This window comes from Chelon labrosus, assembly GCF_963514085.1.
Source record: "Chelon labrosus genome assembly, chromosome: 1".
NCBI classification, from domain to species: domain Eukaryota; kingdom Metazoa; phylum Chordata; class Actinopteri; order Mugiliformes; family Mugilidae; genus Chelon; species Chelon labrosus.
Window position 1 is genome coordinate 26,007,719 of NC_140337.1, and position 72,089 is coordinate 26,079,807.

At 41.7% G+C, this 72,089-nt stretch overlaps 2 protein-coding genes across 3 annotated transcripts; both read left to right on the plus strand.

Annotated features, from left to right (window-relative positions):
- The first annotated feature begins 5,489 nt into the window (after positions 1-5,489).
- On the plus strand, positions 5,490-20,278 carry LOC311489571 (butyrophilin-like protein 2). Its single transcript, XM_084546708.1, has 3 exons — positions 5,490-5,877; positions 6,983-7,306; positions 17,369-20,278. Exons 1-3 carry the CDS (start codon positions 5,493-5,495, stop codon positions 17,821-17,823), a joined length of 1,164 nt encoding a protein of 387 aa, XP_084402834.1. The 5' UTR covers positions 5,490-5,492; the 3' UTR covers positions 17,824-20,278.
- A 742-nt stretch (positions 20,279-21,020) lies between these two features.
- Positions 21,021-24,502, plus strand: LOC311489580 (butyrophilin-like protein 2). 2 transcript variants are annotated; one of them, XM_084546720.1, is made up of 4 exons: positions 21,021-21,956; positions 22,477-22,800; positions 23,220-23,558; positions 23,695-24,502. In XM_084546720.1, the coding sequence occupies exons 1-4, from the start codon at positions 21,728-21,730 to the stop codon at positions 23,748-23,750; spliced, it is 948 nt and encodes a 315-aa protein (XP_084402846.1). In that variant the 5' UTR covers positions 21,021-21,727; the 3' UTR covers positions 23,751-24,502. The 2 variants fall into 2 exon arrangements, with proteins under 2 accessions (XP_084402846.1, XP_084402845.1); XM_084546719.1 differs by having other exon boundaries at positions 23,220-24,502.
- The last annotated feature ends 47,587 nt before the right edge of the window (positions 24,503-72,089 follow it).

Sequence of the window (72,089 nt, forward strand, 5' to 3'; positions counted from 1 at the left end):
CTTCATTGGCTCTGCCGTTTCTTGTGTGATTGGCCGTCCCCGCTGTCACTCCACCTTGATTGCACACCGGTCTGCTAGTCTGCGGTCAGGAGTCCTTGTTAACCTGCTACTGTAAATTGTTCCTTTGTTCTGCCTGGGTCACGTCAGCTAGAAGATTGTAATATCTGAGGTTTCATTTACCTTAACGTTTGAATCGGTGTCCATGTGCGTATGTGCGTGCCGACATTTGATTCAGTTTCTCTCCACCTGTGATGCCAGTTTGACCTGCCCACCACTGGGTGGTGCTATGTAAATGAGCTCTGTTTACCATAAATCCCATAAATAAGTGTAAAATTGGTGGTACTGAGTTGGAGTGAAGTTGACTAACAAGGTGAAACACAAAATTGGGTGATAATGTTTTGCTACATGCTTTACAACCAGTCAAACCAAAAAAGGGAACATTAAACTTACAATTTTGTAAATATTGTGTATAGATTTTTGTTCTTTTTTTAGTTCTCTATTTTTTATTGTTGATTTTTAGTATTTATGTATGGTGTTGAATGCCTGTACACTGCTGCTGCAACAGAGAAATTCATTAAAAATCTATCTATCTATCTATCTAAAAGTAGCAACAGAAAAATTAAGAACTACTAGAAAACACAGTGAACTGAAAGACAAGAGTTTTATTAAAAATACTTGTGTCCCCCCCCACTTCTGAAATCAAAATTTCATCTTTGTCTTCATGTGTCCTCTCAGTTTCCCAGCATGCCCTAGGAATTGTGGTGCAGGTGACTGAGGGGGCGGAGTCTGTCCTGCTACCCTGCAACTACCTGGGTTTCTTACCTGTGGACAACCCCACAGTGATTTGGACCCGGAACGATCTCAGTCCCAAATCTGTCCACAAACGACGAGAAACAGATGAAGTTAAAGGTCAGAACCAGGTTTACAGGGGGAGGACATCGATGACGCCTGATGCTCTAGACACTGGAGACTTCAGCCTCACTCTGAGAAAACCCCACCTCTCTGACAGCGGCAACTACACCTGCTCCATCAGTGATGGAAGAGAAGAACGGAGAGTGACAGACGTACATCTACATGTCAAAGGTCAGAAACAAACCTCAACATGTGGTTTCAGAGGGAAACAAAGACTCAAGGCCAAACAGTTTCTGGTCTTTCCAGTAGAAAATCAAAGTGGTGATCAGGAGCTGTTTTATTGTTGGAGTCACAGACACATTTCTGATCTCATCTAACGAACAGGACTTCTCAAGGACACACACACATCAGTCTTCAGTGTGTTTATCTGGGCTTATGTTGAATAAAATGTGAACCCCCAGCTTCAGTCAGAGAAAATAATCAAATCAGAACTGAATAAGAAGGTGAGTTGTGGTCTTTAAGTCAGCTGATGAAGAGTTCTGGTTCAGTCTCGTCACATATCATGTTGCCCCTGAGCTGAAGAACAATCTACAGATATTTAACAAAATCCACCAGGAACTCTGGACCATGTATTAAACATGTTAGGCTGCTTCAGTTCCTGCATGTGACAGTTATTATTAAACCAGATGATTGATGTTTCTGTCTCTTGTGTTCTCTCAGTTTCCCAGCCTACCCTGGCTGTGGAGGTGGTGGACGGGGCGGAGTCAGTCCTGTTGCCCTGTCAAGACTCTTCTGTTCTTGTGGACCCCACGGTGGAGTGGATCCGCTACGAACTCAGTCCTTCAACCATCCATCAGCGTCAGACGACAGGTGATCAACTGACAAACCAAAACCAGCGTTACAGCGACCGAACATCCATGAAGACTGACGCCTTGACAACTGGAGACTTCAGCCTGAATCTAAGGAAACCCCGCCTCTCTGACAGCGCAACCTACATCTGCTCCATCAGTGCATTTGGAAACGAACGCAGACTGGCAGCCGTGCAGCTGGAGGTCAAAGGTCAGCAATAAATACTAACACTGTATACAGCAGTATACTGTATGATCACACACAGTTGACATTTGTAGGGTTGCCATCTCTAAGCCTTTTGGACTGAGTCAGACTAAGAGGTTGAATCCTTTATTATTTTTATTTTACTGTCAGTGGAAATCTGATCCATTCATTGAAGTTAAAACTACTTTTCTGTCTTGTCAATGTTTCACAGTCTCACTGCAGAAGTAAAACAGCAATGACATTACTGAGCACATGCATGATTCCCATAACTATTAACAGCATAAACCTTCTCTAATCAATAATAAAACTACCAGAATACGTCAGGATCGTCACATCTTAGCTCTGTTTAATGAGAGAGACAGTTCCTAGTACGAACTGGCCAACATGGACTCAGCCGACTCAGACTCCATGCGATAAGCTCTCCAGGCCCAGGGAAGGAGAATCCACCTTCAGGAAGAACAGGTCACTGTAGCTTGTAAAGAAATGAGAGATCAGTCGGAGAGACAGGAGAGTATCCTGGAACTCATCTGTTCACTGAGAACATTTGCATTGTCTGACCAAATTCAGAGAATGCAAACCAAGTACTTGTCTTCTGTTCAAACTCCGACCCCAGAAACTTTCATTTCTGCTCAAGCTGCAGCCCTAGTTCCTGCCCCTGAGCCTTCTCTAGTCTCTGTTACTACCTTGTCTCCTCACCTCTCCCAGCGATTTTCTGGTGATTTGGGTGACTGCCGAGCATTCCTGAGACAGTGTGGGCTCCATTTTGAGTTCCAGGCCACCTCCTACCCTACCGAGGCAAGGTGGCATACATCATCTCTCTTCTTTCTGGAAGAGCTGAAGCCTGGGCTACAGCTCAGAGGAGCTGGAGTTCTCCAATCTGCGACTCTTTTGAACTTTTCTCTGAGACTTTTGCTAAAATCTTTCAACACATGGCTCCTGGTCGTGAGGCAGACAGGGCCCTAGCAGACCTACATCAGAGAGAGAGATGGGATAGCGTTTTGTAGCAACTATTGACCTGCTATCTGGAACATCATCTCCTAGGGGTGACTTTATTCTTTATCTGCACCTGAGATGCAAGCCATGAAGGAATATGTGAAATCATTCTTGGCTGCTGGCATCATACGTCCTTCATCCTCCCCTCAAAGTGAGGTCTTCAAATAAAAACAAGGTGACATTTCATCCCCCACTCCACAAACTGATGAAGACAGAAACCAAAGTGACATTGAGGAAGATGTGTCTGAGAATGAGGATGACGTTGAGTGTGATCATGAAGAAGGCCCTATCAGATATGCTGTGTCACATGTTCAAGACATCAAGACAACATTTGAGCTGTTAATACCACCATATGTTGAGAACATCTTGCTTGAGATGGCAAACATTAAAGGTAGAAGGGTGTTGTGAAACAGCTGGATTGGAAACAACAAACATACCTGGATGCTTACATGGAGCAGTTGCTTCTTGCTGGGGTGTATAGATCCTGTAATCAGACTACAGCCATTTTATGGGATGCTGTGTCAGGCCGGAGTATTTTCTGTGCTACCATGTCACTTCAGAGTGATGTGTTGTCAAGAATTACCCAGTTTGACAATCAGGAGACGAGACCTGGTCCCCTTGTAAATTACAAACTTGCTCCCATTAGACAAACAAGGGCCTATATTTGCATTTGCAATTTTGAGCTAAATGAAGTTTGGTTTTGTGAAACAGACTTTTTTTTTTTTTACCTCTATCCTAGCATAAATATGTACGGGTCTGTTTTGACCCGTAACAGAACAGATGTCACTGTGATTAATAATATTAAGTAAAAAAACTCCACATGTAATTTATTTTTGGTGGTATGTTCTAATATTAATCTATGATAGTCAAATAGAATAATTATCTATTGTCTTCACTATAACAAAGATAAGAAGGGAATTTAAATATTTTTTCAAATGAAAACGAGTGGTGTATTCCAAGATAAATGGATAACGGATAAATGTTTTAGACTAACATCTAAAACAAAATTTTCAATGGCACGCGATCTACCCCCACACCTTCACGATCTGCCAGTCGATCGCAATCAATGTAATGAGCACCCCTGGTGTAGAGAAACCCTGGGGGGGCCAAGACTAGATACAGGTCAGAGGTCAGAGGTCAGTACTGTAGATACTGGTCAGAAGTCAGAGTTCAACCACATTCTTACCACATCCTGGGTAACCTGTGGGTCAGACATTCAGATGAGTGATACATAATTCCAGGTGTTGGTGACTGAAAGGACCTTACACAATGTTTAACTAGAGCAGAGCTTCTCAATTATTTTCTGTTACGCCCCCCCCAGGAAGAAGAAAACATTTCGCGCCCCCCACCCCCCCGACTTTCCGCTGCGACTATAAATAGTATAATTTGTCTAGAAAATTGTTATAAGTACACCTCTGCATAACGTTTTATCCTTAATTAACCCTTTCATGCCTGGTGTCGCGAATTCGCGACACACTGTTTCCGCTCAGACTGCAGCCGAAATAACGCATGTTATACCTTTTGCAAGCACCAGTTTCTTAATTAATTTCTTTATATAATTGAAAAATCTATGCTGTGTGGGCGCATGCTCGGTGCAAAAAAACAAAAACAAAACATACACCATAGAGCCAATACTCCTTGCGCACACTCTGACTCTCATGTTGTGTTCAATGTACTTCAACCAGGGAAAAATATCAGACCTGTTTGAACTCTGAGACATTCAGGAGTTTGGACCAGAGTAGTGGTGTTCATGTGGAGCTCATTCTGTTCTTTGCTTTTAACCCACAGAACCGTACATTTTTCCAGTTAAGGCCTGGGTTCTCCTGGTTGTCATCATTGTCATGATCGTTGGTGGTGTCATTGTGGGTCTTGGAGTGTATTTGAGAAGATTCTTCAACAAAGGTATGCTGTGTGTGTTAATCTCTCACAGTGTTAGTAGATGAAGACAATAGACACAATAAAAATAAATAAATATATAAGGAGTGATATAACCAGTCCAGCATCAAACATGACTGTGGAATCAGTTTGACACTGATGTGACGACTAAATATCAGAGAAAACTATAACGATAGGTGTCAGTAAGAAACCTTAATCTAAATGACCTCACTGAAAGAACCAGTGAACACCACCAGGGCTGGCTGTGGTCAGACGACCTGAACAGAGGCAAAGCAAACTTAGTTGCACCATCGTGACATTCTCTCCACAATCCTGTGACCACTGGTCTAAAAGGCGCCAGTCTTGATTGACTAAACATAGAGATGAAGGTCAGTACCTTCCTCAGGAAATATTTGGGAATGCCAGAGTAACACCACAGCAAACTGTAACTGCCATTAAAGTCCTTGTGAGAGGAGTTTAAGGAGACGAGACCCAGGGAAGGGACGCAAAGGTGGTTAGAAGCAGGATGGAGGAGAGGGTGGACAGGAAGTGGAGGGTAGTGTTTAACATTTACACAGAAACTGATACAATGACTGTTTATCTGGCATTTTATCTTTAATTTCTAATTTCTGGAACTTGACTGAAACCAGTCAAACATGTTTCACTCCAAATATTTCTCTTCAATGTGCTCAGAGCTGCTGCTGCTGTCTCTACAGCTGATGACGGGATTTGTTGTCCTCTCAGTCCCCCAGGTGGAGGTGGATTCAGGGGTGGAGTCTGTCCAGCTGACTTTCAAAACCACAGCTCACCTGCCTGAAGACGCTAAAGTGGTGTGGAAGGACAGAAGATACTGGACGGTCCATGTGTATCAGAACGGCTCTGACCAGCTTGAAGACCAGAACCAGTTTTACAGAAACAGAACAAAGATTAATGAAGACCTGCTGAAAACTGGAGACCTCAGTCTGACCCTGAAATACCCCAGAGAGAGAGACACCGACATCTACACCTGCACCGTCTACAACAAGGAGAGAAAGATCCTGATGAAGAAACAAGTGAAGCTCAATGTCAGAGCTCAGTACTGTAGATACAGGTCAGAGGTCAGAGGTCAGTACTGTAGATACAGGTCAGAGGTCAGTGATTTTGGATGGAAATGGATTTTTTCTACCAATGTATTTGTAGTTTTTCCAGTTTCCATCTCATCTGTGGTGATTAGATGTTACATTAGTGTTCATTACAGATTACACTCAGATCTACTGCTGCAGAGCGTCTCGTCCAGTTTCCAGCTTCAGTCTCTTGTAGTTTACCTTTAGACAAGTTCTTCAGTCAGGTAGGTCATCCACCAGAAGTTGTTCTTTCACAGCTTTTTGATGTGAGGTGACCGTGTTAACCAATGCACCTCATTAAAAACAGAATTAATAAAGATCATAATAATGATAAAAAGAGATTCCTGACTGGTGCATTGATGACTCTGTCTTCTGAGGGTCTTTAGTGGGTCTTTATATACTCTTCTGATGCTTTTAGAGGGTTTTCAATAATTAGTGGTTTGCTGATGTGAGACCAGAAGAACTTGGTACAATGTTAAAGTACAATGCCTTGGGACCTGCACAAGAAGTACACTGGCTTCTGATTCCCTGTGGATGGATTTAGCACAATTCACTTTCAGTCAGGGTTATTTATTGTTTTTTGTATAGGTCACTGTATAATGACAGTAAAGGCTAATATGAATTATTGTTGGTAATTAATGATGTTCAGGATGATAACTGAAGATCATTGTTTCCATGAATCATACATCATCACAGATTAGATCCTAAACTGATCGTACACACAACTGAAGAACTTTGGTGGCATTAATGAATAATTAGAGAGCTCCTGTTTGTTCTTGGGTAAGAAGACCCTCGACCATACATGAACACAAGAAAGACAATCTGCTGCTGGTGCTGGGAAATAAGAATGAAAAGGAATGAACCTGATTAAGACACAGGGAAATGTTCTGAAATCATTCATTCACTTCATAAATAGATAGTTTAACATTTAACATTTAATACATCAGTAGTTTACACTTCTTAACTTGTCTCTGTTCAATGGAGAATGGGACATATTTCAGACTGGAACCAGTCAAACATGTTTCACCCCAAATATTTCTCTTCAGTGTGCTCAGAGCTGCTGCTGCTGTCTCTACAGCTGATGATGGGATTTGTTGTCCTCTCAGTCCCCCAGGTGGAGGTGGATTCAGGGGTGGAGACTGTACAGCTGACCTGCAAAACCACAGCTCACCTGCCTGAAGACTCTAAAGTGGAGTGGAAGGACAGATATAGGAAGGTCCATGTGTATCAGAACGGCTTTGACCAGCCTGAAGACCAGAACCAGATTTACAGAAACAGAACAAAGATGAATGAAGACCTGTTGAAAACTGGAGACCTCAGTCTGACCCTGAAATACCCCAGAGATGGAGACAACAAGACCTACACCTGCACCGTCTACAACAAGAAGGGAAAGATCCTGATGAAGAAACAAGTGAAGCTCAATGTCAGAGGTCAGTACTGTAGATACCAGAGATGGGACCAAGTCTTTGTCCTCAAGTCCTACACTTTTCATTTCGAGTCCTTTTAACAGACGGATCATAATCACTTTTTAAATCTACATTTATTTATCATAACGTGATAAAACATGTTTCAAGTGAAAATGTATAAAAACAGAGCTGATCCTTCCATATGACGCTATTAACCAGTTCCATTTAACTCATCTGCAACAATATTTTTCATTTTAAACTTTCTTTGCTGAAACAAACATTTGATCAAATGTGGAGAAGTGGAGCTGAAATCATTTGCACAAAAGTGCTGACATTTAATTTCCAAAGCACCAGAATGAGTTCCACCAGAGAGAGAGAGAAATTATTTGATTTTTAAAAAACATATTGGAACAATCTTATTGGAACAATAAATAACAACGTTCATTTCATCACCAGAACCTCCTTAAACACAGTATTAAAGGTTAGAACATATCCAGACACAGAGCATATCACGTCTTCATGTTACTCACTGCTTTAAAAAACCTAAAATCAATCCACACTCTGGTTTTCACTCACCAAATAAACATAGGAAGTGCTTCCTGTCCAGTTCTGTCCTCCACCTTATTTCTTCTACGACAGTCAATGGACATTTTTGACATTGTTTATGCTGGAGGACAGTGTTCCAAAGAGGACATTTTTGCCTCCACTCCAGTGAGTAGCGTCTCCAATTCTCTTTCTGTGAAGTTCTTCTTTTTTCCCGTCTTACTCATTCTTATGTTTTCATTTTCTGATCGTGCAGAGAGGGGAATCTCAGGTGCAGGGTCAGTTTAAATATAATTTGCATATTTAAAAGGGGGCGTGGACAGGGAGGGGTCGGGAACAATCCGCGCTAGATTCCATGTTGATTGGGATGTACAAAGGAAAAATGTTTCTTGATCTGAGCGTGCGCCACGCTTTGGAAGGAAATCCACGCAAGTCTTTGTACATGAGCCCCCTGTTGTTGGTCTGTCCTCTATGTCCAGCCTGGTTCCTTTGATGACAGGATCTTCTAAGAGCTAGTGAAGAGAACTTGTCTTCTCAAGTTTCTTCCAGGAAAAAATGGTGTACGCTCAGATGCAAATATGCAAATTATATCTAAATTGACCCTTCACGAGATTCCCCTCTCTGCACGATCAGAAAATGAAAACATAAGAATGAGTAAGACGGGAAAAAAGAACTTCACAGAACTTCACTACTCACTGGAGTGGAGGTGTGCAATAATGTCCTCTTTGGCAGCTGTCCTCCACACGCCACAATGTTGGTTAATTCCATTTGTGCATCACATATGACCTGTACATTGATGAATAAAAATGTTTCATCATGTGATGGCGCTTTTATATCAATGTGTGTTCAGTCGATACCTCTGATTACATTCAGAAAACCGGTTCTCGCTGCAAATTGCTCTTTAATGTTGACCTGTTCAGATGCATTGTGGGAATTTGATATACCTGGCTGACATGAGGATAACTCCATCCCACACGGCTAGCATGGCTCTGCTCAGGGTCAACCGGCACAGTCCTGATCGGTGGGACTAATAGTTTTCATATTGATGACAGGTTCCCAGCATCACCTCTAAGTGTCGCCAAAGGATCAACAGCTGTAGAAGCCAGCGTGCGCCAGACATGATGTTGGCGTAGGCATGTACAAGTTAGCAGTCATTTCACTCTTGATACATCTGAACTTTTCCGTGAACGAGTACTCACGGAACGTTTTTGTGCGCATGCACCCTTCATATATGAGGCCCCAGGTCTTTTGGGCCTATGAGTATTTCTGTAAAAACTACAGTCTGTTGTTAACCTGCTCTGTATATTTGCCAGGCCATGTCCTCCCTCACATTTTGGTAAAAACAAAACACTCTGAGACACCCAGTGTAATTTATCCCAGAAAAAAATCAAGGAGAACAGCTTGTAGCTTTGCTGTTAGACCTTTAGGTGGCTCTATAACAGCTAGCCAGTGCCAGAGGGCCGACGCAACCAGGTTATTAATAATTAGATTAGATTAGATTAGAGTAATTTCAACTTTACTGTCATTACACATGTACATGTACAGAGCATCGAAATGCAGTTTAGCATCTAATCAGAAGTGCAATAGGCAGTAAGTGCACGTGGCATAAATATTATGGTAAATAAGTTTGGTTTTTACAGCTTATGGACAATATTTACAGATCAGAACCTATGTACAGGTGAGACCATATATACAGGTTAATGAGCAGGATATACATAATGATTGAGTGAGGTACAATGAACATATTATGCAGATGGATTTGTTTGTTAAATGTGAGTAGACTATAAACAGGAACTAGCATAACATAATTTACAATAGAGGAGATGGCAGATGATAAATTAGGTAATGCAAAAACAGATGACGTGAGCAACTTACAGTGCAAAAATAAACAATAAGCGGTAGCTATCTAAGTTACTAGACTAGTGCAATATTTGGGTACATAGTACTGTGCAAACAGATTGTATAAAGTGAGCATGTGCAGAGTAGTCCAATAGTGCAGTGGTGCAGTGGTGATGGTGTAAAAGTCTTTGGTCAGTGACACCCAACCTCTAAAACCTCTAAAAGATCATTTTGGTTTCAACCAATTCTATTTATTTAATTTGGCTTTAATCTTTTCTATAATTCTGTCCCAGTTTTTCTGCACCATGTTCTCGTCTCCCAGATATACTCTAAGATGTTAAAAATCTTTTTTCCACTTTACTTTCCCTGGTAGACTGGGTAGTCCTCTCTTCCAGTTACCAACTGCCAGTACTTTACTTTTCTTCCAGTTAACTTTTGCAGCTGATATCACACCAAAATCATTTACAATGTATTCAAGTTTTCTGGCCTCTTCCTGGTTCTGAATAAAAATAATAAGATCGTCAGCATAAGCAGATAAAACATGTTTCTCATTACAACCTTGTAAAAACAACCCCTCCTTCTTATTTTACACAGCAAAGCTTCGATAGATAACGTGTACAACATACCTGAAAGAGAGCAGCCCTGTCTCACCCCTCTACACACTCTGAAGGGGGCACTTAGACCTCCTTTAATCTTCAGTACACTTTCAATGTCTTGGTACAACACCTTGATCATAGCTATGACACCAGGGCTGAGACCAAACCTCTCCAGGATCTTCCAGAGGTAAAGGTGCTCAACCCGGTCAAAAGCCAAAAGAAGAACTGAACAGCTCTCCATCTTCTCTGTACTCAGAGCTAAACAGCTCTGAATAAAAACCTGTCGCCCATCTCCTGATGTCGTTGTCATCTGACCTCGATATCAGCAGATGACCTTGATTTCCAGTGGAATCTGCTAAACTTTGTAATTCCACAGTTTCATTCTCCAGATCATTCATAGATCTGGTGATGCCACGTGTGACACTGAAAGTGTACTGTTGACAGAGCTGCTTTATTTCCACCTTCCCATAATCCCACCACTGCCTCAAAGATTTATGCATGTTTGACTTTCTGTTCTTAAAACATCTCCAAAAGAATCTAAAAATATCTTTAAAAGGGAAATCATCCAACAGAGCAGTGTTAAAATGCCAGTATGCACTCTTGGACTTTAAATTAGAAATTAAAACGTTACTAGTAACTAAAAAGTGATCAGTAAAACCAATAGGCATCATTCTGCAGTCTTTAAAAACATTAAAATGATGTTTAAAACAATAAAACCAATCCAACCTAGCCAGAGAATAACATTATCTCTAGTGTGAGTCCAGGTATATTGTCTTCTGTCTCCATTTCTTCTTCTCACACATCCACCACTTCATGTGTTTTCAGTACACAAATGGTTTTCTGTGCAGTTAAAATCTCCTCTCAATAATAATAAAAAAAAAAATCCTCAAAAGTGACTTTGTCTATAACTGAATTTAAAATGTTTAGGAACAAAACTCTGTGAGGCCCCGCTCTAGGAGCATAGACATTTATAAAAAATACATTTAAAAGATCTACCTGTTCTCTGACCACCAGCAGTCTGCCCTCTACCACCTGCTCCACCTCCAAAGACATTCATGAGAGACCCTTAGAAAACAGAACATGGCTCAGCACCACGTCCCCCTCCCATTCTCTCTTCCATTCGGACTCATTGGAAACATCACTGTGAGTCTCCTGAACAAACATCACATCTGACTTTTTAATCAGTTCGTATAGCAGAAACTTTTCCTCTCCTTCTCTTGCCCCATTTATATTTAAAGTGCTGCGTGTAACGTGACTCATTGTGAAAGAAAATAAAACTAGACAGAAAAATCTAATATACTAATATTAAAAGAGGCTCTGTTCATCATCATTATCATCATCATCAGGGATTAGTTCTTGTCTGGTTTTCTCAAGTATTTTCTTCATTCTGTATATTTCTTGTTCAGTTAACCGTCCTCTGGCTTTACTGCCCATGTGCAGTCAATACGAGTTACAGAGCAGCACTTTGTCTGAGAAATATTCCTCTATTTTAACACCTTTCATGTTTTTGGTTCTTTATAAGAAACTCTTGATTTTCCCCATACCGTAAACTCTAGTGTTTCCACTTTTACATCAGGGTTACCGTCACTGTCCATCTCACTGTCCATCTCACAGTCCTCTACGGTCACCTCTCTGTCCACTTCTCCTTTGTTAGAGAGCTTCCACTGCTGCTCCTGGTTTTTCTTTTTAACTGAGGAACCTTCATGTCCTCTTAGTCTCCTTCCATCTCCACTTCACTTTCACACAACACAACATTTCATCTTCTTTGTTACCTTTTTGTTTTATAATTTTCTTTAATCATCTTCTCCTGATTTCCATATTTTGTTTTACCTGTTATACTTTGATCTGCCTCACTCACCTGGCTGTCCTGCTAGCCCTCACCTGTCTCCTTCCATATTGTCCTGACTTCCTTCAGGATTCTTGTTAGTTGTGTCTGTTCCTCCATTTTATCCTGCTGTGCTATTCTCTTCTCTCTTTCTTCTGTCTGTACCCAGCTGGCCTTAGGCAGATGGTTCCCTCCATATGAGCTGGGTTCTGCTCAAGGTTTCTTCCTGTTAAAAGGGAGTTTTTCCTTGCCACCATTGCCTTCAGGCTTGCTCTGGGGGTTTCAGGCCGGGTTTTTGTATAGCGTCTTGAGACGATTTGTATTGCTATTGACGCTATATAAATAAAACTGAATTGAATTGAATTGGACGTTGTCTCTGGGCATGCTTTAATCAAATGTCCCTCTTTACCACAGTTGAAGCATTTCATATTCCCTGATAACACAAATATAACATAATCAAAGTCATCCACTCTGATTCTGAATGTTAAGGTCAGCTTTTCCTTCTCATAAAAATGTGAGACACCATGTGTTTCAATAAAGGAGATTTACATCCTGAGTGAACCTTTTTCAGACCAGATAACTCTCTGGTTAATGTCTCTGATGAAGACAATGAGAGGCAAGACATGCACCAACGTATCTTTAATTACGACCCCGTTCTCCACTACCATGTTTGCCTTTTCCAAAGTGTCTAAAAAAATCACCACCACATTATTGTTGGGACCTGAACCTGGTGGTGAGCTATGGAAGCTCACCATGCAAAATCAAGTTAACCACATGTCTTGGAAACAAAGGGAAGCACCACAATCCTCCAGGTGTGAAAACTGACCAAGCAGTTCACTGGCTGACAGTGGCATGTGACCTCTGAGTCCCACAATCCTCCATCAGGAACACACAGCAAGGACTACAACTTTTCTTTGGCTTTCCATCAGGAACCGCCAGCTACAGGAGCAACATACCAGAAATTGACTTTTCCACCAAATCTGGTAGTATGACCTGGGCATAGTCAAGCTAAGCTAAGCTAAACATAGAGTTAGAAATGTTGATTTGATGTGATATTTGTGTTTATTGAGTTGTTTATAGTATAGTGGTTTGATGTTAGTTTAGATTATGCAACACATAGACTCAGGGTCTCTTGCATGCTAAATTAACCACTCTTCCTCTAACCTGGCACCTCATAAAACCCTTATCATATTCCACATATCTACTAGCCAGCACATGGTCTGAGTGTCCCTACTCAGCAGCCATTGTTTCCTTTGTGTTCAAGACCTCAAGTAGTGATGTTACGAGACGTGTCGAGGCTTCGAAGCGTGTGTCGAGAATGGAGGCGGGGTTTCCGCGAAGCGCGTATCGAGGCTTGCTTCATTTAGGGGAGGGGCCAAAAATAATGACGTTCGAAGCCTCGCTGCCCGGCTGTACCACGTGACTGATTCAGAAAGTGGTTCTGATTTTCCCGCGAGGTTTGACAGCACTATAAACCCCTCGGGGTTTTTGATAGAGTTTATATAATTTGGAGATAGTTTGGAGAGTTTAAAAAGAGAGATATAGTTTGAAGATTTAGGAGAGTGAGGAGAGAAAGATAGGTAAGAGGATGGAGCCAGCTAGGAAGAGACATAATGAGTGCCCTCTTCCTAGTTCCACAAGCACTTTCACTTTCCTCTGCCTGTTTAAGCCCATGCCATTTGCCTAAAGTGACGGAAAAACACACAACCTGCCATATCATATCATACTACCATTTTGGGAAAAGTTACACACACAATATATATTGTGGGTTTTATTCAAAAAATATCATACACCTGTGATAATTTAAGTAGAGAAATTATTTGGTCATACACTTTTTTGTAATTCATAGTCATTCCCAAGAGCCATTACAGATAGTGATGGCCCTCTGACACCTGAGGCTCCGACACATGCGCCGTAGCTCATGAAGCAATTGTATCGAACTACTGTGCCGAGGCGTGGTCCGTTCGAAGCAGCTGAGTGACGTCCGAAGCAGTTCAAGTGCTTCGGACGTCACTCAAAGCACTTGAACTGCTTCAGACGTCACTCAAGTGCTTCGGATGCTTCAGCAGCAAACGAATCACCTGAGGGGTTCGGTTTGTCATGTGAATCACTTGGCGGCTCGAGTGTGTTCAGGGATGTCCCGGATACCCTATCCCTATTTGGTGGTGCTCATTTGAATGTTTCTTTGCAGACTGGTTTGTTGCTGTAGTTGGAGTTAGTTGCGTATTTTGTGGAGATAGATCGTAATTAGAGATTCAGAGAGAAATAGATAAATTAGTTACATAGTTAGATAACACTGTACTGATAGATAGACATAGTTACATAGATAGTCCTAAATAGCGTTATATATAGATAAGACAGAGAGAGAGAGATACAGATAAGATATAGATATATATCTAATATAAAACTATAGCCCAAAACTATACACGCACTTCTGACTATATATAGTCACACTACTAAACCATGATACCAAGAGCAAAAGAAAATAGTTGACGTAAGCTCTGAAACATAAACATTAGTGCAAATTAATGACGGCCCACAGAGTGTAGTAGTGACGTAATGAAAATGGTCCAACGACAACCGAGCGCCATTAACGGATTTAGTGGCACACTGTGAAATCACCGGTCTTTCGTTATTGAATCAAGGGATCAATTCCCATTGTTTTTTTTTTTTTTTTTTTTTTTTATTGTTAGTATGTATATAATTTTCTTATAATCAACTTTAAACCACATATCCATGTAACGTAGTCGAATAGGAATGTGCATGGCGAATCAAGTGCCACACAAGCATGAACCAGTAAGACACGTCTCCATTGCACTACATTTTATTGTCCACTAGATACAAAAAATAGAGCACGGAGTCACTGAAGCTTCGAGTAATGAACCTTTTTTTAATCACGTGTCGGGGCTTCAACAAAACCTTGATTGCCCATCACTAATTACAGACACAAAAAAATCAATGCGTCACACATTATGTGGTTATACACCTGGCCAGTAGGTGGTTTCATGTGCACATGAAGCTTCGAGAAATGAACCCTTTCTCGAACCAGTTGGCTCAAGTGGTTCGATGCCTCATGAGGCTTCATCTCGCCATCACGAACCTCAAGGCCCCAGCGGCCATCTTGGCACGCCCACAACCGGCGGCCATCTTGACACGCCTACAACCAGCGGCCATTTTGGCACACACACACACACACATACACACACACCTGTATTGAGTAGTAGTAGTAGTTGACCTGTAGTTAGATTGTATGTTTACTTTTATTCTTGTTAATAAATGTCTTTTAAACATACCTGTCTGTTTAATGTTTCACAAGAGTGAATATTGCCAACCTCTACACTGTCAAGAACTCCAAATTCCTTCACTTTAACTAGTTGTTAACGTGGTAATTTTTGGTTATAGTTATTAAGTTAATTATTAATCAGAAATCCAAATTGACAATTTAGTATAATTTATGAGACTGATTTGATTGATTGGCTATCTTTTCCCTTCCTAGAAGGGTGGTGCCCCGAGGTAATAGTAATTAAGATCCAGTTATTTAATAATAAATAATTATTTTTGATAATTATTAATTATCCATGACCCTAATATTGAGTGCCTTAGTACCCAGGCCCAACATTATTCATCCTAGCAGCGGGCTTCACGCTGTCATATCCGACAACCTTTCCAACTGCCAGGCTACAGTCCTCCACCGAACAAAGGAAAGCCGGTGCTACCTTGATGCCATGCTTCCTGGTTAGTTTAAATAAATCCACCAGCAACACACACTACTCCCTAAAACCCTAAGTATACACACCACTGTGACACAAAAATACACTAATATATACACAACAATAACCTGAAAAGATTGCCATTGGCTCATGACTCCACACCATGAAGTCATTAGATGACACAGGATGAGACAGCGAGATAAAATCTGCTGATGTCATTTATGGGTTTGGCTCTTCCATAAGGCTTGACAGAGACTCTGTACTCACTGGAAAGCATCATGGAGGGGGAGTCAGCATTTAGCTTGCTCCAGCTTATTCACCTGTAGTCAAGAGGACTGATAAAACAATTAAGAACATCAAACAGTGGACTCCAGATAGCATCAATAGACTACAGTGGTGTTTTGACACCACTGACTGGAATAGTTTATGGTCCTCTAGTAACATTAGTGAGCAGGTAGAGACGGTGTCTGCATACCTCCCCTTCTGTGTTAATTATAACTAAAACAGTCACAATATTCCCTCACAACAAACCATGTGTTACAAAAAACTGAAACAAATATTAAATAAGAAAGAAATTATTGATTTCACTGGATCAGTTAATAGACAAGTGAAGCTGCCATAAAGAAGGCCAAGTTCCAATCAAGCATGAATAAAATACTCAGGGAAAATAAGAAAAACCAACAATATTTAGAAGACAGTAAAAAGCAATTTAAAAAACTACATAAACAACCACATAACAAAAATAAAATAAATAAAACAGTGAAATAGAATGATTTAATTCAAGTTAAAAGTTAAAAAAAGTTAAAATCGTTAAAACCTCACATAAAAGCAAGTCTATAAAAATGAGTTTTAAGAAGTGATTTAAAAGAATTCACTGATTGTGCAAGCCTTATGTCCTCAGGCAGGGTGTTCCAAAGTCGAGGGGCCGTAATGGCAAACGCCCGGTCACATTTAGTTTTGAGCCTCGACCTTGGAACAGCCAGAAGGGAACCTCCTGGAACCTAAGGCTCTAATAATAATGAAAAGGAATGAACCTGATTAAGACACAGGGAAATGTTCTGAAATCATTCATTCACTTCATAAATAGATAGTTTAACATTTAACATTTAATACATCAGTAGTTTACACTTCTTAACTTGTCTCTGTTCTTATTTGATTTATTTATTTATTTGATAGGGACAGTGCACATTAATGAACATCTATTCAGACAGCAATAGACGTAAATATGATGGATTATACCAACAATGCTAATTTACATCCACAGTCCCTAGGCAGGTAACACAAAAACATGATAAGACATAGGACAGGACAATAGATCACAATAAGAGGACAACATAAGACAGCACATTACTAAGAAGACAAAAGTCAGTGGTTACAAGACTGGTTTGCTTTCAACCACTGCTTGAGGTGAGATTTGAAGGTTTGTAATGTGGGACACTTGTTCAATGGAGAATGGGACATATTTCAGACTGGAACCAGTCAAACATGTTTCACTCCAAATATTTCTCTTCAATGTGCTCAGAGCTGCTGCTGCTGTCTCTACAGCTGATGATGGGATTTGTTGTCCTCTCAGTCCCCCAGGTGGAGGTGGATTCAGGGGTGGAGTCTGTCCAGCTGACCTTCAGAACCACAGAGCTGCCTGAAGATGCTAAAGTAGAGTGGATGGACAGATACAACAGGACGGTCCATGTGTATCAGAACGGCTCTGACCAGCTTGAAGACCAGGACCAGATTTACAGAAACAGAACGAAGATAAATGAAGACCTGCTGAAAACTGGAGACCTCAGTCTGACCCTGAAATACCCCAGAGAGAGAGACGGTCGAGGATACAGATGTAGAGTCTACAACAAGGAGGGAGAAATCCTGAGAGAGAAAACAGTGGAGCTGAAAGTGAAAGGTTTGTTTGTTTGTTTCTGTCTCTCTTTCTTTCTTTCTTTCTTTCTTTCTTTCTTTTTTATTTCTCTCAGTACTGTAGATACAGGTCAGAGGTCAGTGATTGCCCATCTGTCTGTACCAATAGAAGTCTAATGATAATCCTCCAGTAGTTGTTCTTTCACAGCTTTGAGTCAAGTCACACCATTAGAATAATACTCACATGACTTTGGAGAAAACATTTGAATTGTTTCAAAATAGAAAATGTGAACCTGGTGTGTTATGAGCTGATTTAGAGAGAATGATCTTGTTTGTGTTCAGTCGACAGAAGGTGGCTGTAGTTATTAATAGTTGTAATAACTAGAGAAATAGAAGTAGAGGTCAAACCAGACACAAAATAAACCAAAACCTTGACAAAGAAGAAACAAAGACAGACGCTTTAGACATGTGAAGAGACGCTGTGTTGCTAAGGTGGACTGACAGCATGGAACAACAGGACTGTGAATGGACAGGATGTGAAAGAGGGAAGTTTGGGATCAGGAAGGTACATGGCAGGAACTGAATCTGGCAGCAGGAGGATGAGGTCTGGAATATTGTAATGTTGATCATGTGATTTGTTGTCCTCTCAGTCCCCCAGGTGGAGGTGGATTCAGGGGTGGAGTCTGTCCAGCTGACCTGGAAAACCACAGCTCACCTGCCTGAAGACGCTAAAGTGGAGTGGACGGACGGATACTTGTGGGATAGGAAGGTCCATGTGTATCAGAACGGCTCTGACCAGCCTGAATACCAGAACCAGATTTACAGAAACAGAACGAAGATGAATGAAGACCTGCTGAGAACTGGAGACCTCAGTCTGACCCTGAAATACCCCACAGATGGAGACAGTAGACGATACATCTGTAGAGTCTACAACAAGGAGGGAGACATCCTGAGAGAGAAAACAGTGGAGCTGAAAGTGAAAGGTTTGTATGTTTCTTTCTTTCTCTCTTTCTTTCTTTCTTTTTTATTTCTCTCAGTACTGTAGATAGAGGTCAGAGGTCAGTGATTGTCCATCTGTCTGTACCAATAGAAGTCTAATAACAATCCTCCAGTAGTTGTTCTTTCACAGCTTTGAGTCAAGTCACACCATTAGAATAATACTCACATGACTTTGGAGAAAACATTTGAATTGTTTCAAAACAGAAAATGTGAACCTGGTGTGTTATGAGCTGATTTAGAGAGAATGATCTTGTTTGTGTTCAGTCAACAGAAGGTGGCTGTAGTTATTAATGGTTGTAATAACTAGAGAAATAGAAGTAGAGGTCAAACCAGACACAAAATAAACTAAAACCTTGACAAAAAAGCAACAAAGACAGACGCTTTAGACATGTGAAGAGACGCTGTGTTGCTAAGGTGGACTGACAGCATGGAACAACAGGACTGTGAATGGACAGGAAGTGAAAGAGGGAAGTGTGGGATCAGGAAGGTACATGGCAGGAACTGAATCTGGCAGCAGGAGGATGAGGTCTGGAATATTGTAATGTTGATCATGTGATTTGTTGTCCTCTCAGTCCCCCAGGTGGAGGTGGATTCAGGGGTGGAGTCTGTCCAGCTGACCTGGAAAACCACAGCTCACCTGCCTGAAGACGCTGAAGTGGAGTGGAAGGACGGATACTTGTGGGATAGGAAGGTCCATGTGTATCATAACGGCTCTGACCAGTTTGAAGACCAGGACCTGATTTACAGAAACAGAACGAAGATGAATGAAGACCTGCTGAGAACTGGAGACCTCAGTCTGACCCTGAAATACCCCACAGATGGAGACAGTAGACGATACATCTGTAGAGTCTACAACAAGGAGGAAGACATCCTGAGAGAGAAAACAGTGGAGCTGAAAGTGAAAGGTTTGTCTGTTTCTTTCTTTCTCTCTTTCTTTCTTTCTTTTTTATTTCTCTCAGTACTGTAGATAGAGGTCAGAGGTCAGTGATTGTCCATCTGTCTGTACCAATAGAAGTCTAATAACAATCCTCCAGTAGTTGTTCTTTCACAGCTTTGAGTCAAGTCACACCATTAGAATAATACTCACATGACTTTGGAGAAAACATTTGAATTGTTTCAAAACAGAAAATGTGAACCTGGTGTGTTATGAGCTGATTTAGAGAGAATGATCTTGTTTGTGTTCAGTCAACAGAAGGTGGCTGTAGTTATTAATGGTTGTAATAACTAGAGAAATAGAAGTAGAGGTCAAACCAGACACAAAATAAACTAAAACCTTGATGAAGAAGCAACAAAGACAGACGCTTTAGACATGTGAAGAGACGCTGTGTTGCTAAGGTGGACTGACAGCATGGAACAACAGGACTGTGAATGGACAGGAAGTGTGTTACGGCCCTAGTGCCTCTATGGTTGTTTTGGTGTGCTTGTGTCTCTCTCTCCCACTCTCCTCCTCCTCCAGGTGATCGCCCCTCCTCCGACCAGCAGCAGTTTCCACTCAGGTAATCAGCTGATCCTGGTTAAAGAGTGGAGGAGAGGTGCGGCCCGGAGAGAGAGAGATGGTGGACCACAGTGGTGGAAGCATGAGGTTGACTTTGTTTGTTGGATCTCTGAATGGTGAAGTACTGAATAATCTGTTCTGTGGACAGAAGTGGACAGTAGTAATCTTTCTTGGTCTTTTGCCTGTGTTCCTTTTCCCCCCAGGTGTGGTGGCGCTTTTGGTTTGTTTTGTCCCCCCCCCCAGGTGTAGTGGCGCCTTTAGTTTGTTAGTGGCTGTCAGTTCTGGTCTGTTGTGTTTAGTTTCGTGACCAGCTTTCTTAGTTACCATTGGTATTTTGTTTTTGAATAAAGAGCCATTCCTTTTACACACAGTTATCGGTCTCTGTGTCGCTTTCCTTTTACCCGGAAACAATTTTCTTTTGTTTTCCTCCCTTCATCCCCTGGCTACATACTCGGGAGGTAACAAAGTAAAAGAGGGAAGTGTGGGATCAGGAAGGTACATGGCAGGAACTGAATCTGGCAGCAGGAGGATGAGGTCTGGAATATTGTAATGTTGATCATGTGATGTGTTGTCCTCTCAGTCCCCCAGGTGGAGGTGGATTCAGGGGTGGAGTCTGTCCAGCTGCCCTGCGAAACCACAGCTCACCTGCCTGAAGACGCTAAAGTGGAGTGGAAGGACGGATACAACAGGAAGGTCCATGTGTATCAGAACGGCTCTGACCAGCTTGAAGACCAGAACCAGTTTTACAGAAACAGAACGAAGATGAATGAAGACCTGCTGAAAACTGGAGACCTCAGTCTGACCCTGAAATACCCCATAGATGGAGACAGTGGAAGATGCATCTGTAGAGTCTACAACAAGGAGGGAAAGATCCTGAGAGAGAAAACAGTGGAGCTGAAAGTGAAAGGTTTGTATGTTTCTTTCTTTCTCTCTTTCTTTCTTTCTTTTTTATTTCTCTCAGTACAGTAGATACAGGTCAGAGGTCAGTGATTGTCCATCTGTCTGTACCAATAGAAGTCTAATAACAATCCTCCAGTAGTTGTTCTTTCACAGCTTTGAGTCAAGTCACACCATTAGAATAATACTCACATGACTTTGGAGAAAACATTTGAATTGTTTCAAAACAGAAAATGTGAACCTGGTGTGTTATGAGCTGATTTAGAGAGAATGATCTTGTTTGTGTTCAGTCAACAGAAGGTGGCTGTAGTTATTAATGGTTGTAATAACTAGAGAAATAGAAGTAGAGGTCAAACCAGACACAAAATAAACTAAAACCTTGACAAAAAAGCAACAAAGACAGACGCTTTAGACATGTGAAGAGACGCTGTGTTGCTAAGGTGGACTGACAGCATGGAACAACAGGACTGTGAATGGACAGGAAGTGAAAGAGGGAAGTGTGGGATCAGGAAGGTACATGGCAGGAACTGAATCTGGCAGCAGGAGGATGAGGTCTGGAATATTGTAATGTTGATCATGTGATTTGTTGTCCTCTCAGTCCCCCAGGTGGAGGTGGATTCAGGGGTGGAGTCTGTCCAGCTGACCTGCAAAACCACAGCTCACCTGCCTGAAGACGCTAAAGTGGAGTGGATGGACAGAGACAACAGGAAGGTCCATGTGTATCAGAACGGCTCTGACCAGCCTGAAGACCAGAACCAGATTTACAGAAACAGAACAAAGATGAATGAAGACCTGCTGAAAACTGGAGACCTCAGTCTGACCCTGAAATACCCCCGATATGGAGACACCTACACCTGCACCGTCTACAACAAGGAGAGAAACATCCTGATGAAGAAACAATTGGAGCTGAAAGTGAAAGGTTTGTTTGTTTATTTCCTTTCTTTCTTTCAATCTGTATTTTATTCGTTCTCCCTTTCATTCTTTGTCTCTAGCTTGCTTTCTTACTCTTTCATTTTTCCTTTTCTTTCTTTCTCTTTTCTTTCCTTCTTTCCTTCTTTCTTTCTTTCTTTCTTTCTGTGTTTGAAATGCTGCATGGAGCTGAGATTCATTGACACCACAGAGAGACAAAGAGACTGAAGACATGTTAGGATCTGAACTCTTCTTCTCTTCACTGTCACTGTCATGTTAGATCCACAGATAAAAAAGCAGCAGACAGCAGCTCCACACTGACAGGAGACATTACTGTGAAGCAGCACATGGACAAACAATCAACCATCAAGACTCTGATCATCTGCGACACCTTTCTAGATCTCTGTCCTGTTCCTTCTGCTCTCATCTGCTTCTGTCCTTCAGCTTTCTCTACAATCATTCAATAAAGTCATGAAAACCTCTGCTGCTGCTGTCTCTACAGCTGATGATGGGATTTGTTGTCCTCTCAGTCCCTCAGGTGGAGGTGGATTCAGGGGTGGAGTCTGTCCAGCTGCCCTTCAGAACCACAGAGCTGCCTGAAGACGCTAAAGTGGAGTGGACGGACATGGACCCCAGGAAGGTCCATGTGTATCAGAACGGCTCTGACCAGCTTGAAGACCAGAACCAGTTTTACAGAAACAGAACGAAGATGAATGAAGACCTGCTGAAAACTGGAGACCTCAGTCTGACCCTGAAATACCCCACAGAGAGAGAAAGTGGAAGATACATCTGTACAGTCTACAACAAGGAGGGATACATCCTGAGAGAGAAAACAGTGGAGCTCAGAGTGAAAGGTTTGTTTGTTTGTTTGTTTTCTTTCTTTCTTTCTTTCTTTCTATGTTTGAAATGCTGCGTGGAGCTGAGATTCATTGACACCACAGAGAGACAAAGAGACTGAAGACATGTTAGGATCTGAACTCTTCTTCTCTTCACTGTCACTGTCATGTTAGATCCACAGATAGAAAAGCAGCAGACAGCAGCTCCACACTGACAGGAGACATTACTGTGAAGCAGGACATGGACAAACAACCAACCATCAAGACTCTGATCATCTGCAACACCTTTCTAGATCTCTGTCCTGTTCCTTCTGCTCTCATCTGCTTCTGTCCTTCAGCTTTCTTTACAATCATTCAATAAAGTCATGAAAACCTGCTGCTGCTGCTGCTGCTGCTGCTGTCTCTACAGCTGATGATGGGATTTGTTGTCCTCTCAGTCTGTCAGGTGGAGGTGGATTCAGGGGTGGAGTCTGTTCAGCTGCCCTTTAGAACCACAGAGCTGCCTGAAGACGCTAAAGTGGAGTGGATGTACGGATACCGGTGGTACGGTGACTACAGGATGGTCCATGTGTATCAGAACGGCTCTGACCAGCTTGAAGACCAGAACCAGTTTTACAGAAACAGAACGAAGATGAATGAAGACCTGCTGAAAACTGGAGACCTCAGTCTGACCCTGAAATACCCCACAGAGAGAGACAGTGGAGAATACATCTGTAGAGTCTACAACAAGGAGGGAGACAGGCTGAGATGGAAAACAGTGGAGCTGAAAGTGAAAGGTTTGTCTGTTTATTTTCTTGCAATCTTTCTCTCTTTTTATTTCCTTTCTCTCTCTCTTCATTTCTTTCTGTCTCTTTCTTTCTTTCTTTCTTCCTGTCTTTCTTTGTCTCTAACTGTCTTGTGTCTCCTCTGCAGACAGAGTCCAGGTCCAGGATGAGACGTCTCCTCTGATGGCTGAAGAGTCAGTTTGATCAGGTTGTTGATCTTTGATTATTGATCAGTGAAGGATCTGATGATGAATTAAAAGAAGATAAAGCTGCTGGTGGATCAGAGTTCATGTCAGCGACCTCCTCCTGCTTCAAGTAAAACCCTCAAAGTCAGTCAACACGTTTGGAAGAGGGAACTAATGAACTTCATTCAGTTGTCCAGCAGAGGGCAGTCCTGACTGAAACCTTCAACAAGACACAAGTTAACATGAGGTTTTTAACATTTCTGTGACTTCTGATGTGTTGATGAAACCAGGACTGAATGACGGAGGACAGATTTAAATGAGCCTTTCAAAACCAACTGTAGCGCCTTTAGCCTGATGTAAGAACACACTATGACACTAACATTCCCTCTAGGTTCAGAGAGCTGGTAATAGTTAGTCAAGTACAATACCATGAAGTTAACAGTTGAGTTTATTGCCACAGATTAATATATATATTTTTTTTTGCAGTGCATAAAAATGAAAAATACAATAAAATAAAAAAAATAGAGCTCTTTCAAAAAAAAAAAGGTTGAAAAATAATAAAATAAAAAAAGTTCAAAAGAAAATGTTCCTCCTTCTTTCTAGAAGGGCAGAGTTCAGTTCAGTTCTGTGTTTTATGTGTGCAACGTTCTGATCATGTGGTTACTACCCGGGTAGATTTTTGTGTTATGTTCTTATCTGTGTCACCGCACTGTTCAGCCATTTGTAATTAGGTTATTGGGTAACGAGTGATGAATGAGTGATGTTTCACCCAGATACAAGGTCTCACAATCCTCTCTTCTAACCAAGCACCATTAGGACAACAGACCGAGGCTTTGAATGCACAGCCACACACATGCAGAGTAGATCCACATGGTCCTTTGTCCTGAACTTACATGAATTCATTCCCTGACACGCCCCCATCCAAACTGAGGGAGCAGCAGTGGAGTGAGTCAGACACTTCAGACAGATGGTAAAATCAGCCCATCGCATCAGCATGTCTGAGCTGACAGCCATCCAGGAAATTTTGTTTGTTACCAAGTTGAATATCTTAGTGATTTTTGTTTAAAGAGCCCTGTAAATATCAGAGATACACACTCTGTCATGCTGGGTGTCATTTAAAACTAGAGAAGCTAATCTTTCCATTCATATCAAGCATCACAGAGCAGGAGCTAACCAGCTAGTCTCAGCTAACAGAGAAAACACACAGACAGACTTTGAATTTCACAGTCAGCATGTCATTTCCTCTTATGTCTTAATATTTAGTCAAATAATTGTGACTTCCTTGCAGAATGATCCCTGTGCTTCATTTTCATACATCATACCTTTGCCTCCATCTAGTGAGCTAATGGTGGTACTACACATGACAAACACTACAGTCATATAGTAGTGACAGTCAGTTTTAGCCATAGGGAGGAAATATCAATATTCTTATGGATTGTATAATGTGCACAATGGTAGAATGTGATGATGCCCAGGCTAAATAAAATGTGTGTACATTATCTCCTGTAGTGGAATCAGTAGTATTTTGTAGCCAGATTCCCTTTCAAGAGGTAAAAACCCAGTTTGATTCATGGGTCATTCATGTGGACCTGAGAGTTTTGAAGCTCTTCCTGATTTATTTCTTTAGTCAAGCTTAACCTCCCAGCACCCCAGGACTTTAGAGATGAACTCGTTAACCCTCTACGTATTGCAGGAAGTAAAACACAGACCACATTCAGAAATTTAAGACCTTGTGTCAAAAGTATTTTCAGATTCCCCGTCTGCAACCAAGTGACCAATAAACCAATAAAAATAAATCAGGGACACATCAACTGCGGACTCAGTTTACAGCAGATGTCTATATCCTATATGGAGAAGTGACCTCCCTCCCCCTGTAGCACAGAGCCCAAACCCTGTTTAGTAAAACGTAAATAAAACCAGATCAAACAATGATTGGGTTCATATGAGCTGGGATTTGTATTTGGATGTGAAACACAGTGACCGGTAACGCTGGTTACTGTGTTACAGGAAACAGACTGAGTACTGCAAACAGTTTCTAGGCGTCTACTAAAACTGAACTCACACTCCTTTCCTGACTTGAATCTATCAACCTGACTAGATCACAGTCAGTGGAAGTTTGAAATTAAGCTGAAATAAAGCTGAAATAAAGCTGAAAGTCTCTGATGCTGACGACTCATCTGTCTTTCAGCTGCCAGCACTCAATCATCCAGGAAGGTAGAGGAATGAAGGAACGTAGGGATGGGTGGCAGTCAAATTATAAAGAAATGTGATGACAACAAAAAGAAAGTAAATAGAGGCTCTGTGTGTCACTGACAATGATCTCCATGACAACAGCAACATATGCCGTCCATCAACCAAAACCCACGTATTATAGATTGTCTGCGTACAGCACTTTGGCCAACCTCGTTGTTTTTAAAGTGCTTTATAAATAAAGATCGATTGATTGATTGATTGATAGATTATTATAGACATTATGCACTTTTACTTCTAATATTAGTCTGTCCAGGGCCTCATTCAGTCAGTTAATTCATGTTCCTGTTAAAAAGTCATCCTTCAGTTCCAAATCCAGATTACATCCTAAATCTAGGCAGTGTGTTGTTTAGCAGGCTGCTGTTAGACTGACTATCAGTGACTGCAGAGGTGATTTCTGATCAACTCTGGACGTATAAAACCCTCAAACATGTTCCTTTACTAGTTACAGCCGAAGGTGTAAGAAATGTTTTCTCATCCGTGATGTTTTTAAATGTCTGTGATAGGGGTTGACAGACTTCTGATTTTTCGACTAATATGTCAAATGACAAACGTATGACGTGAATGGAAGTCAAACATGTTGGCAGCAGCTACAGCCATGAAATGTTCATGTGTCCACACTGCAGATGTGGATCACATTTAGAGTTGAGTTGAGTTCATTCTGACAGAGACAAAGTCACAGATCCATCTGTATTTAATACATCAAACTGGGTTCAGACAGACATGAATCCAAAGAGTCTGTTATTATGTATGTGTCAGAGTTTTAGTTACAGCATGTGGCTCTAGAGCAATAACTCATCCAGGAAGTTTGAACAGAGGGATGAAAGCTGGAGTGATGGGGGATGGGCAGTAGTCAAATCAATAAGAAATGTGATGAGAACAAAAGGAAAGTGAACAGACGCTCCACGTGTCACTGACAATGATCTTCACAACAACAGCAACAGATCTCACCTGTCACCTGATATTTAAAGACAAACAGCTGACGTTTCCAGACATCCTGTCCTCCCTTGCAAGGACTAAATTTTGATTTCAGAAGTGGGGGGGACACAAGTATTTTCAAGAAAACTCTATGTAAATTCCTAAACACCGAAGCCATGAGCTTGACGCTTTCCTCCCTCGTTATCCACTTAAACGACAAAAAAAAACTCCACAGATTCCTTCGTTTCTTTTCATTGTTTACTCCGAAAAATTGGTCAAAATACAATAGTCCAGCATTATGAAAAATAAAAAAGGCAAGAGCTAAATATAGCGAGAATGCGGAGTCTAACGGTAAAGTAAAGAGCAAAAAGAAGAGAAGAGAAGAGAAGAGGTCAAAAAACTGTGTGGCTCCACTCCATGATGACTGCACCTGACTAACTGCTTTACGTCAACTGCTTTACGTCAACCACGCACACACATATACTCCCCATTAAAGCTTACATGCACGATTTTTAAACCTAAGAACATCCACACATTTTTAAGTGAAATAAATGAAATATTAACTTATTACTATGAACCTTTCACTTGTAAATAATGTAAACACCTCTTTTTTATCATAATTTTTAACACAACCTTTTTCCACATATCAACTTAAATTATTATTCAAACACTAATAAACAACAATAGCGTTTAGGCTCCTATACTCTAATCTTTCAGTTCTCTGTGTTTTCTAGTAGTTCTTCTAGTTTTCTGTTGTTACTTTTAAGTTTAATGTTCCCTTTTTTGGTTTGACTGGTTGTAAAGCATGTAGAAAAACATTATCACCCAATTCTGTGTTTGACCTTGTTAGTCAACTTCACTCCAACTCAGCACCACCAATTTTACACTTATTTATGGAATATATGGTAAACAGAGCTCATTTACATAGCACCACCCAGTGGTGGGCAGGTCAAACTGGCATCACAGGTGAAGAGAAACTGAATCAATGTCGGCACGCACATACGCACATGGACACCGATTCAAACGTTAATGTAAACGAAACCTCTGATATTACAATCCTTCTAGCTGACGTGACCCAGGCAGAACAAACGAACAATTTACAGTAGCAGGTTAACAAGGACTCCTGACCGCAGACTAGCAGACCGGTGGTGTGACAGCAAGGTGGAGTGACAGCGGGGACGGCCAATCACACAAGAAACGGCAGAGCCAATGGAGGAGCTTGTGGGCGGGGCTAAACTAAGAGAAACAGGCTTCAGCTTGAGCGGCCGTTTTCCGCTTGGTCCTAGTGCTTGACTTTTCTCTGTTTACTATAGTAACATTGTTTTTGGACGGTAAAAAGTGCAGGGGACCAAAACGGCCTTTTGAAAAAGTGCAGGGGACATGTCGCCCCCCCCCCCCCCCCCCCCCCCCATTACGTCCGTGCTGCCTCGTCAAAAACCAAACCGACACCTTCAGCAGTCAGTTACAGTTGTGGATGCTGTCCAGAAACTCGTTCTTCCTTCTTTTTTTGTACACTTTCACTTCAGTGGGAGCAGCTGAAGAGAGGGGAGGAAAGTCAGAAGTGTCTCATGATCTGAAGAAGAGTTCAAACACATCAAATGAGTTCTTGGAGTTTTGACAGGAAGATGAAGACGTTGGTGGTGTTTGTGATCCTCGTTCACGGTAAGATACCCTTAGCAAAATGAAGTTTATTCAAGTGTACTACAAGTATACTTATTTTATACTAAAATTGAGGTAGTATACTTGAAGTTTACTTTTTATATACTATATTTCATATACTTAAGAATAGTATAGTGAAGTATACTTGGCTTATACTGAAAAGTATAAAGAAAAGTCTAAGTCTAAGTATATATATACTAAGACTTACACTTATACTTTAAGACTAAAGCTTATACTTGTACTTTGGTATACTTTTTACTACTTTCTGCCGCAAAGTACTAATACTTAGTATATCTTAGTCCAAGTACAGAATAAGATCAAGTCATTGACTTGATCGTATATTTAATTTAGGAGAATAACATTTTTTTCCACTACACAATTTGAGGTATTACCCCTGTTAGAAACTTACATGTTCAAGATCATATAGTGCTGGACTTTAAAAGTTTACAGTAAATAGTATGTGTGTTCACTATCATTATCTTTATGTACCTTAAAAACATACACAACAACAGAAACATTGACTTGTCTTTATTGATCAAGTTCTAGTCCCTTTCATAAGAGTTTGGCAATGGTGTTAAGTACACATCATCATCTGTTTCAACAAGAACACATTAGTTTTAATCATGTCAGGCCAGACAGCATTAACATTTTTTTTTATTATTTTTTTTTATTCTCATATATAAAGTACTTTGTACAGTGAATCTTTACATACAGGCCTGTCTGATTCAGTACCTCAACTAACACACAACATAGTTTGGCACATGAACAAAAAGCAGAAATTTGATGTCAACACGTTTGTTTAAAAATAACCAAGTCATTAATTAAACTAAACGTATCATCTTTGAAGCATACAGCACTGTTGTATCTCTTCTTTAGTCTGAAATGTTCACATCCAGTTTACTTGTGGTAGGGTTCCCAGTGTTGACTTCATCATCATCTTCTTCACTGTTGGAAGTGTTGTTCCAGTGTTCTTCTGTGTTGATTTGGTTATCTTTATTATCATTCTACATGTGAACCAAGGAAAGAGAATGAACAATGTAGTTAATAAAACGATGACTGAAATTGTGCAGGTGGTTTGCTGTAGCCTTTGCCTTGTGCTGACAATGTTGTCATTCGTCTACACTTGGGTTAGACTAGAGGATAGGTCAAAATGTACCACAATTAAGATAAACTGTCCGTTAGATGGTATGAATGCACTCAACTATTACAGCAAACCTCTAACTACATGTACAGTAAACTACATGTGTGCACTGTTGACATTTTGAGGGTGTCACTGGAAGCCCTCTGATGAATATTATATAAATCAGTGACATGGCATATGACATGTGGTAATGATTATACCTACCAGGGGAGCTGACAGCACAGTTTAGGGAAGATTCTTATAACTGAATCAAGCAGGATAAGAAAGTTACCCAGATACATGGGGTAATGTATCCTGGCAACAGAAGATGTCCTGGCATATTTCAAGATTGGATGTCTGTAATAACTTGGACAAACTGTGTCATTGTGTATTTACCTGTTGAAAGGCAGTATCCAAAAGCCTAGGTGTGGAGGAGCTCCTACTGTTGAATCATCTCTAACTTCTCTGTGGGAAACAAATAGGCCGACTCATGTCATCTTGTGTGTTGTCCTGTAGTTCTGTCCTGTCCTGGAAAGGTGGGGTGTTCAAATATGAATGTCAACTAGAAAATTCCCGCGGAAATTTTTGAAGTGCCGAGTGGGCTGTTGCCGGGGTTGTGTATTGAAAAAGCACACCTCAAATAGTAATTTTTAACATGTATATTTACACACATGAGCCACTAATTCTACCATTAGCCACAATTGTTAGCAATTAGCATGTCTTTACATGCAGTCAAGCATTAGCTGCTAATGTTAGCAATTAGCATGTCTTTACGACCATGAGCAGCTAGCACGCTGGCTGCTCTTGGTAGTAAAGCATTAGCCACTAATGTTAGCAATTAGCATGTCTTTACTAAGTAGCATGTCTTTACTACCATGAGCAGCAGCTATAACAAAAAGCACAACTCAAATAGTCATTTAAGGCCTGGTTCCTACTGACAGGATGGGTGTGAGTTTGATGTCATGCAGGGTACAACAAACCAAACAGGATGAGGAGGATGCAGTAGGTCTGGCTGAGAGACAGAGAGACACTGATAAGGGTCGTCCTTTATGCTTCGCCTTCTACAAACTGAAGGGCAGGTACAGGCAGCAGACCCCTCCCAGCTCCACCTGAAAGCCAGCATCAAATAAGGAAGAGAGCGGGACGGATCGTCACACCCCCACCTTTAAGAGGGCTGTCCTCACTAGGATCCCCAGACAAAGAACGAGCAAATTGTAATAATTGATCGTTAATCATAATAATTTTAACAATAAAACTCATTACTCCTACCTGAGCAATAGTTGAACAGTTTACGGCACAGTCTTACAGTTAGAAAAACATCAATATTAAACTTAACACATCCAGGCTGTAACAAGGAATCAGCGATGAAGTGATGACCTTCAAATTGTCCTGTGAGTCCAGCTCTTTGTCTCACGTTGGACATCACTGCAGTCTGTCTGGATCAGCTGGAGGAATACTTTATGCAGACAAATAGACCTGTCAAATAATGTTATGTAACATACTTAATATAACTCTTATGAGTGTCCAACAGCTCATTATTTATTTAATTAAAAACATCATATATTAAATTACTCCAATTATATATATATACTGTCATTAATGTTGTTGCAAGCCATAAATGTTTCCTACTTTATGTGGTGGAATAATATATTTTTCAGTTTGACACAGTTTCATTTAAAAATATCTTCCCTTTAAATTGTAAAACTTCAACATTATTACTGTGATAAGCTCCCGCGAGCAACGCGGCGAATTAGCCGGCGGCTAACCCCACTAGCCTCCGCGTTAGCTCACGGCTAACTGCCGCGGCTAATTCGTGTTTAACTCCCGCGGGTCCGCGGTTAAATCCCGGTTAGCTAGCGGTTAGCTAGCGGTTAGCTCGAGGCTAACTCCGCGGTTGAGTCCGCGGCGTTAAGGTAGCGGCTAGCTAGCTCCGTTAGCTCCGCTAGCTCGCTAACATACATGCGCTATGCTGGACGGCTAGTCGTTAGCGTCTGTTAGCAGTTTAGCTATTCACTGACCTAATAAGATGAAGGAAACGGGTCAGGGATGCTGTGTCAGGAGTTTCAGCAAAGCAGCCAGATATAATTTGTGTTTAAAATAAAGGAAAAGGTCAAACATGACTGAGAAGTTGTCATTCAGTCAATGAGAAGAGCTATAGCTAAGAGGCCCAGCAGATGTGTGACAGCACCAAGGGAGACAGGGATGGTTTGGGGGGTTTTAATGTTTTGGCAGATCCTGTTTTCCACTCGGAGCTTAAATAGTGGCTAGCGCTGACGCGCTAGCTGCTCTGCTTTCTCTGTCTGTCATTTTACACACGCATGTTCAAATTAAGTGCTAAGAACTACTAAAATGGCTGCCTAATGTTAGCATTAGGTTAATGCATGTCTTTAATTTTTAGTGGCAAGAAATTAGTGGCTAGCTATTCGCTAACATGCTAATGGTGCCACTAATGCTACCACCAATTTCTACCACTAAAAATTAGCATTAGCCGCTAATGGTAGCAATTAACATGACCCGCTAGCCACTAATTTTAACATTGGTTTAGTGTTAGCATGTCTTTTAAGCCACTAAAAATTAAATACATGCTAATTGCGAACATGCTAATTGCTAATATGCTATTCGCTAACATGCTAATGCTGCCACTAATGCTACCACCAATTTCTTGCCACTAAAAAGTAGCATTAGCCGCTAATGTTAGCAATTAACATGACGCGCTAGCCAATGACAGACAGACACCTGTCATTGTTCAACTTAGGTGCCAAAAGCCAAAATGGCTGCCCCACATACCAGTTACTTATGTCAGTTGGAAGTTTCCCGCCTCTTTCTGTGGAGACCCTCCTCTTCTGCTGCGTGTGAGCGTGTGTATACCCATTGGGGCCTTGTTGTCGCGGTTACCAGTTTGAATTTCAGTTAGAAGATGGCTAGAGGGAGAGAAAATGCTGAAACGAACCTCCTCGAACAGGAAGGCCTTGTGGCCAAACCGTGTTTCCAATCATTGAACCGACTTCACTTTGGGCATCTTGAGTCTTTCCTGAACGTCTAGATATGCAGTTTTTGGGCAAAATGAAGAAATGTGAGCTATAAAGAGCGATTCAAAGAAAGGATTGCTTCTGCTTTGCTCCAGAAATTTAACATGGCAGTCTATGAAGCTGTGGATGGGAGTTGCTGGCGCATCTTTGCGTCTCACGCCAAAACTATAAGACTTTACAGCTTTAGCAGACGAATTTGAGCGAGAAGACAAATTTTCCTACGTTTCTATGTATAAATTATATCTGAGGTGTGAAATTTGTGGCCACGGGAGCAGTTTCTGTTTTATTTTTTGCCTAATTTTCTTCTCTCCTCCTCACTCTAGCTGATGATGTCATCCACTCTGGCACAAACATTCCGCGCAATACACACCCATTATAAACCCTGAAATTTGAGTAAAAACCTACACAACTCTGAGGCTTCATAGTTTAAAAACGGTAAAAGGAGTCGATAAGTGAAGTGAATCGCTGAAGAGAAGGCAAGAGTACCTACGTTTTAAAATTTAAATGGAGTCTCTCGGTGAAAGTATGCCAGAGCAGTTGATTGTTGAAAATGTCTGTTGATTTTTTTTTTTTTTCGGGCTTCTCCATTCATTTCAATGGGAAATTTTCTGCGGTTTTTCGCGAATAAATTCGCGAAAAACTCGTCAATCCCTTATAAAAGTAATAGCACGGGATTCGGGATCACAACACACGTTTTGATATATCATGTGTTGGGGTCCTCTCGCCGGTTCGGGCCGCATTAATCGGCGAAAAAGGGCGGAAAATGAATAATAAGTAAAAAAAATAAAACTGCAAAGAAACACGCAGAAGATCAATAGTGGCCTCGTGCCTATGGCACGAGGCCACTCCTCCCATAGCTTGCTATGGGAGGAGTGGCCTCGTGTCATAGGCACTCGGCACTAATAATTACTCAAGTCATTTCATTCCCCATGGGTATACTGAGTGCATTTTTAACATAAAATCATCCCAACATTTTTTGGGAAGATACCTCCAAATGAGACTGTCCATAGTGCATGGGTAGCAATTACCTTTGAAAATAAAACCAGATTCAACATTTCGCCTTAAATTACTATAAATATTTCTACAATATATATATATATATATATATATATTCAAAACTAGGCTACAAATTGATGAATTTAATCAAAGTTGCTCAACTAAATGTATTACAAATTAATGCAACCAGTAATTTATATAGTCCCCAAATAAACTAAAATAAAACATTACATTTTAGTCTGACATTTTCAACTGATGATGATTTTTCTTACATATCAAACCAGTTCAACATAAATATGCAACTGGAAACGGTCATTTAATATAAAGCTAGACACATGATAATCTTGGAGCTGACCTCACATCACCAGCAGCCTGTGGAAAGTAATGGAATGGAATATTCTACCAACTGTGTTGAACATAAAGCTCTGCTGCACTGTAAGCAGCAAGCTAGCTGCTGTGTTCTGATCTTAGACATCATGATCATTATCTGTTACTTACTTTTACTTTCCATCTGTACTTGGTAGTCCTTGGAATCTCTGCTGTGTAATCCTCCAAATGTCTTTTATAAGGTCTATGACGTTTCTCCATGTTAGCTCTAATGACCTAATTCAGAAGCTTCTCAGCTCTAGCTGTCACAGTGTCGCGCACATAAACTGTACGGTCGCGCTTCCGGTCCATGTTCCCGCCTCCCTACCTGGCAGCCAATGGGAGCCTAATTTCAAACTGGCGTCCACCGCTGCAGGTAACGATCTTGTTCTCCAAAGAAAAACCAACGGTCCCGTTCTCAACAAGGAAAGAAGGAGAAAACGACATGGAGGTGAAGTGGGACATTAAAGGCAGAGAAAAGTCAGACGGTCCAGCCTTTTTCCCAGCAAAGGTTTTAATGTTTGGTGGTAAGTTGTTGCATTTTATTTCTTCCTAGTTACCTTGATAGCATTGATTTAATCTGTCACTTTGTCATAGCCCAGTTGTTTGCACGTGACGTCACCGCCGGCATGCTGCCCATTGTTTTCCATCAGTTACCACTCTGTCATATTCAGTCTAGATCAGGGATGGCCGGGCAACTGGTGGCCCGGAGGCCGCACACGGCCCGCGACCTCACACGAAGTGGCCTTTAGATTAATTTTTGATAATTATAAAAATGTGTCCTCTGCGGCACTGAATCATTTGTAACGACACAGTTGGCCACTAGATGGCCTCTATGCAGACGCCGCCTCGTACACCCTTCCACCGGGTCTTCTCCACCAGTGAAGAAGAGACATTGAGCCATGGCTAAGAGCGGAGGAGAGAGGAATTTAAAAGCAAACCTATGTGCGTAGTCTGCTTAGAGACGTTATCTGCCATGAAAGATTTCAGTTTAAGTTGCCACTACAACACGTTGCACAAAGATAAATACCAGAAGTATACTGAAGCTGCAAGGGCTGCTATCATAGCGGACCTTAAATCAAAAGTACACAAACAACAGCAACTTTTACCAGTGGCCACTGCTGGTAGTGGTGAGGTAGAGTGGGTATACAGGGAAAATGTTCAACTCTTTCTTAGTGTAAAAAAATCACAAATTAGTTCTTGCAATTAATGTTTGTCTAATGTTCTGCAGGTTTCTGACATCCTTGAAGAGGATGGTGATTTGTAAGTTTTATTCTCATGAGCCTTTTGCACTAAAAAAACATAACTAAGTGGTTATTTTTGTTTGGTTCAATAAACACACACACACATACATATATACACATGTATATATACATATATGTATGTATGTATGTATATATACACACACACACACACACACACACACACACACACACACAAACATATTTAAAATGGCAGTTTTATCATATATGGTTAAGTGTGCGGCCCTAGTTGGCCCTCTGGTAGTGTCGATGAAAAATTGGGGCCCCCTCCATCATTTAAGTTGCCCATCCCTGGTCTAGCTGATTGGGGTGTGATGTACAGTTGCAATCAAAATTATTCAACCCCCACTGCAAATAAGGTTTATTGGCAAAATGCACAAATTAGTACCTGTTTGCAATAAACAAATGAAGCAAGAGCAACTTAGATAGCTCAACACAACTAATATTACAAGTGGTTTCTCCAAATTCAACACAAAAATATCATTTTTAATGACCACTGCATTGTCAAAATTATTCAACCCCTTAATGATAAGCAACTTTAATACTTAGTAGAGCACCCTTTTGCTGTTATGACCTGCTGCAAACGTGATGCATAGCCAGACACCAGCTTCTGGCAGCGTTCCTGGGGAATCTTAGCCCATTCCTCATAGGCAAAGGCCTCCAGTTCACTAATGTTCTTGGGTTTGCGTGCTGCAACCGCCTTTTTCAAATCCCACCCCAGATTTTCAATGGGGTTCAAGTCAGGCGACTGTGATGGCCACTCTAATATCTTCCAGGACTTCTTCTGAAACCAAGCCTTGGTGGACTTCGAGGTATGCTTGGGATCATTGTCCTGTTGGAAGGTCCAATGACGTCCAAGCTTCAGCTTCCTCACAGACAGCATGACATTTTCTCCCAGGATTTCCTGATACTTGATTGAATCCATCTTGCCCTCTACACGCTGCAGGTTTCCAGTGCCAGAGGAAGCAAAACAGCCCCAGAGCATCACTGAGCCACCACCATGCTTCACTGTAGGCAGGGTGTTCTTTTCTGCATATGCTTCATTCTTCCTCCTCCAGACATACCGCTGATCCATAGGCCCGAAAAGTTCCAGTTTTGTTTCATCGGTCCACAGAACAGAATCCCAAAACCTTTTTGGCTTTTCAATATAGTGTTGAGCAAATTGGAGCCGACTTTTCTTGTGCCTTTGGGTCAGTAGTGGTGTACGTCTTGGAATTCGGGCATGGAGCCCTTCAACATTTAGTGTGCGCCTTACTGTGGACACTGAAACCTCAGTCCCTGCTGCCACCAAGTCTTGCTGCAGGTCTTTCGCAGTCAGTCGAGGATTTTTAACCACCTGCCTCCTCAGGACTCTGGTAGCAGCCATTGATAACTTCTTCTTTCTGCCACGTCCAGGTAGTGTAGCCACTGTTCCTTTCACTTTAAACTTGCGAACTATGCTTCCAACTGTATCTCTAGGAACATTCAGTGCCCTTGCTATCTTTTTATAACCTTTTCCTTGTTTATGTAAGTCAATAATCTCTTCTCTGAATTTTTTGGACAATTCTCTTGACTTAGCCATATTTCCAACATGCAATACAACATCACCATCAACAGTCTAGGTATTTGAGGTGTTCTAGCTCAAGCACACCTGATGCAAATAATAAAGACCTTGATTGGTTGCATCAGGGGAGCTTCAAATCACACCTGATTTCCAAATATGTACTCTCATGAGGAATTCTATTCAGGGGGTTGAATAATTCTGACACTGCAGTGGTCATTAAAAGTGGCATTTTGTGTTGAATTTGGAGAAACCACTTGTAATATTAGTTGTGTTGAGCTATCTAAGTTGCTCTTGCTTGATTTGTTTATTGCAAACCTTTGCTAATTTGTACATTTTGCAAATAAACCTTATTTGCAGTGGGGGTTGAATAATTTTGATTGCAACTGTATGTGCATTCCCTCTATAGAGTTTTTTTTTCCTGATTGCATTTAAGTTCAGACATGCACCTGATAAACCATCCTTCATGCCTCTTTAACAATTGTGTTAATTGTGGATAGTGAATAGAAACAACACTGAAGTAATGTTTTGTGTTTTTTCCCTCACAGTCCATGTCCAGGCCAAGTTCCCTGACATCACCATGCAAGATGTGAGACCAATCAGAAGATAGAAATGCAACAGTATAAGCTATGCCAAGCAAGTAGCTGAAAAGAAGTTATAAAAGTAACGTTTTTGTTTCTGTCAAGGTATTTATTATTTTTGGTTCCAAAGATGTACACTTTTCTTTTACCTTTGTCTTTTGACAAGGAAGGACTTTGGTTCTCATTTTTACATGTAAATGTGAACTTTTTAATTTTTCAGCAAAGAAGGACTTGATTTTATAGAAGCTCTTTGTTTTTGAGATGCACATCTTTAAGCAGGTATTTCTAAATACACTGTATGGTATGTTATAAAATGTTCTATAAATATATCAAACTTGTTCTCAACATTCTGTCTTGTGATTTTGTAAATACATTGCAGTCTAGTGTACACACAGTATGGGTTAACTTTAAGAATACTTAGAGAATGCTAGAAGAAGTATATTTCAAGTATATAAATAGTATGCTACAAGTGATATGCTAAGCAAACTTACAAGTATACTTGTAGTATAATGACAAGTAAAATACCAAAAAATTGTGTTTTTCAGTTTCAGTAATTCTAAGTTCATACTTACCCTTAGCAAAAACTAGTATACTTGAAGTTCATTTTATTAAGTATGCTTGAGTATAAGTATACGTATAGAAAGTATACTACAGACCATGTACTTGTAGTGTACTAGAAAGTAAACTAATTTAATACTTCTTCGGACTAAATTGGAACATTTTTAAGTTTATAAAAGTATGCTTTATACTTTTTAAGGTCATTTTAAGTTTACAAAAGTACACTTTCAAGTATACAACAAGTACACTCATCTATATACTACTAGTGTACTAGGTATATACTTCTAATCCACATTTTAGTTTATAAAAGTATACTTTAAGTATACCACAAGTACACTCTTCAATATGCTACTAGTGTACTAGTTATATACTTCTAGTCCATGTTTTAGTTTATAAAAGTATACTCTAAGTATACCACAAGTACACTCATCTATATACTGCTAGTGTACTAGGCATATACTTCTAGTCTACATTTTAGTTTATAAAAGTATACTTCAAGTATACTTTAAACGTTCCAATTTAGCCAGAATTAGTATTAAATTAGTATACTTTCTAGTATACCACAAGTACACTCATCTATATACTGCTAGTGTACTGGTAGTGTACTTCTAGTCTACATTTTAGTTTATAAAAGTATACTTAAAGTATACGTTTATAAGTAAACTTAAAGTATACTTTTATATACTTAAAACGTTCCAATTTAGCCGGAAGAAGTATTAAATTAGTATACTTTCTAGTACACTACAAGTACATGGTCTGTAGTATACTTACTATACTTATACTTATAGTCAAGTATTTTTAATAAAATAAACTTCAAGTATACTACTTTTTCCTACCCAGACAGCAAGGTGACATTGAAAATATATTGTTTTTCCATCAAAATCATCAGAATGGTTGACATTGAAATTTCAACACTAAATAAATGTTGAATCACCATTGCAATACTGATGAATGCCTGACCAATGTAATGTTGATTACAGTGGCATTGGAACAATGTTGATCTATAGTTAGGCTTATACGCCCCCCTCCCCCCCTCCCGGGGTGGGGGCGGGGGCGGCGCCCTTATACGCACCTGGTGATGACACAGATGTTGAAAAAACATCGATATAGGGTTGACCGGGAACCGGATTGTTGAAAAACCATTGATTTATAGTTGACCGGGAAATATGATTGAAAAGTCATAGAATTGTAGTTGACCGGGAGACCGATGTGGTAGACCAACTGCACCACACACATCTCATTTCTGAGTCCATCAGGTAAGCAGTGTTGGGAAGGATACTTTCAAAATGTATTCCGTTACAGAATACAGAATACATGCCCAAAAATGTAATTTGTAACGTATTCCGTTACATTACTCAATCTAAATAACGTATTCTGAATACTTGGATTACTTCCACATTGAATTGCATTTTATAAGTGTAGGAATGCGACCATCAAATTCTGCTTACTAAACAGGCCTATTCTGGTGTGTTCTTCTGTTCTGTTATATTGCGTCCCTTTTCTTTCTTGAAGGTGAAATGATCTTTGAATTTTCACGATGAAAACACATTCTTGTCCTGTTGTGCCGGTTCTAGCTCTACCTCTGCTAGCTCCTTTCCCGACTCCATTGTGACTGATCACGCAGCTTTTTTTCGTTTTCATATTGAGGCTTCTGGGAAATGCATGGATCGTTGAGTTAATTTATTTAGAAAGTGAATACCGTATTTCCTCTAATACAGGCCCGGGCCTTTATTTGACTCAAGCGCATAGCGGCCCAGGCCTTTATTGGAAGGAGGCCAGAATTAGAGGCAGGCCTTAATTTCTATTTGAGCAAAACGAACTACGAGTAGAATTAATAAAAACAAGATTTTGTGTCTATTTGAACCTATAAAATACTAGGGTACCGTACAGTTACCATAACATGGTATGCATACAGAACATTAACAACAAATGAGCGCCGGGAGCGAGTGGGACCCGTCCCTCCCCGCACGGAGAGAGGGCGCAGTGAGCACTGATTCCACGACCCCAGGGAAGCGGTGAGGTGAGATGCGGGGGGTCGCTGTAAAGCTCGTGGCCGGAGCCGACGAGCCACCTTCGCCCCGAGCACTAGGCGGCGCACCGCCGCGGAGGAAATGCGCCCGGCGGGGGCCGGCCGACGCCAGGGAGAGGTCCCGCTGAGGGGATCCTCCCACACCGTGCCGCCGAAACCCTGACCTGCCGAGATGGTTCTAATAATAGCCCCGGCCACTATTAGAGACCGACCTTTATTTACCTCCGCTGACAGCGAGACCGGCCAATGTTGAAGACCCGGCCGCTAATGGAATACAGGCCAATATTAGAGGATTTACGGTAAACTCGTGAAACAGAAGTATCGTCATGTAATCCATTGATTTCAAGAATGTAACTGTATTCTAAATACCAGCTATTTAAATTGTAACTGTAACGGAATACAGTTACTCATAATTTGTATCCTGAATACGTAATGCCGGTACATGTATTCCGTTACTCCCCAACACTGCAGGTAAGCATGCATTTTCTCTCATATTTGCTCAATTGTACTAATTGAATGTTCGTGTTTATTTACATGGTGCATTTTTCATCATTTATTTTGTGGTCATGTTTAGATGTTAGACGTAGGATGTTGCTGTCAAAGTTGTGGTAACGCTCCTTACCTTACTGTAACGTTAACGTTAGATAACGGGAAATTAGGATCGGAGGCATGCACAGTTCTGTAATCTAAACGTTTAAAAGTACCGTAGTTTATACGCTGTATAAGCCTTACGGTGTTTGCCGTCATTGTCAAGTTAGGTTAACTTTTCTTCTGATATAGTTAGCATTTATGCTAGTGGAATGTCAGATGATCGGATATTGCTTTTAAGTCGGTATCACCACTACGTTATCCACTGTATTATTTCTGTATTAACTTTGCACAAGTTCACCTAAATTTGACGGAAAGCTATCGCAAGGCTTGTGGAAGTTGCATGGCTAAACGCATCTTTTCTGTCATGTCATTAGCCGCAGTAAAGTCTTCTGATGTGATGTTACTAATTAAAACAAAACGTTCACATGTGCTATAACTTTGAGAACTTTGGAGAACTTTGGGGTTGTTTCGTGTGTGTTATGCCTTATTTACTGTTTTATGTACGTGTTTTAGTGTAGCGTGATTACCCCTTATTCTATGGGGTGCCGTTTGTAAAGCGGCTCATGCTGAAAATAACAGCAACATTTTGCCACATTTAGCTTCAAACAATGTTTAAAAAACTGGTGTGAATTTTTGAGAGTCACTTTTATGCACATTTACAAGAATATTTGTCAACTTAGAGATATTTTAAATATTTAAATCTAAATGCTAAATCTAAATCTAAATGTTAAATGTTAAATGTTAAATCTAAATGCTAAATCTAAATTTAAATGTAAATGTTAAATTTAAATCTAAATCTAAATGTTAAATCTAAATGTTAAATCTAAATCTAAATCTAAATGTTAAATCTAAATGTTAAATCTAAATCTAAATCTTAAATCTAAATGTTAAATCTAAATCTAAATCTAAATCTTAAATATAAATGTTAAATCTAAATATAAATGTTAAATATAAATCTAAATCTAAATGTTAAATCTAAATGTTAAATCTAAATGTTAAATCTAAATGTTAAATCTAAATCTAAATCTAAATCTTAAATCTAAATGTTAAATCTAAATCTAAATGTTAAATCTAAATCTAAATCTAAATCTTAAATCTAAATATTTCGGGTGAAACTAAATATTTAGCTAATATACAAATTCAAATGCCGGTAACCGGAAGTAGCAAAATAAAAGCTCAAAGAAGTCAGAGTGTGTTTATAATGGCAAATAACGAATAAAAACCCATCTTATCCGGGGAAATGGACTCTTGGACGTGGATTATCGTGATAATAACTACCTAAAATAACAAACACGTTTGGATAAACTTTATTTGATGAGTACTTTGAGTTTTTAGTGTCACTTTTATGAAGGGTGTGGTACACTGTACTGTACTGTCGGCCATGGTCGCTCTGCAAACATGGCAATGAATGAATCGGCGTTAGCGGAGAACATCGGCAGAGCCGTTCTGGCGGCGATACGTCTTTCCACAGCGACAGCAACCGCCACAGGGCCACCACAGGCCACCTCGATAAGTACGTTTTTTCCAAATCACGTAGCATTGGATTCTTGTCAAGGCTAACTTAACTAAACTAGCTAACGGTAGCCAGTAGAGATTTGCTACTAGCACCAATGCACTTTATGTGTAGCACATATGTTTCTATAAACAGTAACTCACACCGGTAAGTGATGCAGTGCGAAGTGACGAACTCATGAGCTGAAAAACAAGGTGTGTAAATGTGAGTTCAAGATTACGTGAAGATGTTCTGAGCAGCAAAGCATAAATTGTATAATTTAGCGTTATAGCCGGGCGATGATGACGGGGCTGTACACATGTAAACACGTACACACATAGATGACAGGTGAAAAAAAAAAAAGATGACAGATGACCGCGAAATTTGAATCTACCGGTGTGAGTTTTTTAGATTTAACATTTAGATTTAAGATTTAGATTTAGATTTAGATTTAACATTTAGATTTAAGATTTAGATTTAGATTTAAATTTAAGATTTAGATTTAGATTTAGCATTTAGATTTAAATATTTAAAATATCTCTAAGTTGACAAATATTCTTGTAAATGTGCAAAAAAGTGACTCTCAAAAATTCACACCAGTTTTTTAAACATTGTTTGAAGCTAAATGTGACAAAATGTTGCTGTTATTTTCAGCATGAGCCGCTTTACAAACGGCACCCCATATTATTCTACCCCGTGTGTGACCCTTTGTGTGTGGGTGGCTGCGTCCACCCCTGTGTGTGTAGCGTGTGTGTGTATTTGAGTTCCCTATGTGTACTGTTTTCGTGCTATGTCCTGCTCCCAATCCTTGACGATAAAGCTTGCTTGAACAAAGCATTGACTAAATCACAGTAGGCCTACTTTTGCTTGTGTTCTATTTCAGATGCCTTGACTCAACGACTGAAAACGGTAAACACTGGACTTCGCTCAAGCTGCGCAGAAGTGGCGCTACGCCCCAGACCGAGCGGGAGGAGCTGGAAGACAGACGCAGCAGGAGTTAGCACGTTAAAAGAAAAAGAAAAAATGAAATGATACAATAAAAACGGTTGTTTAATTTTTAAAGAATGTGTGGGGTGTCATTTGTGCTAGTCTAGGTTATAGCCTAAAGGTATAGTTTCTATTTTCTATATTTTGTTAGCCCATCCTGGCTGTCGATAAAGCTATAATAGCCTATAATGTTTTTAATATTATATTAAAATTATAGACCTTCAGATTAAACCTGTGGTATACTAAAATACCGTTGAAGTTTCGTTGATATGCTGGGATTTCAACATTGTTTCAATATCCATTGTAATCGAAATACCATGAAATTCTGTTGATCTCTAGGTATGATTTAAACGTTGTTTCAATGATAATAGAGGGTGCAACATGATGATGAATCAACATCAGAGTTCGACGTTGATTCAATGACTTTATCGTTGACAGCGGGATGTTGATTTAACATCGTTTCAATTACTATTTGCTATCTATATCGTCTTCTTCCTGGATCTGATTATCACTTCAGTCTGATATCATTTCTCTCACGTCTGTCTCTTTAAAGAAAGTCAGTGATGACCTGTTTCAACTTTGATTAGGTCTTAGTTTTTCTGTGAGGGACACGTCCAGAAGCAGAGTCTGATGTTCTGTTCACGTTGATTGTTTCTATCACGGCTGTAAATGTAAAATCACATCAACGAACAAAGAATCAAACAGATTTAACGTGAGCTCAGAGCCAACGACTGCTTGATGATCTGGCTGCAGGTCAGGACTTCACTGTTGGACAGAAACATTACAAATGTTAATGTGTTTGAAAGTGAAACTGTCAGCTAGTGAGTTCTTCATGGGGAGATGTTGACGACTAGTTTCCTCATCCAGATGCCTTACTATTATTTTATTTTATTTTTTTTTGGGGGGGGGGGGGGGGCAGCACAGGTACGTGTCCCCTGCACTTTTTCAAAAGGCCGTTTTGGTCCCCTGAACTTTTTACCGTCTTAACAATGTTATAGTAAACGGAGACTCGTCAAGCACTAGGACCAAGCGGAAAACGGCCGCTCAAGCTGACGCCTGTTTATCTTAGTTTAGACCCGCCCACAAGCTCCTCCATTGGCTCTGCCGTTTCTTGTGTGATTGGCCGTCCCCGCTGTCACTCCACCTTGCTGTCACTCCACCTTGATTGCCAGTCTGCGGTCAGGAGTCCTTGTTAACCTGCTACTGTAAGTTGTTCGTTTGTTCTGCCTGGGTCACGTCAGCTAGAAGGATAATATCAGAGGTTTCATTTACATTAACGTTTGAATCGGTGTCCATGTGCGTATGTGCGTGCCGACAGTTTCTCTCCACCTGTGATGCCAGTTTGACCTGCCCACCACTGGGTGGTGCTATGTAAATGAGCTCTGTTTACCATATATTCCATAAATAAGTGTAAAATTGGTGGTGCTGAGTTGGAGTGAAGTTGACTAACAAGGTCAAACACAGAATTGGGTGATAATGTTTTGCTACATGCTTTACAACCAGTCAAACCAAAAAAGGGAACATTAAACTTACATTTTTGTAAATATTGTGTATAGATTTTTGTTCTTTTTTTTAGTTCTCTATTTTTTATTGTTGATTTTTAGCTTTTTGTTATATTTATGTATGGTGTTGAATGCCTGCACACTGCTGCTGCAACAGAGAAATTTCCCAGTTTGGGATTAATTAAAAAACTATCCATCTATCTAAAAGTAGCAATAGAAAACTAGAAGAACTACTAGAAAACACAGTGAACTGAAAGATTAGAGTTTCATTAAAAATACTTGTGCCCCACCACCCCCCACTTCTGAAATCAGTGGGGGGTCGGGGACCCTATCCTAATGTTTCCAGTGGTGAATATGGGACAGGTCTTCAGTGACTGTAACAAACTGAATGTCCTGGTCTGGACTTCACAGCCTCCGTCCTGTTTATTTCGGTCTCTAGACAAAAGTCTGAACATTGACACATTAACAACAGGTCAGTCTTCAAATGGTTTCTTACTGGAATCAACACAAATGATCCAAAGCTTTCTGAGCACCACAGAGGACAGAACGTTGACTATCACATGTCTGGATGTATCAGATGATCAGAGAACAGTTGGTCCAGTGTTCTGTTCCTGACATTGAGAACTGTAACCAGGTCAGAGGTTAACTATCAAACACAAACACAGTGAGGTACGGTGTCCTGGAGTGGACATAAAGACAAAAATCTGTATAATGACGCCATGTTAACTAGAAATGCTAGAAAGAAGACAAGAGAACAGAACATTGACTTTGGACCCAGCCCCCCTGAACCTTCTAGACAAGCAGACCGTGAACATGAAGGATGTTTCTCAGTAACATCTTGCTCCAATCAGTAGATTTTCTCTCTGTGTTTGCTGCATGTTAGCTTCTTAGTGTTCCAGACTTGTAAATCTGGGAAAGCAAGAAGCCATCTCTCAGTACTTGACATGAATAACTCGGTTCTAGTTTGGACCTTGAGACAGTTTCTGGTTTCGATCAGTGCTCTTAAAGAAGAGTTTTTTCTCTGTGTTAGTACCAGGACCAGAGGAAGCCTTTTACTGATGGATTGTAGTGCAGAGATCAGTCCTGAGAGATGGTGCACCAAGAGTTCATTTATCAGTTCTGGTTGATTGAACTCTAAACTGTTACAGGACTGGAGTAGAGGACAGACCTGATCAACACAATCTTACAAATGTCATTACTCATTACTTTGAGTAAGAGAGGAAGTTTTTCAGCCAAATCTATGAAAACTGTTGAAACACATTCAATGATCTGTTCTTTGACTTCAGTCTGTGAATGAAATTTAGTTTTTCATTGACTGACTGATAGTTCAACTGATTTCTCTGGTCCCTGCAGATAATGTGACCTACAGCCAGTCATGTGTGAAGTCAAACCCACATCATACAGCTGATTTCTGTTTCTCTTTGTGTGTCCTCTCAGTTTCCCAGCAAGCCCTGGCAGGTGTGGTGCAGGTGAATGAGGGGGCGGAGTCTGTCCTGCTACCCTGCAACTACTTGGGTTTTTTACCTGTGGACAACTCCACAGTGGTTTGGACCAGGAACGATCTCAGTCCCAAATCTGTCCACAAACAGCGAGGAACAGATGAAGTTAAAGGTCAGAACCGGGTTCACAGGGGGCGGACATCGATGACTCCTGATGCTCTAGACACTGGAGACTTCAGCCTCACTCTGAGAAAACCCCACCTCTCTGACAGCGGCAACTACACCTGCTCCATCAGTGATGGAAGAGAAGAACGGAGAGTGACAGACGTACATCTACATGTCAAAGGTCAGAAACAAACCTCAACATGTGGTTTCAGAGGGAAACAAAGACTCAAGGCCAAACAGTTTCTGGTCTTTCCAGTAGAAAATCAAAGTGGTGATCAGGAGCTGTTTTATTGTTGGAGTCACTGACACATTTCTGATCTCATCCAACAAGTAGGACTTCTCAAGGACACACACACATCAGTCTTCAGTGTGTCTATCTGGGCTTATGTTGAATAAAAATGTGAACCCCCAGCTTCAGTAAGAGGAAATAATCAAATCAGAACTGTATAAGAAGGTGAGTTTCGGTCTTTAAGTCAGCTGATGAAGAGTTCTGGTTCAGTCTCGTCACATATCAGAACGTTGCCCCTGAGCTGAAGAACAATCTTCAGATATTTAACAAAATCCACCAGGAACTCTGGACCATGTATTAAACATGTTAGGCTGCTTCAGTTCCTGCATGTGACAGTTATTATTAAACCAGATGATTGATGTTTCTGTCTCTTGTGTTCTCTCAGTTTCCCAGCCAACCCTGGCTGTGGAGGTGGTTGATGGGGCGGAGTCAGTCCTGTTGCCCTGTCATGACTCTTCTGTTCCTGAGCGTCCCACGGTGGAGTGGATCCGCTACGAACTCAGTCCATCAACCGTCCATCAGCGTCAGACGACAGGTGATCAACTGAAAAACCAAAGCCAGCGTTACAGTGACCGAACATCCATGAAGACTGACGCCTTGACAACTGGAGACTTCAGCCTGAATCTAAGGAAACCCCGCCTCTCTGACAGCGCAACCTACATCTGCTCCATCAGTGCATTTGGAAACGAACGCAGACTGGCAGCCGTGCAGCTGCAGGTCAAAGGTCAGCAATAAATACTAACACTGTATACAGCAGTATACTGTATGATCACACACAGTTGACATTTGTAGGGTTGTAATCTCTAAGCCTTTTGGCCTGAGTCAGACTAAGAAGTTGAATCCTTTATTATTTTTATTTTACTGTCAGTGGAAGTCTGATCCATTCATTGAAGTTAAAACTACTTTTCTGTCTTGTCAATGTTTTTATTGTTGAGACTTTTCAGTTTCACAGTCTCACTGCAGAAGTAAAACAGCAATGACATTACTGAGCACATGCATGATTCCCATAACTATTAACAGCATAAACCTTCTCTAGTCAATAATAAAACTACCAGAATACGTCAGGATGGTCACATCTTAGCTCTGTTTAATGGGAGAGCCAGTTCCTCTTTATAGTACGAACTGGCCAACATGGACTCAGTCGACCCGGACTCCAGGGAAAAATATCAGACCTGTTTGAACTCTGAGACATTCAGGAGTTTAGACCAGAGTAGTGGTGTTCATGTGGAGCTCATTCTGTTCTTTGTTTTTAACCCACAGAACCGTACATTTTTCCAGTCGAGGCCTGGGTTCTCCTGGTTGTCATGATCGTTGGTGTCATTGTGGGTCTTGGAGTGTATTTGAGAAGATTCTTCAACAAAGGTATGCTGTGTGTGTTAATCTCTCACAGTGTTAGTAGATGAAGACAATAGACACACATAAATAAATAAATAAATAAGGAGTGATATAACCAGTCCAGCATCAAACATGACTGTGGAATCAGTTTGACGCTGATGTGACGACTAAATATCAGAGAAAACTATAACGATAGGCGTCAGTAAGAAACCTTAATCTAAATGACCTCACTGAAAGAACCAGTGAACACCACCAGGGCTGGCTGTGGTCAGACGACCTGAACAGAGGCAAAGCAAACTTAGTTGCACCAACGTGACATTCTCTCCACAATCCTGTGACCACTGGTCTAAAAGGCGCCAGTCTTGATTGACTAAACATAGACATGGAGGTCAGTACCTTCCTCAGGAAATATTTGGGACTACCAGAGTAACACTACAGCAAACTGTAACTGCCATTAAAGTCCTTGTGAGAAGAGTTTAAGGAGATGAGACCCAGGGAATGGACACAAAGGTGGTTAGAAACAGGATGGAGGAGAGGGTGGACAGGAAGTGGAGGGTAGTGTTTAACATTTACACAGAAACCGATACAATGATTGTTTATCTGGCATTTTATCTTTAATTTCTAATTTCTGAAACTTGACTGAAACCAGTCAAACATGTTTCACTCCAAATATTTCTTTTCAATGTGCTCAGAGCTGCTGCTGCTGTCTCTGCAGCTGATGACGTGATTTGTTGTCCTCTCAGTCCCCCAGGTGGAGGTGGATTCAGGGGTGGAGTCTGTCAAGCTGACCTGCAAAACCACAGCTCACCTGCCTGAAGACGCTAAAGTGGTGTGGAAGGACAGAAGATACTGGACGGTCCATGTGTATCAGAACGGCTCTGACCAGCCTGAAGACCAGAACCAGATTTACAGAAACAGAACAAAGATGAATGAAGACCTGCTGAAAACTGGAGACCTCAGTCTGACCCTGAAATACCCCACATGGAAAGACACCGACATCTACACCTGCACCGTCTACAACAAGGAGAGAAAGATCCTGATGAAGAAACAAGTGGAGCTCAATGTCAGAGGCAGAGGTCAGTCCTGCAGATACAGGTCAGAGGTCAGAGGTCAGTGATTTTCCATCTTTCTGTCCAAACGATTCATGCTGATTGTTAAAATGGATTTTTTCTACCAGTGTATTTGTAGTTATTCCAGTTTCCATCTCATCTGTGGTGATTAGATGTTACATTAATGTTCATTACAGATTACACTCAGATCTACTGCTGCAGAGCGTCTCGTCCAGTTTCCAGCTTCAGTCTCTTGCAGTTTACCTTTAGACAAGTTGTTCAGTCAGGTAGGTCATCCACCAGAAGTTGTTCTTTCACAGCTTTTTGATGTGAGGTGACAGTGTTAACCAATGCACCTCATTAAAAACAGAATTAATAAAGATAATAATAATGATAAAAAGAGATTCCTGACTGGTGCATTGATGACTCTGTCTTCTGAGGGTCTTTAGTGGGTCTTTATATACTCTTCTGATGCTTTTAGAGGGTTTTCAATAATAAGTGGTTTGCTGATGTGTGACCAGAAGAACTTGGTACAATGTTAAAGTACAATGCCTTGGGACCTGCACAAGAAGTACACTGGCTTGTGATTCCCTGTGGATGGATTTAGAACAATTCACTTTCAGTCATGGTTATTTATTAGTTTTTGTATAGGTCACTGTATAATGACAGTAAAGGCTAATATGATTTATTGTTGGTAATTAATAATGTTCAGGATGATAACTGAAGATCATTGTATACGTGAATCATACATCTTCACAGATTAGATCCTAAACTGATCGTACACACAACTGAAGAACTGTGGCATTAATGAATAATTAGAGAGCTCCTGTTTGTTCTTGGGTAAGAAGACCCTCGACCATACATGAACACAAGAAAGACAATCTGCTGCTGGTGCTGGGAAATAAGAATGAAAAGGAATGAACCTGATTAAGACACAGGGAAATGTTCTGAACTCATTCATTCACTTCATAAATAGATAGTTTAACATTTAACATTTAAAACATCAGTAGTTTACACTTCTTAACTTGTCTATGTTCAATGGAGAATGGGACATATTTCAGACTGGAACCAGTCAAACATGTTTCACTCCAAATATTTCTCTTCAATGTGCTCAGAGCTGCTGCTGCTGTCTCTACAGCTGATGATGGGATTTGTTGTCCTCTCAGTCCCCCAGGTGGAGGTGGATTCAGGGGTGGAGTCTGTCCAGCTGACCTGCAAAACCACAGCTCACCTGCCTAAATACGCTAAAGTGGAGTGGAAGGACAGATACAGGAAGGTCCATGTGTATCTGAACGGCTCTGACCAGCTTGAAGACCAGAACTGGTTTTATAGAAACAGAACGAAGATGAATAAAGACCTGCTGAAAACTGGAGACCTCAGTCTGACCCTGAAATACCCCACAGATGGAGACATGTACACCTGCACCGTCTACAACAAGAAGGGAAAGATCCTGATGAAGAAACAAGTGAAGCTCAATGTCAGAGGTCAGTACTGTAGATACAGGTCAAAGGTCAGAGGTCAGAGGTCAGTACTATAGATACCAGAGATGGAACCAAGTCTTTGTCCTCATGTCCTACACTTTTCATTTTGAGTCCTTTTGACAGTAATAATCTATTAAATTTAAATGACAGATCATAAATACTTTTTAAACCTATATTTATTTATCATAATGTGATAAAACATGTTTCAAGTGAAAATGTATAAAAACAAAGAGCTGATCCTTCCATATGACACTATTAACCAGTTCCATTTAACTCATCTGCAACAATATTTTTCCTTTTAAACTTTCTTTGCTGCTCAAATGTGGAGAAGTGGAGCTGAAATCATTTGCACAAAAGTGCTGACATTTAATTTCCTAAGCACCAGAATGAGTTCCACCAGAGAGAGAGAAATTTTTTAATTTTTTAATTTTTTTTATTTTTAAAAAACACATTGGAACAATAAATAACAACGTTCATAATTTCATCAACAGATCCTACTTAAACACAGTATTAAAGGTTAGAACATCTCCAGACACAGAGCATATCACGTCTTCATAGCACCACCTCTGGATAAAATCAGTCATGTTACTCACTTCTTTAAAAAACCTAAAATCAATCCACACTCTGGTTTTCACTAACCAAATAAAAATAGGAAGTGCTTCCTGTCCAGTTCTGTCCTCCACCTTATTTCTTCTACTACAGTAAATGGACATTTTTGCCATTGTTTATGCTGGAGGACAGTGTTCCAAAGAGGACATTTTTGTCTCCACTCCAGTGAGTAGCGTCTCCAGTTTGCTTTCTGTGAAGTTCTTCTTTTTTACCATCTTACTCATTCTTATGTTTTCATTTTCTGATCGTGCAGAGAGGGGAATCTCAGGTGCAGGGTCAATTTAGATATAATTTGCATATTTAAAAGGGGGCGTGGACAGGGAGGGGTCAGGTACAGACTGATTGATTGGGATGTACAAAGGAAAAATGTTTCTTGATCTGAGCGTGCGCCACGCTTTGGAAGGAAATCTACGCAAGTCTTTGTACATGAGGCCCCTGTTGTTGGTCTGTCCTCTATGTCCAGCCTGGTTCCTTTGATGAAGAGAACTTGTCTTCTCAAGTTTCTTCCAGGAAAAAATGGTGCATGCTCAGATGCAAATATGCAAATTGACCCTTCACCTGAGATTCCCCTCTCTGCACGATCAGAAAATGAAAACATAGGAATGAGTAAGACAGAAAAAAGGAGAACTTCACTGAACTTCACTACTCACTGCAGTGGAGGTGTGCAAGAATGTCGTCTTTGGCAGCTGTCCTCCATGCACCATAATGTTGGTTAAATCTGTACTAGCCTGGTCGTCACCATCCTACGTTTCCGCCCGAAATTTGATTTCGGTCTCGCACATAGTCTGGCCTAGTGGCCCTTCTGCGGTTCGCGTTTCGCGCCAATCAGCGAACAGTTGAGTGATGACGCGGAACTTGCCTGCCGAGTTGCTTGTAGTCCAGCGAAGCTTGTAGTTCAACAGCGTAGCAACAATGGCGACGGAGGAAGAGACGCTAGAAGCCATCCGTGAAGTTGTCTCAACTCTCAAGAGCATCACGGAATTAAAACCAGAACAAGAGGCTTGTCTTGTCAATTTTATAAATGGCACATGTCATTAACATCCATTATCTTGAAGAGTCATTGCCACCACGATCTCAAAACCGGTACAACATAGCCAGCGGTCTGTTTACTACTGAGAGCGGAAGTGGTAAGCGTAAGAGCCTAAATTCCGGCGCACAATACACGTCATTACCAAACGTTGCTGATTGGTTAAGGAACTCCAATGATTTTAAACCTCAAAATAAGCATCCGCCCATTACGGAGACGGATTCCTATTAGGGTAGGCCAGACTAAGTGCGAGACCGAAATCAAATTTCGGGCGGAAATGTAGGATGGTGACGACCAGGCTAGATCTGTACATTGATCGAATGAAAATGTTTCATCATGTGATGGCGCTTTTATATCAATGTGTGTTCAGTCCATAGCTCCGATTACATTCAGGAGACCGGTTCTCGCTGCAAATTGCTCTTTAATGTTGATCTGTTCAGATGCACTGTGGGAATTTGATATACCTGGCTGACATGAGGATAACTCCGTCCCTCACGGCTAGCATGGCTCTGCTCAGGGTCGACTGGCACAGTCCCGATCGGTCGGAGTAATAGTTTTCACATTGATGACAGGTTCCCAGCATCACCTCTAAGTGTCTCCAAAGGATCAACAGCTGTAGAAGCCAGCGTACGCCAGACATGATGTTGGTGTAGGCATGTACAAGTTAGCAGTCATTTCACTCTTGATACATCTGAACTTTTCCATGAACGAGTACTCACGGACCGTTTTTGTACGCACGCACCCTTCATATATGCCCCAGGTCTTTTGGGTCTATGAGGTATTTCTGTAAAAACTGCAGTCTGAATATTGTTAACCTGCTCTGTATATTTACCAGGCCATGTCCTCCCTCACATTTTGATAAAAACAAAACACTCTGAGGCACCCAGTGTAATTTATCCCAGAAAAAAAATGAAGGAGAACAGCTTGTAGCTTCGCTGTTAGACCTTTAGGTGGCTCTATAACAGCTAGCCGGTGCCAGAGGGCCGACGCAACCGGGTTATTAATAATTAGATTAGATTCAACTTTATTGTCATTACACATGTACATGTACAGAGCAACGAAATGCAGTTTAGCATCTGACACGACGGTACAAAAGAGCTGGACTCAGATGCAGAGGTTCCAGTATACGAGGCACTTTATTTAAATCAAACTCAAAGTCTCCAGAAGCAAACAAAAGTAACAAACAAAAAATCACTCCGTAGAGGAAAAAACGTTGCAAAAACGAAGATACTTAACGACTTCTTGGGTAGCAAAGGCAGGACACACGAGGACACTTGGGGCATGAGACATGACACACTGGCACAGGACAAGGGAAAACACGGACCATATATACACACGAGGGTAATGGGGAACAGGTGGAAACAATCAGGGATCAGGAGGACAATCAGACCGGTGACACAAGAGGAAGGGCAAGTGACCTGAAACGAGAGGAGAGTTAGAATTTCAAAATAAAACCGGAAATGACAAGACAAACAAAACCAAATCACCACCGTGTGACAGAACCCCCCCCTCAAGGGCCGGCACCTGACGGCCCAGGCTGATCAGGATGATCTCTATGAAAGTCCTTTATTAATTGCGGCGTCACAATGAACCGAGAAGGAACCCACCGTCTTTCTTCCGGACCATAACCTTCCCAGTCCACCAGGTATTGCTTCCCTCTGCCCCGGTTGCGTACTGCCAACAACTGTTTTACCTTGTATACCAGACCCCCGTCTACCAGTTCGGGCGGTGGTGGAGGTGCGACAGCCGGGACCAAAGGACTTTCCTTCGCTGGTTTCACCTGGCTCACGTGGAAAGTAGGGTGGACTCGAAGGGTTCGGGGCAGGCGAAGACGTACCGCTGCAGGACCGATGACCTTGGTGATGGGGAATGGACCCACAAACCGCGGCGCCAGCTTCTTGGAAGAGACTTTGAGGCGGAGGTCCTTAGCTGACAACCATACCTTCTGTCCAGGCTGGTAGGCGGGTGCGGGTCGCCTCCTGCGGTCAGCGGCCTTCTTCATGCGGTCCCCCTGGCGGATGAGCACCTGTCTGGCGGCTGCCCAGATGCGGCGGCAGCGGCGGATCATGGCGAAGGCTGAGGGGACCGAAGCTTCTGGCTCATTTTCTGCGAAGACAGGTGGTTGGTATCCAAAAACACACTTGAAAGGTGAAAACCCTGTGGCGGAAGTGGGAAGGGTGTTGTGCGCGTACTCCACCCAGACCAGGTGTTTGCTCCATGTTGAAGGATTCTGGGACACAAGACACCGGAGGCCGGTTTCCATTTGTTGGTTGAGGCGTTCGGTCTGGCCGTTGGACTCCGGGTGGTATCCTGAGGTCAGGCTTGCCTTGGCTCCGATGAGGCGACAGAACTCCTTCCAGAACCGGGATACAAACTGGGGCCCCCGATCGGAAACAATGTCCTTGGGAAAACCATGAACCTTGAAAACATGGTTAATCATGATATCTGCCGTTTCCTTGGCAGATGGCAGTTTCGGTAAAGCAATGAATCTCGCCATTTTTGAGAATCTATCCATGACCGTGAGAACTGTGGTGTTACCTTGTGAGACCGGGAGCCCCGTGACAAAGTCCATGGAAATGTCTGCCCACGGTCTGGAAGGGACAGGGAGTGGTTGCAGCAGTCCCATGCGTGCACCGGTGGATGTTTTATTTCTGGCGCAGACCGAACAAGCCTCCACGTACTCCCGGACCTCCGGTTCCATGGACGGCCACCAGAATCTCCGGGATATGGCGAACATGGTTCTCCGAACTCCCGGGTGGCAGGAAAGCAGCGAGGTATGAGCCCAGTGGATCACCTGTGGGCGTAACTCCACGGGAACGAATAATCGATTCTCGGGACACCCACTAGGTGGCGGAGCCTCACTGTTTGCCTGCTTTACCTTCTTTTCTATCGGCCAGGTTACCACCCCAACCACACGGGTAAGTGGAAGGATAGGTTCTGGTTCCTTGGCCATCGGCTCGGGGTCATAAAGACGGGATAGCGCATCTGGCTTGGCATTCTGCGACCCCGGCCTGTAAGAGATAACAAAAGAAAACCGGTTAAAGAATAGCGCCCACCTGGCCTGGCGTGAGTTCAGTCTCTTGGCTTTCTTGATGGACTCCAGGTTCTTGTGATCAGTCCAAACGATGAATGGATGTTGTGCCCCCTCCAGCCAGTGACGCCATTCCTCCAGCGCCACCTTCACCGCCAACAACTCACGATTGCCGACATCATAATTCCTTTCTGCTTTGGACAGCCGCCGAGACAAAAAGGCACAGGGGTGCATCTTACCATCCTGCTCCGAACGCTGGGAAAGGACTGCCCCGATACCCTCGTTGGAAGCATCGACCTCCACCACAAACTGCCGCTGGGGGTCTGGTAAGGTGAGAATGGGAGCTGAAGTGAACCGACGCTTGAGGGTCTGGAATGCTGTTTCTGCCTCCGGGGACCAGTGGAAGCGCACCTGGGGAGAGGTAAGAGCATGGAGGGGGGAAGCTATTGCGCTGAACCCTCTGATAAACCGTCTATAAAAGTTAGCAAACCCAAGGAACTGCTGAACCTTTCTACGGCTATCAGGAGTAGGCCAATCAGTCACCGCACTTACTTTAGCTGGATCCATCTGAACCTTTCCAGGGGCTACGATAAAGCCCAGGAAGGAGACAGTATCAGCATGAAATACACTCTTCTCAACCTTAACGTATAGTTTATTCTTTAGCAGTCTTTCAAGAACTAGAGATACATGCCTGATGTGCGAGTCAAGATCCTTGGAATAAATGAGAATATCGTCAATGTATACGTAAACAAACTGGTCTAGAAAGTCTCTCAGGATGTCGTTTATCATGGCTTGGAATACTGCCGGTGCGTTGGTTAACCCGAAAGGCATTACCAAATACTCGTAGTGACCACTAGGTGTGTTGAAACCAGTCTTCCACTCGTCTCCTTCCCTGATTCTGATCAGGTGATAGGCGTTGCGAAGGTCGAGCTTAGTAAAAATCCGAGCCTGTTGAAGCTGGTCGAAAACAGAGTTCATGAGAGGAAGAGGGTAGCGATTCTTTATGGTTATGTCGTTCAGGGGGCTGTAGTCGATGCATGGTCTTAGGGAACCGTCCTTCTTGTCGACGAAGAAGAACCCCGCTCCTGCAGGTGAGGATGAGGGACGGATGAGGCCGGCTTTGAGTGATGTTTCAATGTAGTCTTTCATGGCTGCTTTCTCGGGACCGGAAACAGAGTATAGACGAGACTTGGGAATAGTAGAACCGGGAATGAGGTCTATGGGACAGTCATATGGACGATGTGGAGGTAGTGATGTGGCCTTAGTCTTGTTAAAAACCTCTCGGAGATGGCGATAGCAGGAGGGAACAGTGCTCAGGTCCGGGAAGTCCGATTCCGTGGCTGGCTCGGCTGAAACACAATGAATTTGAATAGATTGCTCCCCCTGTGGTGATATGATGTGTCCATGATCCTGACAGTCCTCACCCCATTTCAGTACCCTTCCCGTTACCCAGTCGACATGGGGGTTGTGTAGTTTAAGCCATGGGTAGCCCAGAATTAGCGTGTGTGAGGGTGATCTGAATAGGAAAAAACTAATTTCCTCGTGATGATCGTGAATGTGTAAACTGAGGGGTTCGGTGGTGTGAGTGATGGTAAACAGTTCACTGCCATCCAGAGCGCTGGCCTTGATGGGCTTGGACAGCAACCTGACAGTGAGCCCCAACCTCCCAGCTAACCCCCAGTCCATCAGACTTTCGTCTGCCCCTGAGTCAATGAGTGCTCCTAATTCTGTGGAAACCGTGTTGTGCTTTACCTTGACTGTGGTGAGATTGCGAGGTGTTGGGTCTGATCCTGAAAACTGGCTCACCGTAGTTGTCTTTTTGGCCGGGCAAGCAGCGAGGAGATGACCGGTTCCACCACAGTAAAAACACAATCCCTCCCGTTGTCGTCGCCGCCGCTCCTCCGGGGTCAGCCGGGTCCTCCCCACCTGCATGGGTTCTTCCACGTCTGTCGTTGAGCTGGAGCGGCTGGGAGCGGACCAGTCTGGTGTAGGGTCCACCTGATGTTTTCTACTGTGGGATTCGAGGTTACGGATTCTATGGTCTGTGCGGATGGCAAGAGATATTAGAGAGTCTAGATCTGATGGCAGATTAAGTGGTACGAGAGCTCGCTGGATGGGTGCCGCAAGCCCTTGAAGAAAAACATCGTACAGGGATGTGGAATTCCAGCCACTCTCCGCAGCCAACGTGCGGAAACGAATGGCGAAGTCACTCACCGAATCGAGGCCTTGCTTGATTCCGTTGAGCTCTCTTGCTTTTTCTCGATCAGTGGAGACGGGATCAAAAATCTGCTGTAAAGTGCCTGTGAAAACTGTTAAAGAGCTGCAAGTGGGTGAGTTGCGAGACCATTCTGCTGTGGCCCAAGCTCGAGCTCTTCCCGACAGATGAGAAATTATGAATGCTATTTTAGACCGGTCAGACGAAAAGGCATGTGGTGAATGTTCAAAGTGAATAGAACAGTCTATCAGGAATGGTTTGCATAATCCTACCTCTCCTGAGTACCGTTCCGGGGGAGCTAATCTTATGCCTCCGCCAACCGCAGGCACAGTCAGGGGAGAGGCAGCAGCGGTGGCCGGGGATTCAGGTGCGGTAGGCGGTCTAACTGTGGGAGAGGGTATGGTTGCTCCGGCAAAATGGTCGAGCAGAGACTGAACGTTTGACGCGAGTAGACCTAGCTGTGATGCCATGGCCGTCTGGAATTCCTCCTGACGTGAAATGCGGTCTTCCTGAGCGCGGAGAGTCGCCGACATGGAATCCACCTCTGCTGGGTCCATTTCTGGCCAGTGTGTACTGACACGACGGTACAAAAGAGCTGGACTCAGATGCAGAGGTTCCAGTATACGAGGCACTTTATTTAAATCAAACTCAAAGTCTCCAGAAGCAAACAAAAGTAACAAACAAAAAATCACTCCGTAGAGGAAAAAACGTTGCAAAAACAAATCAAAAACGAAGATACTTAACGACTCCTTGGGTAGCAAAGGCAGGACACACGAGGACACTTGGGGCATGAGACATGACACACTGGCACAGGACAAGGGAAAACATGGACCATATATACACACGAGGGTAATGGGGAACAGGTGGAAACAATCAGGGATCAGGAGGACAATCAGACCGGTGACACAAGAGGAAGGGCAAGTGACCTGAAACGAGAGGAGAGTTAGAATTTCAAAATAAAACCGGAAATGACAAGACAAACAAAACCAAATCACCACCGTGTGACAGCATCTAACCAGAAGTGCAATAGGCAGTAAGTACACGTGGCATAAATATTATGGTAAATAAGTTTGGTTTTTACAGCTTATGGACAATATTTACAGATCAGAACCTATGTACAGGTGAGACCATATATACAGGTTAATGAGCAGGATATACATAATGATTGAGTGAGGTACAATGAACATATTATGCAGATGGATTTGTTTGTTAAATGTGAGTAGACTATAAACAGGAACTAGCATAACATAATTTACAATAGAGGAGATGGCAGATGATAAATTAGGCGATGCAAAAACAGATGACGTGAGCAACTTACAGTGCAAAAATAAACAATAAGCGGTAGCTGTCTAAGTTACTAGACTAGTGCAATATTCGGTACATAGTACTGTGCAAACGGATTGTGTAAAGTGAGCATGTGCAGAGTAGTCCAATAGTGCAGTGGTGCAGTGGTGATGGTGTAAAAGTCTTTGGTCAGTGACACCCAACCTCTAAAACCTCTAAAAGATCATTTTGGTTTCAACCAATTTAATTTGGCTTTAATCTTTTCTATAATTCCATCCCAATTTTTCTGCACCATGTTCTCGTCTCCCAGATATACTCTAAGATGTTAAAAATTGTTTTTCCACTTTACTTTCCCTGGTAGACTTGGTAGTCCTCCCCTTCCAGTTACCAACTGCCAGAGCTTCACTTTTCTTCCAGTAAAATCATTTGCAGTGTGTTCCAGTTTTCTGGCCTCTTCCTCGTTCTAAATAAAAAACAATAAGATCGTCAGCATAAGCAGATAAAACATGTTTCTCATTACAGCCTTGTAAAAACAACCCCTCCATGGTGGTTCTTATTTTACACAGCAAAGCTTTGATAGATAACGTGTACAACATACCTGAAAGAGAGCAGCCCTGTCTCACCCCTCTACACACTCTGAAGGGGGCACTTAGACCTCCTTTAATCTTCAGTACACTTTCAGTGACTTGGTACAACACCTTGATCATAGCTATGACACCAGGGCTGAGACCAAACCTCTCCAGGATCTTCCAGAGGTAAAGGTGCTCAACCCGGTCAAAAGCCAAAAGAAGAACTGAACAGCTCTCCATCTTCTCTGTACTCAAAGCTGAACAGCTTCAAATAAAAACCTGTTGCCCGTCTCCTGATGTTGTTTTCATCTGACCTCGATATCAGCAGATGACCTCGATTTCCAGTGGAATCTGCTAAACTTTAACTCCACAGTTTCAGTCTCCAGATCATTCATAGATCTGGTGATGTCACGTGTGACACTGAAAGTGTACTGTTGACAGAGCTGCTTTATTTCCACCTTCCCATAATCCCACCACTGCCTCAAAGATTTAAAGTCTGACTTTCTGTTCTTAAAACATCTCCAAAAGAATCTAAAACATCTTTAAAAGGGAAATCATCCAACGGAGCTGTGTTAAAATGCCAGTATGCACTCCTGGACTTTAAATTAGAAATTAAAACATTACTAGTGTTGGGATCCGAATCTGGTGGTGAGCTATGGAAGCCCACCATGCATTATCTAAGTTAACCACATGGATGTCTTTGTCTTGGAAACAAAGGAAGCAATGGAAAAAACCCAGTTCCCCAATCCTCCAGGTGCGAAAATTGACTCAGCAGTTCACTGGCTGACAGTGGCATGTGACCTCTGAGGTCATCAGGTCATATAAAATGCGCTGTTTGGCCTTTGTTCTCCCTCTTACTCTCTTAGGCCGAAATTATGCTTCCGCGTTGACACAGCGCGTCCGTGCGTACGGACCTATTACGGACCTATTGCGTCCTTGCGGACCCCCGTGCGTCCTACGCAAGGGCCAGACGCACACCTCCCAAAAATCCTCGACGCGCGTCGAGGCGACGCAACAGCAACACAGCAGCAACACAGCAGCAACGCAGCGGCATTGGCTGTGATTGGTCCGCTAACTACATCCGCTGGAGACCGCTTTTCCGGTTTCCACTCATAAACATCATTGTCTCCTTTGTCGTGCCCTAATTTGCAATAGAAATATTTCTTCCTCTGCTTGAATAATTTGGAGCTCCAACGCCAGTCTCTCTGTCTCGGTGTCCATCGTACACTGTGACTACGGCAAAAGCCGGAAGGTAAATAACGAGGCGAGATAGTCACAAGAGTCTCAGTCGGTCGGTCACAAAAAACCATAGCGCCCTCTACCGGTGTGGCATGCATTTCGACATGTAAACCCCCCGCAGAACCATCACGGTCTCACGACTGCGTCCGAGCAACTGCGTGGCCATTGCGTGACCATTGCGTGATCACTACACGGAAGCATAATCTAACCTTTACACTCTGACCCTCTCCAACTGCAGACCTCCAGCTGCCTGCTGCAGCTGGGTGCCAGGTAGTCTGCTAACAAGAGCAACTACTTCTAGGCCTGATTCCTTACAGCCGCGAAGCGAGAACCTGCTGTGGAATCTACACCATTTCTTTTAGCCACAAACAAAAGGTTTGCAGGCTAAACTCTCAAACAACAGGAGCCACACGGCTAGTTAGCACCGAGCTGCTAACGGCTACTTCAAAGGACTTCGAGGAGCGGCCGGTTTCCCTCCAACGTCTACCATCAGGAACACACAGCCAGGACTACAACTTTTTCCAGTTGGCCTTCCATCAAGAACTGTCAGCTAAAAGAGCAACACACCAGAAATGGACTTTCCACCAACTGGTAGTATGATCTGGGCATAGTTAAGCTAAAGCTAAGCATGGAACTTAAACTTTGATTTGATGTGATGTTTGTTTTATTGAGTTGTTTGAGTATTGTGATTTGATGTTAGTTTAGATTATGCAACACATAGACTCAGGGTCTTGCATGCTAAACTAACCACTCTTCCTCTAACCCGGCACCTCGTAAAACCCTTATCACATTCCACATCAACTGGCATCAACTGGCCAGCACATATTGTTTCCTTTGTCTTCAAGACCTCACGGCCCTCAGCGGCCATCTTAACACGCACACACAACCAGCGGCCATTTTGATGCACACATACACGCACACACACACACACTCACACACACACACACACACACACACACGTATTGAGTACACTGTAGTTAGATTGTATGTTTACTTTTATTCTTGTTAATAAATGTCTTTTAAACATACCTGTCTGTTTAATATTGCACAAGAGTGAATGTTGCCAACCTCTACACTGTCAAGAACTCCAAATTCCTTCAACTTTAACTTGTTGTTAATGTGGTAATTTTGGTTATAGTTATTAAGTTAATTATTAATCAGAAATCCAAATTGACAATTTAGTATAACTTATGAGACTGACTTGATTGATTGGCTATCTTTTCCCTTCCTAGAAGGGTGGTGCCCCGAGGTGATCTGTTAATTCGGATCCAATTATTTAATAATAAATAATTATTTTTGATAATTATTAATTATTCATGATAGCCAAACCCTAATATTGAGGCCCTTAGTACCCAGGCCCAACACTAGTAACTGAAAAGTGATCAGTAAATCCAATAGGCATCATTCTGCAGTCTTTAAAAACATTAAAATGATGTTTAAAACAATAAAACCAATCCAACCTAGCCAGAGAAATAACATTATCTCTAGTGTGAGTCCAGGTATATTGTCTTCTGTCTCCATTTCTTCTTCTCACACATCCACCACTTCATGTGTTTTCAGTACACAAATGGTTTTCTGTGCACATTCATGAGAGACCCTTAGAAAACAGAACATGGCTCAGCACCACGTCCCCCTCCCATTCTGTCTTTCCATTGGAAACATCACTGTGAGTCTCCTGAACAAACATCACATCTGACTTTTTAATCAGTTCGTATAGCAGAAACTTTTCCTCTCCTTCTCTTGCCCCATTTATATTTAAAGTGCTGCGTGTAACGTGACTCATTGTGAAAGAAAATAAAAGTAGACAGAAAAATCTAATCTACTAATATTAAAAGAGGCTCTATTCATCATCATCATCATCAGGGATTAGTTCTTGTCTGGGTTTCTCAAGTATTTTCTTCATTCTGTATATTTCTTGTTCAGTTAACCGTCCTCTGGCTTTACTGCCCATGTGCAGTCAATACGAGTTACAGAGCAGCTCTTTGTCTGAGAAATATTCCTCTATTTTAACACCTTTCATGTTTTTGGTTCTTTATAAGAAACTCTTGATTTTCCCCACACCGTAAACTCTAGTATTTCCACTTTTACATCAGGGTTACCGTCACTGTCCATCTCACAGTCCATCTCACAGTCCTCTACGGTCACCTCTCTGTCCACTTCTCCTTTGTTAGAGAGCTTCCTGCTACTCCTGGTTTTTCTTTTTAACTGAGGAACCTTCATGTCCTCTTAGTCTCCTTCCATCTCCACCTCACTTTCACACAACACAACATTTCATCTTCTTTGTTACCTTTTTGTTTTATAATTTTCCGCCCTTTAATCGTCTTCTCCTGATTTTGTTTTAACTGTTCTACTTTGATCTGCCTCACTCACCTGGCTGTCCTGCTGGCCCTCACCTGTCTCCTTCCATATTGTCCTGACTTCCTTCAGGATTCTTATTAGTTGTGTCTGTTGCTCCATTTTATCCTGCTGGGGACATTGTCTCTGGGCATGCTTTAATCAAAAGTCCCTCTTTACCACAGTTGAAGCATTTCATATTGTCTGATAACACATATATAACATAATCAAAGTCATCCACTCTGATTCTGAATGTTAAGTTCAGCTTTTCCTTCTCATAAAGATGTGAGACACCATGTGTTTCAATAAAGGAGATTTACATCTTGAGTGAACCTTTTTCAGACCAGATAGCTTATCACCACCACATTATTCATCCTAGCAGCGGGCTTCACGCTGTCATATCTGACTATCTTTCCAACTGCCAGGCTACAGTCCTCCACCGAACAAAAGAAAGCCGGTGCTACCTTGATGCCGTGCTTCCTGATTAGTTTAAATAAATCCACCAGCAACACACACTACTCCCTAAAATCCTAAATATACACACCACTGTGACACAAAAATACACCAATATATACACAACAATAACCTGAAAAGATTGCCATTGGCTCATGACTCCACACCACGAAGTCGTTAGATGACACAGGATGACAGGTGGTCAGTGCCCTCAGGAGTAAATCCAACAACATCTGTGGGCAGACCCTAAGGCACTGTGCTGAGCAACTGGGGGTGTCCCAGCTGCTATTTCAGTCTTCCATTAAGTGCAGCACAGTTCCCCAGAGGAGGAACCATTCCACAGTGATTCCGATTCCAAAGAAGGGCCCCCAAAGGTTTTGAATGATCTGAGGCCTGTGGCTCTGACTTCACTGGTCATGAAGGCAATGGAGAGGATTGTTAAAAGCTACATCACTAGGATTGTTAATCCTTTGATGGACCCACTCCAGTTTGCATACAGGGCTGGCAGGGTAGATTAAAGAGCTTTTATTTGATTCATTGATTAGAGTCTGTCATTGATCCTCTTATGACAAATGATGTGTTTGTCAAGTTCAGGATGATAACTGAAGATCATTGTTTGCATGAATCATACATCATCACAGATTAGATACTTTTGTGGCATTAATGAATAATTAGAGAGCTCCTGTTTTCAGGGAAAATAAGAACAACCAACAATATTTAGAAGACAGTAAAAAGCAATTTAAAAAATTACATAAATAACCACATAACAAAAATAAAATAAAATAAAACAGTGGAATAGAATGATTTAATTCAAGTTAAAAGTTGAAAAAGTTAAAATGGTTAAAACCTCACATAAAAGCATTAAAATTAGTTTTAAGAAGTGATTTAAAAGAATTCACTGATTGTGCAAGCCTTATGTCCTCAGGCAGGGCGTTCCAAAGTCGAGGGCCCGGTCACATTTAGTTTTGAGCCTCGACCTTGGAACAGCCAGAAGGGAGCCTCCTGGAACCTAAGGCTCTAATAATAATGAAAAGGAATGAACCTAATTAAGACAAAGGGAAATGCTCTGAAATCATTCATTCACTTCATAAATAGATAGTTTAACATTTAACATTTAATACATCAGTAGTTTACACTTCTTGTCTCTGTTCTTATTTGATTTATTTATTTATTTGATAGGGACAGTGCACATTAATGAACATCTATTCAGACAGCAATAGACGTAAATATGATGGATTATACCAACAATGCTAATTTACATCCACTAGGCAGGTAACACAAAAACATGATAAGACATAGGACAGGACAATAGATCACAATAAGAGGACAACATAAGACAGTACATTACTGAGAAGACAAAAGTCAGTGTCAGTGTTTACAAGACTGGGTTGCTTTCAACCACTGCTTGAGGTGCGTTTTAAATGTAGCGCCCTGCTCTAAATTATATGTATTTACATGTGTTGGTTTATAAATATTAAGTATATTTTGCAATGTTGCCTGTTAAATTACTTCTATGGTGAGATAAGCTTAAATTAATACAGAGAAATTAATAAGTGCATTTCATTTGGGGAAGGTACTAAAATGTCCCATGTTCGTAGTGGTCCGTGAACGTCTCATGACATTTCTTTTATTTATTTGAGTAGCCAGGTGTCAGTCTGTTGTTAGCCAATTCGTGCCTGTCGGAGATGAGTGTAAATTACCTATCGGATCCTGAAGGAGGTGGGACTAATGAAAAGAGAGAAGACGAGGTGCGGACTAATAACGGGGAGAGACCTATGACCCATGGAAAAGTGTTGTAAGCTATTTTGAAACCGTTAAAGTTACTGTTACTAAAACCTTAAATCAGAGGATCTGTTTGTGTGTTACCGGTACCAAGTTTAAAAACAAAGTAAGCCAAGTTCAGAGCTGTTTCAGCCGGGAATTGTACCGAATGTCCACAACGCCATTATCGTTGGTACAGAGCTAGAGTTAGCCTCGTTCCCGCTAGCAGAGAGAAGGAGATCGCGTGTGTATGAGGGAGAAATATTTTGCGCCGAGTTTCCTGAGTGAGTATGAGCATTATTTGAACGTGTGACAATATGTAAATGTATGAGAAGGAACAGTGAGTTTATTAGTGTTTTGAATTTATGCTAGTGTGTCTCCGGGCCTACACATGCCTGCCGCTGGTCTGCTGCTGCTGTAGAGGGCGCTCAGGATCCACGTTGTTTCACTTTATTCTTCTGAGCCGAGGGTTCGAGGAAACTGGGCTTATCCGTGAGTACTGAGAAACACTCTCACAAGGATACATGAGCTCCAACTCAACATGCGCGCCAACGATATGGTACCATAACTACCTTACAAAACCCCGGGTGTATTTATTTTGTTTATTTCATGGACTCAAAGGGTCAACAGGTCAAGGTAAAGGGCGATTGCCTATGATTTTTCTTTCTGTACAATAAATGTTCCTGTTGCAACGTGTATTTGCAGTTACAATGTTTATTTGAATGTGGTGTTATTAGGGCTATGGTGTGTTAAAGGTACATGCATGGGAGTATTAAAATTCTCAATAACAATATAGCTATAAAATAAGCTAACCAGGCCTCTCTGCACCCTAGGCAGAGTTATATGCTCTAGTTAAGTTAGATGCATTAAAAGGTTAATATTTGCGTAGACTCCCTCCAATTCAGCTCCCATGCAAGCGGTGTCATCAGGTATAAGGGGTTTTACCAGGACCATTCTGTAATAAATTAGAGTTGGTTGGGAGGGCTACATAAAGGTTTGTAATGTGGGACACTTGTTCAATGGAGAATGGGACATATTTCAGACTGGAACCAGTCAAACATGTTTCACTCCAAATATTTCTCTTCAATGTGCTCAGAGCTGCTGCTGCTGTCTCTACAGCTGATGATGGGATTTGTTGTCCTCCCAGTCCCCCAGGTGGAGGTGGAGTCAGGGGTGGAATCTGTCCAGCTGCCCTTCAGAACCACAGAGCTGCCTGAAGACGCTAAAGTGGAGTGGAAGGACGGAAAATACTGGAGGTCCAGGAAGTTCCATGTGTATCAGAACGGCTCTGACCAGCTTGAAGACCAGGACCAGATTTACAGAAACAGAACGAAGATGAATGAAGACCTGCTGAAAACTGGAGACCTCAGTCTGACCCTGAAATACCCCACAAAGAGAGACAGTGGAGAATACAGATGTACAGTTTACAACAAGGAGGGAAACATCCTGAGATGTAAAACAGTGGATCTGAAAGTGAAAGGTTTGTTTCTTTCTTTCTTTCTGTTTTATTTCTCTCAGTACTGTAGATACAGGTCAGAGGTCAGTGATTGTCCATCTGTCTGTACCAATAGAAGTCTAATAACAATCCTCCAGTAGTTGTTCTTTCACAGCTTTGAGTCAAGTCAGACCATTAGAATAATACTCACATGACTCTGGAGAAAACATTTGAATTGTTTCAAAATAGAAAATGTGAACCTGGTGTGTTATGAGCTGATTTAGAGAGAATGATCTTGTTTGTATTCAGTCAACAGAAGGTGGCTGTAGTTATTAATGGTTGTAATAACTAGAGAAATAGAAGTAGATGTCAAACCAGACACATAATAAACCAAAACCTTGACAAAGAAGAAACAAAGACAGACACTTTAGACATGTGAAGAGACGCTGTGTTGCTAAGGTGGACTGACAGCATGGAACAACAGGACTGTGAATGGACAGGAAGTGAAAGAGGGAAGTGTGGGATCAGGAAGGTACATGGCAGGAACTGAATCTGGCAGCAGGAGGATGAGGTCTGGAATATTGTAATGTTGATCATGTGATGTGTTGTCCTCTCAGTCCCCCAGGTGGAGGTGGATTCAGGGGTGGAGTCTTTCCAGCTGACCTGGAAAACCACAGCTCACCTGCCTGAAGACGCTAAAGTGGAGTGGATGGACGGATACTTGTGGGATAGGAAGGTCCATGTGTATCAGAACGGCTCTGACCAGCTTGAAGACCAGAACCAGATTTACAGAAACAGAACAAAGATGAATGAAGACCTGCTGAAAACTGGAGACCTCAGTCTGACCCTGAAATACCCCACAGAGAGAGACAGTGGAGAATACATCTGCAGAGTCTACAGCAAGGAGGGAGACATCCTGAGAGAGAAAACAGTGGATCTGAAAGTGAAAGGTTTGTCTGTTTCTTTCTTTCTCTCTTTCTTTCTTTCGTTTTTATTTCTCTCAGTACTGTAGATAGAGGTCAGAGGTCAGTGATTTTCCATCTGTCTGTATCAATAGAAATCTAATAACAATCCTCCAGTAGCTGTTCTTTCACAGCTTTGAGTCAAGTCACACCATTAGAATAATACTCACATGACTCTGGAGAAAACATTTGAATTGTTTCAAAACAGAAAATGTGAACCTGGTGTGTTATGAGCTGATTTAGAGAGAATGATCTTGTTTGTGTTCAGTCAACAGAAGGTGGCTGTAGTTATTAATGGTTGTAATAACTAGAGAAAAAGAAGTAGAGGTCAAACCAGACACAAAATAAACCAAAACCTTGACAAAGAAGAAACAAAGACAGACGCTTTAGACATGTGAAGAGACGCTGTGTTGCTAAGGTGGACTGACAGCATGGAACAACAGGACTGTGAATGGACAGGAAGTGAAAGAGGGAAGCGTGGGATCAGGAAGGTACATGGCAGGAACTGAATCTGGCAGCAGGAGGATGAGGTCTGGAATATTGTAATGTTGATTATGTGATTTGTTGTCCTCTCAGTCCCCCAGGTGGAGGTGGATTCAGGGGTGGAGTCTGTCCAGCTGACCTGCAAAACCACAGCTCACCTGCCTGAAGACGCTGAAGTGGAGTGGAAGGACAGAAGAGACAGGAAGGTCCATGTGTATCAGAACGGCTCTGACCAGCTTGAAGACCAGGACCAGATTTACAGAAACAGAACGAAGATGAATGAAGACCTGCTGAAAACTGGAGACCTCAGTCTGACCCTGATATACCCCACATGGATAGACATCAACATCTACACCTGCACCGTCTACAACAAGGAGGGAAACATCCTGATGAAGAAACAAGTGGAGCTGAAAATGGAGGGTTTGTTTGTTTATTTTCTTTCTTTCTTTCTTTCTTTCTTTCTGTGTTTGAAATGCTGCGTGGAGCTGAGATTCATTGACGCCACAGAGAGACAAAGAGACTGAAGACATGTTAGGATCTGAACTCTTCTTCTCTTCACTGTCACTGTCATGTTAGATCCACAGATAGAAAAGCAGCAGACAGCAGCTCCACACTGACAGGAGACATTACTGTGAAGCAGCACATGGACAAACAACCAACCATCAAGACTCTGATCATCTGCAACACCTTTCTAGATCTCTGTCCTGTTCCTTCTGCTCTCATCTGCTTCTGTCCTTCAGCTTTCTCTACAATCATTCAATAAAGTTATGAAAACCTGCTGCTGCTGCTGCTGTCTCTACAGCTGATGATGGGATTTGTTGTCCTCTCAGTCTGTCAGGTGGTGGAGGTGGATTCAGGGGTGGAGTCTGTCCAGCTGCCCTTCAGAACTACAGAGCTGCCTGAAGATGTTAAAGTGGTGTGGAAACAGTGGTGGGACGGATACTTGTGGGATAAGAAGGTCCATGTGTATCAGAACGGCTCTGACCAGCTTAAAGACCAGGACCAGATTTACAGAAACAGAACGAAGATGAATGAAGACCTGCTGAAAACTGGAGACCTCAGTCTGACCCTGAAATACCCCACAAAGAGAGACAGTGGAAGATACATCTGTACAGTCTACGACAAGGAGGGAGACATCCTGAGAGAGAAAACAGTGGAGCTCAAAGTGAAAGGTTTGTCTGTTTATTTTCTTCCAATCTTTCTTCTTTCTTTCATTCTGTATTTCATTCTTTCTGTCTTTGTCTCTAACTGTCTTGTGTTTCCTCTGCAGACAGAGTCCAGGTCCAATGTCTCCTCTGATGACAGTTTGATCAGGTTGTTGATCTTTGATTATTGATCAGTGAAGGATCTGATGATGAATTAAAAGAAGATAAAGCTGCTGGTGGATCAGAGTTCATGTCAGCGACCTCCTCCTGCTTCAAGTAAAACCCTCAAAGTCAGTCAACACGTTTGGAAGAGGGAACTAATGAACTTCATTCAGTTGTCCAGCAGAGGGCAGTCCTGACTCAAACCTTCAACAAGACACAAGTTAACATGAGGTTTTTACAGTTTTTCTCAGTTGCTAAAACACTAAACCCTATTGTCTGAACCAAATGCTCAGTTGCCTGAACCCACTGATTGAATCAGTCACTCCTTTGGTAAAACCATGAGCACTTTTCACCTGTTTAAACACAACTTACCAACACATTTTCATTGTGATGCACCTGTGTTGCATAATGGTGAGCACAGGTGGCAAAAGTCAAACACAATTACAGTTTTTTCCAGTTGCTAACACACTAAACTGACATGGATAGCACAAATATTTAAACTGACACACAGGGAGCAAAACCTCATCTCAAATCTCCAAAACTTTAAACACATTTTCTGCTTTACACACTTTTTGCAATTCGAAATGGCACTTTTTAAGTGTACTGAACACGGCTCTCTGCATAAGACACAACAATCTGACATAAAGTCACATGTTTACAATTTCAAAACACTGCCATTTACAGTTTTTCTCGATTGTTTACACACATTTTCTGAAAGCATGCCTCATATTCTCAGAACTCTACACACAAATCCAAAAACACACACACAATGGGCAAAACCTCTCAATTCTCCTGCAAAATTAAACTTCACATTCAAAACAATGTTATTTCTTCTCAAAATGGTATTTTGTTTTCAAATGACACACACAAACCATCATATCAATAGACATTTATAAGAACCAGTTGAACACTGACGTGCTCAATGTAAAACACACTTCTCCATTCATCGTAATGACTGAGGCCTTTTTTGTTCAGTGTTACACTTACTACAGACAGTATATACATAAGTGTGTTGTAATGTAAAATATTTGAGAATATTGTTTTTATACTCAGAACACACAAATACACGGTAATAAATATATTTTATTTTTCCCACAAAAACAATGTACACAGTGTACATCCCAACCAACACAAAGTTCCACATACTGTACAGTGGTCTACATACAAAACAGAAGAATTTACTGTATACAGTTACTGTAAGAAAAAAAAAAAAAAACTATACTGCATCCTGTCTTCTGTTTCGGTCTGGCCACAGCACCTCATCCACATCACAAGCAATGTTTTCCCTGGCCAAGCAGCGGGGGAAATATCGCCTAGCATGGCGAATCCAGCCATGTAAAGCATCAACTGCTATATCTCTACATGCGTCCTCCATAGCTTGGAGAAGGGGTATACGCGTTTGTGGATTTCGGTCATACACTTTCCATCTCCAGGCAGAAAAAAATTCCTCAATAGGATTTAGGAATGGGGAATATGGAGGGAGATAAACAACTAAAAAACGTGGGGGGGCAATGAACCAGTTACGAACCAGAGCCGCCCGTTGGAAACTTACGTTGTCCCAAATTACAACGTACTTGAGCTGCTCTGGGCCATCTGTCTGGTCTGGTGGAATGAGTGTGTTGTGTAGCGTGTCCAGGAATGTGATCAGATGGGCAGTGTTGTAGGGGCCAAGGGTAGCATGGTGATGCATGACACCGTGGTGCGTAATCGCTGCACACATTGTGATGTTCCCTCCGCGCTGGCCAGGGACTTCAACAATAGCACGCTGCCCGATCATATTCCTTCCCCTCCTTCGTCTTTTTGTGAGGTTGAATCCAACCTCATCAATGAAGATGAACTGGTGCTCCACTGCAGCCACCTCTAGCTCAAGGACTCTCTGAAACACACATGACAATATCAGAAATAGACTGGGAGTGGTCACTATTGTAAAACACAATCATTGTGATTACAATTCTGAAATATGTATACAGTAATTTATACAGTGTTGCGAGTATGCATCAATTGTGGGATTGTATAGCACATAGTTGCACATAGTTATATCGCAGTTCTTTGACTCTCTCTGAATTGCGTTCAAATGGCACCCTGTAGACCTGCTTCATCCTCAGATTATTTCTGCGCAAGACACGGTCCAGTGTTGATAAGCTTATCCTATCAATATTTTGAAATATGTCATTGTTTTCTATTACAGTTTTTGTCTGTTGCTTCAACACGTTTTGCAAAACTCGGCTCAGTGTTTCAAAACTCTTCACACAAGCAAAAAAGACACAACACTGGGAAATAAACCATTCACATCTATCTCAAACTGAAACTCTGCAATCCTTTGTCAAAATGTCACTCTGATGACAAAATGATACCCACTTGCATCATATGAATACACTGTCAGATCAGCAGCAACACACTAGTCTGCTTTATTTAAAACACTGCAGTCTTTTGTTTTCACTGTTTTTATTCAGTTCCACAGATGGAAAGTTTTCACAACAACCAAAAAGTGAAATACTCAAAATCATTACATTACAGTAGTGTATTTTACAGTACAGTAAATTTAGTTAAAGCAAAAATAAAACAAACAATATACTACGGTAAACACAGAAAAACACAATTCTGCACAAATGGGCTTTCGGATCCTGCCGTCTGTTTGCGTCCACCCCCATTAGGTCTTCTAGCCATTCTGTAGAAAAATGCAACCACAAATTGTTATTGTTTGCTTCTTTTTTACAGTACTGAATATACTATACTTTACTGTATTTACCATACACAATACTGAAACATCTCAACACATGATCATGGTATGTTTCGCAAAACTACCACTTTTGTTCGAAAAGGAGCATTAGCCACCCTGCAATACAGTACATGTGATACGGTAACGTGATATGGTACAGTACTGTAAATACTCTAGATACAGTCTGAGTAGAGTAGAGAGTTGAAGACATACCTGTTTTCCAGTCAGAATGTCCTCATTATGGATGAAACTGTGAAACGGCTTAGATTAGGGTGGACTCTCTGCCCAGCTT

Coding starts and splice junctions, on each gene's coding strand:
- LOC311489571 (XM_084546708.1), top strand. CDS start 5,493: ATGACGGGATTTGTTGTCCTCTCAGTCCCCCAGGTGGAGGTGGATTCA. Junction 5,878..6,982: donor ATACAGGTCAGAGGTCAGAG/GTCAGTACTGTA, acceptor TTGTCCTCTCAG/TCCCCCAGGTGGAGGTGGAT. Junction 7,307..17,368: donor AGTGAAGCTCAATGTCAGAG/GTCAGTACTGTA, acceptor TTGTCCTCTCAG/TCCCCCAGGTGGAGGTGGAT.
- LOC311489580 (XM_084546719.1), top strand. CDS start 21,728: ATGGACAGAGACAACAGGAAGGTCCATGTGTATCAGAACGGCTCTGAC. Junction 21,957..22,476: donor ATTGGAGCTGAAAGTGAAAG/GTTTGTTTGTTT, acceptor TTGTCCTCTCAG/TCCCTCAGGTGGAGGTGGAT. Junction 22,801..23,219: donor AGTGGAGCTCAGAGTGAAAG/GTTTGTTTGTTT, acceptor TTGTCCTCTCAG/TCTGTCAGGTGGAGGTGGAT.